Raw genomic sequence first — 71,120 nt, 5'->3', positions numbered from 1 at the left:
CTCAATTAACAATCTCGGTTTTTAAAAATGGAGAAACAAAAATAGCAAAAAGAAGAAAATAATGCGAACCACTGAGCCAAGATCATTTTATTTCACTTTCATCAAACAAAAAGTTATTTTATTTTATTTTCAATTTCGCACGTGTTTTCTTTTTCTGTCGGAAGAGAAAGATTAAAGATTTTTTTAAAGGAAGAACATAAATAGGCGGGCCCATAAAAATAATACTAAATTGTATACTTGTCCCCAGACAGTAAAGCCATTGTTGTTTATATGTAAGAAAAAGAAAATAGTAATTAATATCCCATCATAAATACTGTGGTTTGTACACAGTCTATGTCGTTAATTTTTAAATTTAAATCGAATATTTTATTTCAAAATGTTATCTAATAATTAAGAGAGTCTAATAAAAGTAAATAGTTATTATTTTCAAGTAAACCCAATAATCCATCTATTAGTAAGAATTTGGTTTCACTAAATAAATAGACACTCAAAATTGATTTTGATAATCAAAATTATGATGATAAATTATTTGGATAATATTTAAAATTAATTTTAAGATGACGAATTCAAATTATGTTGAAGCAATTATTTTTAACTTTTCCATAACGCTAATTCAAACACACACTGTGAAATTAAATCTCTTTAATGTTGTTGAAAATAAAATTCGAATGAACACACTACTTTTATTTTTTCATTAATATTCATTTTTCATTTTTTTATTTTTTTTCATAAATATGTTATCTTTCTCTGGAGTAAAAATATCCTTTACTATTTCATATTTATTTCATAAATAATTCCAAATGTCAAGTTGCAACACGCGTAACATTGTTGTTTTTTATACCTTTTCCGTTAAGTATTTTATGGCGATTTAAAGAGTATTTTAAATCGTATATTTTAAAGTATTTATAACAATATATAAAGGGATAATTTTTTTGTCTATTTTTTAATATACCGATTTTACCCTTTAAATATAATAATTTATTAAATTTTTAAAAATTGATCGTTATTTTTATAAATTTTTTATAAAATCAGATGTCTCTGCTTCTTCCCTTCTTTATTTATCAATGGTTATTTTTTTATCTGTTCTAATATATTTCACTTTATTTTTAATAAATATAATTTTAATATATATATATATATATTAACTTAATAACATTATAATATTATCACATGTTAATATAATATCACCATATTTTTTATTATAATAACATTATAATATTATCACATGTTAATATAATATACACACAGGCGCTAAGCGCGATAGCGCCTGTGTTACGCTAGTTTGTATAACATATTATATATATATATATCCTAAATTAAAATTTAAGAAAAACTATAATTAAAATATTCAATATCAATAAGTATTTCTTTTATTGGTAAATGCATTTTTTTATTTGTCATTTTTGAACTTTTATTTTTACATTACACTTATTTATTCTAAAAAATAAAATGATATCATCTTTTTTTTTATTAAAATATATTTTTTAATTTATTATTCATCATATACACGAATTTTTATAAATTTTTATCTCAAGTTAATTCAAAACACATTATTTTTCTCTTAATCCAAAACACATTAAGTTTTTGGTTTTCAACTTTTAGTCAAAATTGGAATTAGTTCCTTTTAAAATTTTTGAATAAATTTAGTCCCTGATATTTAGAAATGCATAAATTAAGTCTTTTAAACTAATTTTTTAAAGTTATTTGACATTTCAAACGTGTTTTTCAACTAATTGTGAACAAAAAATATGTAAAACGATATAAACAAACTAAAATACAATAATGAAATGTGTTTGAAATGTAAACTAAATTTAATAAAATTTGATTAAAATAATTAAATTCACGTATTTACAGAGTTGCGAGATTAAATTAATTTAAAGATTTAAAAAAAAACTAATTCCAATTTTAATTAAAAGTTGAAGGACAAAAAATATATTTAATTTTTTTTCTTTTAAATATACTCAAACCTATTTTTCAAATCCATCATAAAAAAATATCTATCAACCACCAAAATATTTGGAGTAAAAAAAAGGCCAACGAAATGACAAAATTGAAGTGGATAATCTCCTTGACACTTCTCCGATCGTAATAACTCTTCAAAACGACTCTGGTTTTCGTTTCCTTTCAAAAATAAAAAATAAAAAATTACTCTCCACATTCAAATTTTACCATTTCAACTATTCCAAAATTTGACATTTTAGCAGCAGTATTAACTTTTTTCATCTGTTGAGCAAAAGTGTTTTTACCAACTAACTAAAATTCCTAATTGATTAAACACTAAAATTAATTTTCTGTATTTGGAAATAAGGTGTCTACAAACAAAATTTCCTTTCACTTCTACAAATTATACTTAACTACTAGAAGTATTTAGGTATCAGTCTTTATATTAAATAACACCTTTCATTTACAAAACCTTCAAAAATAAAATAAAATAAAATAAAATCATTAATACAAAATTAACACTTATCTGAAATGAAAAATATCATTGACTTTACTACTTATTATCTATGAATTATGTCAACATAACACCAATATTTTAATTATTTTTTATTTTCTACAAATTAAAAAATAAAAAAAATTATAATACAACAAGAAAAACGTAATTTGAATTATAAACTTTCTATTGTATTAATTAAAAATATTCTTTACTAAAACCTCATTACATGTAGAATCAACTTACCGACCAAATTTAGGGAATAAGACTGTAACAACACATTTAATTAAGTACGAGAAATTAAAGGAATGTTACGGGAAAGATAACATAAAAGTGCGTCTGGGAGTTTTAAACTCAACTCCATACAACCCATGGCACACCACGATGCCCAGAAGAAACTAGCTAAAAAATTTACCAAAGTACATAAATCCAATGACGGATAGATACATGGGTCACAACCCTAAATAACTCATATGAAAATATAAACTGGTCCACGCGGACTAGGCAGCGGAATCTCCATCCCCCTGTTGCTTACGGGTGTTCCTCGCATCTGCTCACACCAACAAGTTGATGATCATTGCAAAAGAGAGTACCACACAACAGATCACACAACAAAGAAAGTATGGTAAGCTAGAGCACAAAATCATTTCATCAAAAGAGTTAGATACATATACACAGTCCATCATACATACATCACACCAGCATGTTACGACCTTCCAAACATACACTACGACTCAACTCGACTCATCCGGATACGTATAACTTGGTCGGATTCAGCAGACACTTGCACTTGTGGTGGATACCTCTACTCACCCCCGAGCTATGTGTTACAAGTGTTATAATGAATCAATATTCCCTCACCACAAGGTTAGCCCTTAATGAATTTCGGACCTCTTGCTACTCTCACCACAAGAGTTAGTCCACTCTAAGTGAGACTAACTGACCCCTTAGAGTGTCAGGATGCGACCTTACCTTGAATCCTTACCTAGTTATACAGATGGGGCACCACCATGGACACCCACTACCAGGGGCCATGGGATTACGTCCCAACCACTGAAGCGCGACCCCGAAAGTCTCACCTAGAGACCCAAAGAAATTATGCACTGACACATACAAAACATAACCACGCAGCCATAATAATATTCACCATGCATGCATACGTTAATTGTACCAACCTTTAAAGCCAACGCCTTTCATGTTCCAGGCCCAACTCATTTCATCTCATTATGAACCATCCATGTACCAAGGATTTCTAAGTCATATCGTTATCATGCCTCTTTCATACCAACCATTTCATTACAATCTCATGCGAAACTCATGTCAACCCATTATTCACAATTCATGACTTGCATCACTCAATCATACTCATTCATATCAAACCTTTAGCACAATACTCAAACCAAGCAAGCATCATCCATACAAAGTCAAGAAAACAATCTCACATTGCACTCTCTCGCCCAGCACCTCGCTCAAGCTAGAGGGTCTCGCTCAGGCGAGACATGCTCGCTCAGGCGAGTCCCCTTCGCCTAGGCGATGGCTCGAGAAGGCATCAGGAAAACCACGCGGGATCTCGCTTAGGCGAGACCCCTCTCGCCTGGGCGAGATACTCGCTCGCTCAAAATTCATGAGCGGGTCGCCTGGGCGACCACTCGCGTAATAGGGTTTGGGCGAGTCCCTATTCATCTCGCCTAGGCGAGATTGACCTACTTGGGCGAGATTCACAGGTCTCGCCATTGTTTCCTGCAACAGATCCACACTCCAATCCAAACAACATACCCATACAACAGTTTCAAGTGTTCAGAACCAAAATAGCTACACACCAACCACGCAAACTCGAAATAACGGTTAAACAACGAAGGAAACGGAACATATGAGTAAGGTCTTAGCTTCCCTGCCTGGAAATAAGCTAGCAAAAAGACCCAAAACGATCTTGACCCTAAACAGCGGAACGCAGTCCTCGAGAGACGACTCCAAGATGTAGGAGGGGAAACTGGTTCGAACTTGCGTGCTCACGATGGTACCCAACCCTAGCAGAGGTAGAAGACGGTTGCGGCTCTAATGCAAGGACAACAGTTTTTCTGAAAATGTGAGAAATGTTAGATTTAGGGCAGACCTAGTGACCTTATCTGTTGGGCCGATCTTTGGCCCACTTACAAGGACAACCCACTAACTTTATGGCAGAAAAAGGATAAAAAAATTTTAATGGACCTTACAAAGACAATTTCACTAAAATAAAACATTGGTCCTTGTTTTTTCTAGTGCAGGAAAATTGTTATAATTAGTAATGAGGTGGACAATCTTATGCCAACCATCACATTATACTTTGATTATGAGAAAATAATAACAATTTATTAATCAAATTATCTTTTAAATTATTAAAAAATACATTTAATGTGAGTTTCAAAAGTTAATTTTTTTATCACATTTCCTATTTTCAAGTAAAAATGTTTCAGAACAAGCCAACACTTCTAAATTGACAATTATTTCAAACTAGAAACACATCATAAAATCAATATATACTTTTGGAATTAGGACTAAACGTGATTCAAATTATTCACAATTTAACATTGTTTCATTTATTGCTGAAATCACTGAAATAGAGTAACGCATAATAAGAGAAATATAGTAATTAGTTAATAGAATTTAGACTTTTTTTTATTGAATTTTCGAGTTAGTCTTTAGAATACATTGATTTTTCGTATTATAAAATATATTAGATAATTTTGAAGGAACAATATAAAAACAACATTATAAATCCAAAAATTCAATTGAGAACACTTTTTGTATCGTTCACTTTTGACAAAAAAATAATAAGTAATAAATAGTGTCAAAGTTTTCCATCGACTAATAACTTCCAAAAAAAATCAATTCATTATTGGATAATTTAAGACTATTTTAATCATGTTAAAAGTTAGTTTAGAATAAATAACATGCGCAATAACAATGTATTTTCAATCGCCATATACGATAATTTTTTTAATCTTTGCAACATCTGTCTTAAAAATGTATGCATGCCATTACTGATTAATGAGTCGATTGTTTAACACTGTATACATTACCAATAGAAACTATATTCCTTAATTAAAGGATTACATATATTTTTATTTCTTAATTTTAAATGATTTTGGAATTAATTTCTTTTAAAATTTTATATCAATTTAGTTTTTTATTTTAGAAATATGTAAATTTAGTCATTCTTATTAAATTTTGTTATATTTATTTAATATTTTAAATGCATTTTATGATAATATTTGAGTTAATATTGAAACAAAAATGTGTTAAACAATATAAACAATTCAAATACTATCATAAAATGCGTTTGAAACGTCAGATAAACTTAACAAAATTTGATTAAAAGGACTAAATTTACGAATTTTTAAAGATAAATGACTAAATTGGTCAAAAATTTAAAAAAAAAAAACTAATTTTAAATTTTACTGAAATTTGAAAAACAAAAATATATTTAACCATTAATTAAATTCATATTTGAAAATATAAAATAATATAAATTAATAATTTAACACTTCACTTCAATTAAATATTTGGAAAAATGTATCGTTTTTGTTTGAATTAATTATGAAATTACTGAAATTAGTTGGCAAAAGTGTATTATTTGTTGGGTTGCCCCATTCATTTGTGGTTAATTAGATGTCCTACATCTTTAAATGCTATTCACTGATATGGATTTAGCTTTTTGATTGATGTGATGGATTAGCTTTATGAGGTGGAGCCACTGTTACAACCACTCCTATTGTTTACTCTCATTTTTTCATATTGAATGCTGAGAAGAAACATACAAAAAGTAAAAAAAGAAAAAAAAAAGTTAAAATATTCTGTTCTCGTTTTTATTGCAGAATTTCAATTTGGTCATCGTATTTTTATTAGTTTCAATTAGGTCATTTTTGTTAGTAGAAAACTAACACCGTTAAGTAGGTGTCACATGTTAACTCCTCATTTTTTTTGAATTTTTTTTGAATTTTTGAATTTTTTTTGAATTTTGAATTTTTTTTAAATGTTTTTAATTTTTTTTAAAAAATATTTATACCACGTGTCACTTCTGTAATGTGTCACGTGTCGATCTAATATGGTGACACGTGTCAAATTAATGTATGAATCTCAATTTGGTCCTCATATTTATTAAATTAATTTGATTTGAGTCTCAATTTTTTTTAAAAAAATTTCAATTTCGGACACTCCAAATTTAGATCAAATTTTACTTTTATATAATGTTATGATTATTTTTATTAAAATTGATATTTTTATTAAATATTTTAATAATATTAATTATATTTAATATTAAAATTTTAAATATATTTATTTTAATTTTTTATAAAATTATTTTAAAATTTTAAATTTGAATTTATAAAATTGTTATTTTTAAGCCAACTCTAAAATATTTTTGATATTGAATATTATACAAATATTTCGAATATAAATTTATTAATTTATATATTTATAATTTTAAAACAAAATTTAAATAAAGTTTAATGTAAAATATAAATTTAAATAAATTAAATGTTGTTAAAAATATGTAATAGAAATATCACTTGTAATAAAAGTATCATCATTACATTTATAAAAAAAATAAATTTTTTTCTAAATTTGGAGCATATCAAATTAAAATTATTTTAAAAAAATTTGGGACTGAAATCAAATCAAATCAACAAATATGAGGACCAAATTGAGATTCATACATTAAGTTGATATGTGTCACCATATTAAATTGACACGTGGCACATTACAGAAGTGACACGTGGCATAAATATTTTTTTAAAAAAATTAAAATAAAAAATTAAAAATTAAAAAAAAATTAAAAAAAATAAAAAAAATTCAAAAAATTCAAAAAAACGAGAAGCTGACAAGTGGCACCTACTTAACAGTGTTAGTTCTCTACTAACGGAAAAGACCTAATTAATACTAATTTACAAAAATGAGGACATAATTGAGACTAATAAAAATACAAAGACCAAATTGAAATTTTGCTACAAAAACGAGAACCAACATAGTATTTTAACCAAAAAAATATAATATATATATATATATATTATGTTCTTAATTATTTTCAGTGAAATAATTTAAAGTTACCTGAATGCAAATGACATAAGTTTAGTTTAAAACAGTTAAAAATTATTCTTTAAAGTACTCTGGAATACATTTTTTCAGTTAAATATACACAAAAATATTAATTTGTCAATTTTATTACATAACTAGTGCTATACCCGTGCGTATGCACGGGTGGTGTGTTTTTTTTTTCTTTTTAATTTTTTATTTGTAAAATAAAAAAATATTAATTATTTATTATAATTAATATTTTTTTCATATATAATTATATAATATTATTGTTCATACAAATAATAATAATAAATATTAGTTAAATATTATTAGAATTATGATCAATGTAATTTTAATTTTTGTCGTTATGATTTTTAATAGAGTAATTTAAAATTGGTTACAAATAACTTTAAATACTTTGTTATTTGGAATAAAAATATATTATATTTTTTAATATATTATTTTAAAATTGCTTACCAATAATCTTATATATTTTGTCAGATGGAATAACAAAATATTATGTTTTTTAAATTGCTTATTAATAAATAAATTGGTTACAAATAATATTATGGTTATTATTATTGTGATATTTATGTATTAAAATGTCATATTTTGGAATACAAAATTATAAACATTGAAAGTAATATATGAAAAAAAGATGTTTTAAGAGGTAAAAAAATTGTTTCCAAGATTTGTTACCGTGATTTGATCTGGACAAATAAGTTTATTTCCAAAATTCGATTTTATCATAAAGTTTATTTGTATATAATATAAAATGCATTGGATTGGAAGACGACCGTTAGTTCAATATTTTTATAATTATTATTATATTTAAATAGAAAAAATATATTAAGTGTTATAATTATGTATAATTATATATAATATCTAAATAAATAATTTGATAATATTTAGATGTAAATTTATTTGCTTTAAATTATAAAATTGATTAGTGATGTGTAATTAAACCATATAAAAGGTTGAGGTGAAGTTTACACTTTTAAATATAAAATATAGACATAGGAATCCGAACAAAATAATAATAAGAATAATAATAATATAATGATAATTATTATAATACCAATATAAAATAATTATACTATTATTAGTAACATTAATATTAATAATAAAAGTAATAATAATACTGAATATTTATTAATACTAATATTTACACTAATACTACTAATATAAATAATAATAATTCAAATAATAATAATAATAATAATAATAATAATATTATGGATCCCGTAAAAAAGAATAATAGTATGAAAACAATTAAATAACCAATCACAAGTATTCTTAATAATAAATAATATTTATTTCAGAAAAATAATAATAATAATAATTTTTAATAATAATACTAATGTAATACAACTAATAATAATAAGTAGTAGATGGTATTGAGACATATGCATGTGTAAAATGATTATTATTGTTAAGAAAATTAATATAATTATAAATAATATGATACTTTTTACTAATATATAATCAAAGAATGAATGTTAGTTGCGCACACATACGTATATATGACTTGTAATTTAATTATATGTCTTAGCCTATGAAATTATTTTTAAAAGTATATTTTGTATGATCTATATAATATTTTATGATTAGATTAGATAAATTAAAGTTAACTCCTTTATACCTAAATCCTGTGCAAATGATCCTAAGAAAATTTCTCTGGTCAATTAAATGTCAGAAAATTTTCTTCGGTCAATTTTTATCCCGCAAAAGAAAAACATTTTACATTCATATATATCTTTTAATTGTAATTATTATTAGAACGTCACGAAAATATGATAATTTTGGAAAACATGTGACTTTGTCACTTTTCTTAGTAAAAAATTCCTATTACGTAATTCAAATACACTTTATTGTGTTATAATTAGATCTTCAATCCAAATCCGTATCTTTTATTATGCATGCTCTATAAAATGTTTTTTAAATTAAATAGATCCACACTAAAGTATAATGAAAACAACACTTTAATATTAAATATATTCACAGTAAAGTACAGTAAAAATAGTGATTTAGGAGAAAAAAAAAACTCCTAGCCAACTTTAGTGAATGCCTTCAAGAATGCACCCACAGTTACATGATCAAGATTGATGGGTCGATTTATGATGAATTAATGATTGCAATTTATATGCATCGAAACGTAATGAGAATGTGGAATTTAAGGAAATTTGGCTTGAGTGTAACTCATTTTTGTTTTGTTAAACTTTCTCCGATCAATGAATTGTGCTTTAGATTATTAGGGAGGAATGACCCATGTATTTGCATATTAGCAGAGAAGTGTAGTCTAAAATCTATCATACTTTTTTTGTGAAGAAATTATTGTGATAAGTTAATCTTGAATAAAGTGTACGATTTTTTATTTTTGTTTTTCTCTATCATGATTTTAGTGTATTTTGCCATGATTTTGTTATTGTTTATTTTTTACTTTAACAAATATTCCATGTGATAATAAATGAAATATAATTTTATAATGAAATTTTATTTGAGATTATAATTTTATATAATTTACTATTCAATTTAAATAAAAATATTGTAGCAAAAATTAAATATTCAATTTAAAATTTATTTACGAATTTATAAATATTAAATAAAGATTTAAATAGAATCAAATATGTTATCCTAATTTAACTATCAACATTATCTATATAACTTTTGTTATGTTGGCTTCTTGACACGTCTCATAATATCTCTAAGACTATTTACAATTAATGATATATAGGAGTAGTTTAAACATATTAGTTTATTACTAATAACAATATTAATAATACTAATAATAATATTAATAAGTCCAATTCTAATTTCAATGTTGATAATAATAATAGCAATAATCATAATCATAATTATATTAATAATAATAATAATAATAAAATACAAATAATGATTATAGTAATAATAATAATGTAAATCATCTTGGAACTCCATTGAAGTTATGGAGAAAAACCTATGATACAACAATCACCATATTTCAAGTCCTTCAATTACTCACCCAACTTTATATTTTGGAAACAAAATAACACATAGTGGAAAAACTTTTCCTAATCCTGACAAAATCTTTCAGATATAGATACTTTATTTCATTCCATACTTCTTGAAAAAAAAACCATTCCATACTTCTTGAAAAAAAAACACATAGTTGGAACACTTTTATTGTATTTGATTTTTTTTATCTTAATTTATATTAAAATATTAATGTAATATTCTTATATTCAAATAAATAATTATGAGTAATTTTTATATATAAATTTTAATGATATGAGAAAAAGATAAGTAATTAATTATGAATACTTTTTATATTATATATTAAATAAAATTAAAATTTATAATTAAATTTATAAATTATAAATTATATTAAAATGAAAGGTATTATATGGATTGTTGTTAAATTAAGATGTAGCATATTATACAATACAACATAAAATTGATGTTTAAATCTTTGAATAGAAGCATATATAGATATAAATCTATAAACAATTTAAACAAAAAAAGAACATAGAAGAAGCGTTTGTTTAATAATAATAATAATAATACTAATAGTAATACTAATAATAATAATTATAATAATAATAATAACCATACCAATAACAATAATAATAAAAATAATAATAATAACAATAATGATAATGCTAATTATAATCCTAATAAAAATAATTTTAAATTATAATAATAATGTTAATATCTATACTAATACTGATATATACAATAATATTATACCGATAATAATAATAAGGGTTAAATATGTTTTTTGTCATTTCATTTTGATTGAAAATTTAATTTAGTCCCTTTTGAAAACATTGAACAAATATAGATTTAGTCGTTTTAACCAAATTTTATTAAGTTTATTTGACATTTCAAACATATTTTATTATAATATTTTAGTTTGTTTACACTGTTTGACATATTTTCTCTTCAAAGTTAATTGACAAATGCGTTTGAAACGTCAAATAAACTTCAAAATAATTGTTTAAAGGACTGAATCCATGCATTTATAAAGATAAAGAATTAAATTGGTTCAAAGTTTCTAAAAGGGACTAATTCCAATTTTTACTAAAAGTCAAACGATCAAAAATATATTTAACCCTAATAATAATATCAATATTATAGGTAATAATAACAATACTATTAATAATACAAATAATTATTAAAGATGATAGACGGTTGTTCTTTATTTATTTTTTGTTATAAATTAATTAAAAATAAATAGTAAAAGTAAAAGATGATAGATTATAATTATTGTAATTGTTCTTCAAATAGTAATGTTGTTATGTGAATTAAAAGATTGAGTTTTGATTTTAAAATTTAACATATTAAATTTAATTGTGTTTAATATGATAATATACTTAATGTTTAATGTATTATATATTATAACGTACCGATATTTCAATTTGGATCATTTATCGTGTGCGATATATATCTGTGTTTGATACTTGAAAATATTTAATATGTAGTATCTAATCTACATAGCAGTAGTACTTTTATGATGACAATAATTTTAAAAAAAGTGTTGACAAAATTTAATACATACGATTTTAATTTAGATTCACATACTATCAATCATATACTTATCATGTTTTTAAGAATTATTTTACACTTTTCCATATCAATTTATACAACCATAGACCCTATGGGAGTGGAAAAATCAAATATTTAATTAACATAAATATTTATTATTATTAAAATTTAAAAAACAATTTAAATTTTTGTATTGTATTTAAAAAATTAATATCAATCTACATTTAAACTTTGGTGTTTCGGTTATTAAAAACATCATGTCAATGGATTACACAACCATATATTATATGATAGTGTCTAGCATGAATTGGGAGCTGATTAGAGATCATGTGAGAGCACAAAGATATTGAATTATCTATCTTGTAAATTTCAGTTCATCTACTTAAAATTTTGTAAACTCACGACTAATTACTACTATAAAGAATTAGAGAAATTAAAATTGAAATTAATTTACATAGAATCCAACAGAGTTCAACAATTCAAGAAAAAAAACTGAGAAAAACCAAACAATTCTACATCTATGCAAAAGTGGAATATAATCAAAATAATGAACTACCAAATTGGTTAGAATCTAAAAGGAATTGCAATTAGCAGTTTCAATTGAAAATCTAGAGGTGTAGATACAGTATAATTACAGAGATTATATGTAAATATAAATGAGCAGAAATATAATTAGGGGTTATGTGTAAATATACAAAGCGCTCGATGCACTTTACCCTTTGGCACAAATGTAATGACAAAGAGCTCTAATTACTATGAACATAAATGTAGTACCAGTCTTCAGTGCACTTATTAATTTGATGAATAATCATCAAAGAAAGCTACCAATCCCAAGACATGATTAGCAAGGTTGCACAACTTTCTATGTTGTCAGTGGTGGCACCTACCTAACCAAGATTTGAAAAAAAGCAATAAACTATTTTACCGTGTAAACATATCAATAAATTTAAAGATGCAATAAAAGGAAAATTAAGTTATTGAAATGAGTCTCTTAGTAATTTTAAGGAATAACCCAAGGTTATCACAAAACCTAACTAAAGTAATCATAGCACACCCTAAAGCTAATCCTGAATAGTTAATCCTGCTTGATATTTTTTCCTGCGCACATTGAGCATAAAAACTCAAATCAATTCATATATATAAATTCTGAAAATTTTTGTATCTGTATCCAATACTTCGTAATACCATTGTTTCTTGATAATGATGAAAATGAATGGACCATAAAGCTTGCCAAAGACAATATAAATCTTACCTACTCTAGAAAGATAAAAACAACCTTTAAATCCTACCTAGCTATAAACTGTCATGGTGTTTCCATATCAATGAGGTTTGTTTATTTATTTATTTTAATGAAAGAATCCTCATTCAAGTGAAGGCTAAGGATCAAGGCTTTACTTTGTTAATTTCACAAAGAGCTTCTCCAATATCCTGTCCTGAAATATTGCCTCATGTTATTAACGACATCAAAACAGAAAATAATGCAGTTAAGAAAGAACATCATATACCCACATTCTCTAATTGTCACTTACTGATTAAGTTCAATTTAACTCTTGAGGTTGCATGTTACCATAATCTTAATTTAACTTTAAGATGATGCAATGGAAGCAAGGCAAACAGGCCAAAGAAGCCAGATCTCATAAGAGGTAACAACAATCTCAACCTCCAAGCTCCTCTATTGAAACACTCGTGTATCAAGCAAGGGGTTACAACCCATTATAGACATAAGGATCATAAGGATGATGCTGAAATGATCTAACATAACTCTAATTCATTCAATATTGTTTGATTCCCATATATATATATATATATATATATATATATATATATATATATATATATATATATATATATATATATATATAAAGAAAAATATACCATTTGAAGATAAGCACGATCAAATGATCTTGGTTTAGGATTTCGATTTATGGAATGGAACCAACATGGGAAACCACCTCAATCCCACTCTGAAACAAATCAAAAATAACTCATCATTTGAAATTCTTGTTCACCATTTTAACCAAAATATGAAGACCGTTTTAAATATACACCATACGAACTTTGAATTTGCAATAGAGAACACATATTTCCTTCTCTTGTTGTCATACTACAAAAGCATAAATAAATGGCCATCATGAATTGAGATAATAATTTTGATAAATGATCCTGCATATAAGCAAGATGAAGTAAAGCAGTGAAATGAATTTCAAATATGTAATTCAAGATATTTATTAAATGAAATGTAGGCAGTAGAACAAAATCATACATCACAAACTACGATTAGAAAAGGATTAGCAAAGGAAGGCTTTTTAGAGAAAAGAAACTTGGTCACTGTAAAAGTTTTAGTAAGTGAATCTATCAGTTATAATAATATTCCATATTATGGACATTTGAATAGATTAAATCATGGAAGAGATCAAAACTATCATGGAATTTGCATGACAATGGGTTATTACAATTATACTATCATCAAAGACCTTTAAGAGCTACATTATACAATCACATACTATAAAAAAAGCCCATGGATAAAATAAATACAAAACAACAATGGTCTATGATGGTTAAAAACTAAACAAAGGCACTTGATATAACTAAATGCAAATAAAGAACAACTAAAACAAAAACCCATACTATTACCTGATTCTCTCTGAGTTTAGAACACATAAATAGGGTATTCTTATCTGAAATAAAAATCAAACATGAATGAAGAAAACACTTACTCCTAAGCTTTAAAAAAATAAACTTTTCTTCTCTGTGATGGTTAAAATTAAAAGAAAGCAACAAATTTTAATGTAACTAAATGCAAATAAAGAACAACCAAAAGAAAAGTCCATAGTATTACCTGGTTTTCCCAAGTTTAACACATACAAACAGGATCCTCCTCTCTGAAAACAACATAACTTAAAAATTGTAAAGGAAATAAGAAAACCTAGAAAATTGAATAAACATGAATTGAAATAACAACCCTATATTCTTGGAAGCCATGCAAACCTGTTGTTTCCCATCCTCCCCTCATGAAAAGTTTTCTACAAAATCATAAGCTAATCAACCAAATAACTCCCAAATTAGATACTTATTCCACTTCACATGATGATGACAACTCAAGAGATTCAACACATTAATTACTATGATTATTTGTATCGTTTCAAATTTATATATTTTAACAGTGAAATTAGAGAAAATAATGAAATGTCATTGAACAACCAACACCTCATGTCATTGACAATAAAAATTGAGTAGTTTAAAAAAAATATGGAGAAAGAATATTTGTAGATAATCTTAACATACATAATTATCTTGAACAAATGGCCTATTAGTATATAATAAAGGCAAAACATACATAATTATTTTGAACAAATGGCCTATTAGTATATAATAAAGGCAAAAAAATGTATGTCTCACCAATTTAAAGAAATTGTCTTAACAAACCTGCCAAACTTTTCAAATCATAAAACATCAGCTGACAAATCATATTTAAACAAAAAGAAAAACTTATACTATTAAAAATGCATTCAACTTAGAAACAGTTTTAGAACTTAAACAAATTTAAAAAATTTTAATGCGTACACATTTCTAGATGAATAAACTACAATTTTAGAACCCCAAATAACTCTACAAAATTTAAATATATGTACATTTTTAGATAAATAAACTAAAATGCGTACAAAATAATAATATCAACGTCATTAAAAAGTATTTAACATTAATATGCACAATTAACAAACCTGTCCAACTTTCCAAATCATAAAACATCAGCTGACAAATCATATTTAAACAAAAAGAAAAACTTATACTATTAAAAATGCATTCAACTTAGAAACAATTTTAGAACCTAAATAAATTTAAAAAATTTGAATGCGTACACATTTCTAGATAAATAAACTACAAGTTTAGAACCCCAAATAACTCTAAAAAATTTAAATGCATGTACATTTTTAGATAAATCAACTAAAATGCATACAAAATATTAATATCAACGTCATTAAAAAGTATTTAACATTAATATGCACAATTAAAAAGTGAATAAAATTGGAAGTAAATAACAATATTAATATAGCTAATAAAGATAAAACAAACAATAAAAAATTTGAAAGTATAGATTTTTCTGAAAAAAAAAATTATTTGTTAACTTAACAAAATAATTGTATTAAGCATTCTCTCAATAAATATAAAGTAGATAATGTTGGAGTACAATAACATTTTCTTGATTCTACAATGCTTGCTTCCAGTTATAAACACTCGCAATATAACACTAAAAAAAATATTTCAATTCAAAATGGTGGAGTGCAAAACATATATGAAACCTACACTTCTATATCATTTTTCTCAAAATTAAACATTCAAAATGGTTTGTTCTAATTTTTTGTGCAGTCATACAATGTTGCTTTCATAAACTAAAAATTAAACAATTTTACCACGTCACGCATGCTAGTTGCATCTACCTCTCAGTTTCAAATTCAAGGAAAAACATAATAGTGAGGAGCTCTTGTCACTACAACAAAAAGTAAACAAATTCAAAATTTAAAGGATTAAATCTCATACCTTAACAATAATATGACTAAAAGAGTGAAAAAAGATTTAATAATGCTAATACTATACAAAGGAATGCAATTTCTTAAAAAAATTAGCAACACATACCCAAGCTTTTAATTTGATCTAATATGAAGTTTTTAATCTCATGAGGTTTCAAAGCTCAAACTTTGGCTTGAGGAGCAAAACTTTGGCTTCTGGTGGGACTATTTCAACTTCCATGGATGAGTGTGCCTGACTATTTCAACATGGAAATTAAACCACTTCTGCACTTCATCGCCACATTATGTCAACAACAGATAACAAATAACAGATGCTTTGTTTCTTTATTACTATATATTTGTTAATTCTTCAATCAAGGAAATAAAGAGTATTTGAGGTTGATTTATGAACCAAATGAAAAAAAAAAACAAAACATAACCTTCACTTTCATCTTCATCTGCAATGAAGATCTGGGAAGGGAATAAACTTGGTAAAGGAACACAACTTAGCCAGTATTTGAAGGAACTAATACTAAAATTCAATGTAATAGTCATGTACCCGAATCAAACACTAAAATCTTACCTGATGAAAGTTTAAAAGAACTTTGCACTTGAGCCTAACATGACATCAATCCGCTATCACATTCGTGCTTGAGATTAAAGAAGGAGAACAACTAAGCAGAAAATGGAAAAAGATCTAGCAATGTCAAAAATCATAATACCACATGACATTAGTAGTACGAAAAATTTTGTTCTCTTTCTCACAAATCATAAATTTTTTTATATTTCTAGTAACAGGAACACAAATTAATTTCCTATATTTCTAATAATAGAAATTCAGCCCGAAAAGAACAACAATCTCTACAAAGTTAAGCTATTACAACCTTCAGAAAATAAGAAAAATAAAAATAAGAAAAATAAAAACTGAAACTTTAGAAAACATTCAAAAAATGAAGTCATTTCAAATATACAAAAGAAAATAAAAAAATTACAAAAGAGTAAACAAACCATACTTTAACAAAAACATTTTAAGAAAACTTTACCATTAAACCAGAACAACCATCAAGCCAAAACAATGGCGGAAATGGAAAGAAAACAATCATCCCATGAACAAAAACAAAACCATAACAACAAAACCCATAAAGCTAAATAAACAATGTCCAAATAAAAAAAACCACAAATCAAAAACCCATTTCGAAGATGAAAGGACAAACGATAATAAGACATGCAAACAAAACAATCACAGTAAAATAATCAACAAAAGAACTAATAATTCAGAAAAAGAAAATAAAAATGACAAAAATAGTTACTTGCATTTTGGCTTGAATAATGGAGAAGAAAAATTAATTTGAATGTTCTTATTACATACATACAAAAAAAAAATTCTTTCCAAATGAAGAGACGAAAACTAAATCAAGAAAACCTAAACTTTGATGAAGAAGATGTAAAGCAAGTGATGATGAACAGGACTAAAGCCTTCGATGAAGAAGAAGAAGAAGAAAACATACAAAAATAAACTTATTTCCGAATGAAGAGACGAAAACCAAATCAAGAAACCCTAACCTTTGATGATGAAGATGTAAAGGAAAAACCTTTGATGATGAAGAAGAATAAATGGAACATAACAACTCTCCCAAATGTAGTTATGCACTTAAAGAAAAAAATCAACATCAAACCATCTAAATCCCCCGATAAACTATATGGTAAATGCTAAAATATCAAACTACAAAAATTGAATGCTAAACACTAAAATCCCAATACAACGCAGATTCACAATCCAAACGATAAAACGCACATTTCAGCCATACCACTTACAAACACCAAAATTTCTTCCAGCCAAACAACACTCCAAAACCAAAAGTAAAAAATAAAATACCCATTCACAAAGACAAAAACTTTTTTTTTCATAGGAATAGTCGAGATCAATAACCAAAATAAAAAACTCCATAGCAACAACAAAAAATAGAATCCACAATCCACAACCCTCAACCCAAACACAAAATCACAAACAACACAAAAAACAGAACCATAAATTCTCGCAAACCCTCTTTCAACATACAAACGAAACTCCAGATTAAACAAAACGATCAAAACCTTAAACACTTAAAAGATCAATCAAAACCCTTCACAAAAAATAACTCATAACTCAAAACGGACATACCTTCTACATAAGCATTGCACGACAATCACTGTCCCCAAAAAATGCCTTTAAAAAAACCAACAAATGTAGATGATAAAAGAAGAAGTAGAAAAGAAGAAATGAGACGAAGCAGAGGAAGAAGGAGGAAGAAGGAGAAAGGAAAGCATAAATGTGATTTGAAATTTGAATCTGCATAGAAGCTTTGAAAGAGATCCATCACACGTTGCAGTGTTTCTGCATTTAAAAGTTGGTGAAATTACCAAATACACAAACACAAATTCACTACGGAGGAGAAAAGAGGGACAAAATAGTAATAACATTTTCAGCTGGTTAAACTATTCCAACAGGGTACCAAAATGACGAAAAAACCTATTTATTGGACACGTGTCAGATAATTAGATAGGGGTGTTACGATAATATCCCTAGTAATTTCTTTTCTTAGTTTTTAAGTAGATATCTTAACACAGAGAGACTCCTTTATATTAAATTTACTAAATATAATCATTAATTCTATATAGAAAAAGTTTATTTAATTTATCCCATATTAATTTAATACTCATGTTTAATTATATTTTACTTATGTAAAATGTATAATTTATTTTGAAATTTTATTATTTAATATACTTTATAAAAATAATAATGGATTATTTTATGTATCTTAAACTTACTTAAAGTCATCTGCAAGTTTAATTTATTAATCGAATATTGACTTTGTGATAGCCTTGAGTGTAAATTTAATCAGTTATTAATATTATTGATTGTGAATAATTAATTAAATCCAGCGTCTGAATTGCTAAAAGCATTTAATCGATTATTTCTTAACGAGAATTAATTAAATCAAGCATGCATCGACCACGTCACTTCAGAAGATTGAAGAAAATCATATTAAATAATTGAGTTCAATCATCAGATTGATTACAAGTTGGAACACCTTCAAATAAATTTTCGTTAATAAAATATCAAACAATAAATTCATAATTCGTCTTAATCAAAATCTTTTTTTACACCATTCTTTAATTAACTTTATTTTCGTTACATTCAATTAGAAGTTAGTTTTACCTATATATGTACTTCATCAACGTACTAAGATGATTTTTCTTTTTCACTCAAACTATAATTTAATAAAACAATTTCAATTAGAAATCAGGGGAAATTTTCGAAGCACCACATTGGAAAATTAAAAACAAAGAGCTACCATAAACACAAACCAAATTAATAATAATAATAATAAATAAAAAACTAAACTCAGAATCTTAAGTTCGTAACCATAACCATAACCATACACACAAGAAAAATTATAGACACGAAATTTGACATTAATTATGGTTAATGCAATACATGAGTTTTTCCAGTTCCAGAACCTAACTGCGATGAAAACAAGCTTGGTAACAAATGAATTTCATTTGTATGTATGAACGCCCAATTTTATTTATCGTGTTCCACAGAACTTCACTGACACTTATTTATGGCGTAATGAACAAATTTGTTAGAGTCTAGCATTGCGTAGTTGTTGCTTAAGCAAGGGTTGAATATACTCTTTAAAGCCATCAGGAACAATTGAATCATTCAAAGGATCCTTCCATGCCTCCTCGTACAACTTCGGATACACATTTCCGTCGTAACGTCCCAGAATTGAACCAAGGTAGTGATCAGTGTAATTATACGCATCAACAAGTGCAACTGCATTAGGACGAACCTGACCACACGTAAAATGATCAATGAGTGTTCATACAATTGACTCAAATGTAAAAACCAGAAGATGCTATTGAATCGTTGAGGACAAACCTGTGAATACAAGTTTCTCAGCTGCTCACTGGCAAGTGATCCTTGTTTTGGGTCAATGCAGCCAGTGGAAATAAAATCACCAAGATGCTTATGAAGAAGAGACAAAGCATAGACGCTGCAGAGAACTTCTAATATCTGTTTCACTCCCTTTCCTGGTATATCTTGCTGCAACTTCTCAATAAATCTAGAAAAAAAAAAGTCTGTGTAAAGAAGTAAACTTTGAATCTAACTCAATCTTACAAAATCGTCACCCACTTATACAGTATAAATTAACCTTATTTCTAATCGATGTGAGACGTCTAACTCATGGTTGTGGTACCATGTTAAGAAATGTAATTGTAGATTGTAAATTTATGGATAATGGAAGAAGCTCACTTGGAAACAACAATTAGCTGGCAATGAGCAGCAGCTGCCCCAACTAAATCTGCTGCGAGTTCTTGAAAACCTGTTGTCAGAAAAGCCATTAGCAAATGGCGAAATAATTTCCATTCATGTTGCACGCACGAATTACAACAATAAATCAATGTCCAGTTACAATTAGTTTACATCTTGAGATGATCTATGCCTTTAAAATAACTTGTGACTTAAAAGATGATCGAATCATTTACCCTCTTCAGAATTAGAGAACTTGCTAAGATTTTGAGCACAAGCAACACTCATCCTAGCAGCCCTAGCTTCAAATGCGCTCAACACAACACTAGGCTTCAACCAATCCTCAGCTGCAGGGAATGAAAACAAGTATAATATTACAACTCATAGTAATATTAACTAAAACCACATTTGATTTGGATTTCATACCCTTTTTAACATCAGAGTGGTATTGCAACAGTTGTTCCAGTCGAGCCATATAAGCTGTAGTACCAACAGGCTTATTTCCAGTGCTCAGCTGAGAAACAGTCTTCATGAGATGCCTTGCCACCTACATCAGATTTTTCAGAAGTTGTCAAAACAACTTAATTATTCATAAAGAAAACCTCAAAAAGCAGAATGCATGGGGATGTAATAAGAAGCACACATAAAAAAATATGGTATTGCTTTGAATTTAAAACCATACAAAACCCACAAACATGAGGGTTTTGCCTCAAAATATAGGTGTTTTAAAAAATGTATGAATGCATGTCAAACAAACAAAAACCTAGCTCTCAAGAAAAAGAAGTTAGTGGTCATGCTGCACAACACTAAAGCTTATTCAGAGCTGGGAAGACTAAATTAAATAATGATTAACAAAATAATAGAATGCATTACCTGTAAAAGCAGCACAATATTGTCACCTTCATAAGTGCAAGCAGGAGCATAAACAGCAAATAACTCAGGGAGACCACTGCTACAAAGGTAACCATGACCACCGCATAATTTTCGGCATTCTTCAATTCCATCCTGCAAATTGAAGTCAATTTAACTTTAATCGAGCATAAAAGTTCAGAGTTACATAATGATGTTATAAGGATACCATAAAAGGATAATAGCACAACCACAGAAACACTTCATCCATTTATATGCATGGATTACTCATCCAGTGAATTATCTGACACACACTTATATGATTGAATAACTCATTAATAGCAATATATTACAGTACTGCAATTCAGGGATATTAAGCTCTTTTTTATCAGAAAGCGCTTTTTACAAAACTCCATACGAATGCACTTAAAATATAACGGAAGTAATAACGTACAGCAGTGGCGGTAGTAGTCAAGGATTTCAATCCAGCAGTGCATGCATGAGCCTCAGGCAATGTTGAAAAATCATTAGCTTTCAATCTTTCTGTCACATCCGTATAAAGCCATAGGAGCCACTCACCAACAAATCTGAAAGCATAAGCAGAAGCCAGCAGAGGGAAGAGCCTAGATTGCTGTGTTTTGTAATCAATCACCTAAAAGAAATGCATAACCACGAATTAAGCACACCAAACTATGAATGAAACTAATTGGAATCGCATTTTTTAGATGAATTCAACGTCACACAACTAAATTTAATACACCAGATAAGGAGGGATCTCATCACACTTCCCATTACATATCATTAAAAAATGTCGTTAAAAAGTGAGACTTCTAGAATTAGGCAACGAGGGGCAACTTAGCATCAAAGCAAAACCGCTTATTTTAAAATTCAGTACGTAATTTTGGTTTAGCCTCCTTTTTATTGCTTTCTAAAATTTGTAATATTTTTAAAAGCAACAACATGCATCAATGTTGAGACTTTTAAAGCTTACCTGTGTTTCTAGACCTCCATTATGCGATCCAAACTGTCTTCGAACAGCACTATATCTTGTAGCAATGCAAACTGCTCGAGACAAAGCAACTGATGCATCAGCAACAATTTTTTGTCTCACATTTACCATAGTGCCATAAACTAGTTGTCTTGGAACATTGGAGTGTACATATTTTCCTTCTCTGGTAACCTGTGAAACCCTGGTAGATTAAAAACAGAGAAGTCACCCCATGATACAGTTGACAAAAGAGCACTGCTAGAAACACTATTTGACACATGAATTTCAACACATTCCCTATTTAAGCATTATTAGTATTATTATACACCATGAAACCACAAACTTGGATTACTGAATTTTCCTTTGGAGAGGCTAGAAAAGGGACAAGATGTAAAATGGAGATACCTCATTAACATTTGATTCCTTGGAATTCGTACATGGTCAAATCTTAGTACTCCATTGTCCATGCTGTTATACGCTGCATTTCCAAATTTCATGCCAATATCACCAATAGTAAGGCCTGGAAGAGGTAAGTGATCATCCAAGCTCCGCAGCTGCACAATGAAACCTTCAAATTGGACAAATAATTAGTCACTTAATTTGCCTCTGAATCAATCAAACACCGGAAATTTGGATGAGTAAATTTGGCAATTACCATGCACTCCATAGTCTTGACCATCAATAACTAGACGGGCATAAACAATAGCATGAGTGGATACTTTACCCAATCCACCAGGCCACCACTGTTTAAATCAATGCATAAGAAAGTCAATACCGTTTAAAAAAGTACAAACAGTGAATGCATAAGAAAAGTTCAAAATTTTTCCCTGAAAAATGTAAGACGTAAAATCTTAAAGGGTTAAAAATGTAAGAGACTAGTAAAGGCACACAGTAGTCATCATCCATTTCACTCACTTTGCTGGAAGTCAATGTTGGGCTATGGATAACAAACTCGTCTGTTTTGGGATCAAATGTTGCAGTTGTTTCTAGCCCTTGAACATTGGATCCATGACCAAGTTCAGTTTGGGCATAGCAACCAATTATTTGCATTCTATAAGCTAGAGGTAACCACTTCTGCTGCTGCTCATCAGTGCCCTGTCCTTGGATAGCAGGCACAAACATTCCCTGCAAAACAATATAAATAACTAAAATTTAGTACAGAAAGGAATGCTACCCCTCCCCAAGATTTATCCCATGTAAAGAAAAAACAACTGGTCAATATTACATTTCTCTGATCAAACACACAAACTCCTTTGAAATCCTCAAACTAATATTAAGTTCATTCTCACCCATATATATTTTCTACATTATCAATATATTTCTTCCATACAGATAAGTAAGACAAGCACGAAAATGCAATCAGGACAAGAGTTTGCATTATACCCAATGAAGATCCGTAAATGCAGGTTGATCCACAAAAGCTCTGAGCTTATAAGCTTCCGGTTCTGTAAGAATGCAGTTTGCGAGATTATAGAGAACAGTGAATATTAATATAATAGGCAACTATATGCGTCCAAAGGAACAAAAATAAGATCCAAAAACAAATGCAAAATACCGAGAGCAGAAAACTCACCACTGAGACGGAGCTCGATTACCCTTTTCCATGCATGAGCTGCTTTCCTCAAAGTGTTCTTAAATAATTCCTTTCTATCAAGCATAGCTCTGTCATCCTTTCTGAACACCTACAAATGAAAGAAAACCAGTCCAGGTTTCAGATCTTCAAAGAAGCCACAACCACACTAAACTAATAGCTTAAGTTATTAGAAGTGAGTTTTAAGTTTAATTCAACCCTACAAATCTGGCTTGTAAGATGAGGTTTGCACCTCATATATTATGAAATTGTCTTATCTCTAGTCGAGATGTGGAACAAAATGTTCAAGAAAATTCGTTAGGATAGGCTTTAACTTAGCTCTGATACTATGTTAGAAGTGGGTTTTAAGCCTAACTCAACTCCACAAAAATTGACTTGTAAGATCAGGTTTGCACCTCATTTGTATATTATGAATTTTTCTTATTTCTAGTCGATGTGAGACTTCCAATAAAAATGAAAGAAATAGAATTAAACAACTTTACATGCTCGAAATGAACAGTGATTTGTGAAACATTAACTACCCGCTTATAGCTCGAAATACTTGTAAAGGAAGAAACTAGAATCAACTAATTTCTCACATGAATGATATTTAACTTATATATAAATTAATTTATAAAAAATAATACATTTAACTTTCCGTAAAGTTCATTTTGACTTGTACTTGAGCACATAGAACTTGATTCACTTTATCTTTTTATGTACTGCTACTTTACTATTACTAATCCAAATAGGACCTATGTAAATTTTCTTTCCACTATTGATACAAGTTAAATCAAGTTATATATTTCACCACCTTTCACCACCCAGCATACAAACTTGTTTTCTTTTCAATTAATTTTATTAAACATAAATAAATTAATTCACTACAAACTGCCTCATTATTTTCTGATTTCTGCTACACCGTCCACTGCCATTTCTTCACAGTGAAGAATATAGTTTTTTTTTTTTTTGCGAGAGTTGAAATCAATTATAGAGTGACACACTCGTGTCAATTCTCCTCCTCTCTTCTTCCCAAGAACCGTGAGTGTGTGATGAGGTTATTAATATTTGATCCCAATAATCTACAACTATATAACATGATTAAGATCACTTTTCTGTAAAGTTGACAACACGATTAAAAAAAAGGACTTTGAGATTGAAGAAGAAGTAGAAAAGGAAACTCACCGGATCGCTAGCAACAAGGCGAGAAATCCGGTCAGAAAGCTCAAAGTCTTCACGGGAACCAGCCCAAACGATCTTCATCTCTTCCACATCGAACTGTGCCTTGTTCCTCTCGAAAGCCAAGTGGTCAACACCTTCCATTTTCCACACACCAAACCCTAACAACGTTTTCTGAAATCTGATTACAACAGCGCAGTTTTTAATTCAGAAGTTCCTCCCTCATAATGAGTGAAAATATTGTCTGCCTTTGTTTTATAACATGTTTTCAAAGGACCAAAAACACAAATAAAAAACGTGATAATGTATGTTGACTCTTTATTTTTTACGAAAAACAAAGCCTTGTGTTGTGTTGGCCGACACGCTGGTCTGGAATAGATAGCGTGATTGCTCCCAATCCTAAGTGGAAATGGATATTTCTCTCCTTTTTTTTCTTCTCATCCTCTCATTTTTCATTAATATTTTTCACACTCACCACCTTCATCTTCCTTTTTTTTTTTGTTCACATTTATCGTCACTGTAATATTTTCTGCTTTATGAGTTTTCGTTTTGGATTTGATGTTTATGTAAAAGAAACAAAAATGGAGAAGCGTGACAAACAAAGCAAATAACGGCTGTCTAGTGGTCGGTGAATTTGATATTAATTAATTTGGGTGCTGAGATGGCATTGACTTTATCAGAAGACCAATTATAAGTCTAGTTCAAGATTTTTTTTGGACGGCTGCGAATGAGAAGGAAGAAAAGAAAAAAGAGAGAGGTTATTTAAATTCAAATAAAAAAATTAAAAATTAAAAATTAAAAACATAAATAAATAATTACTGTTACTTTGATTAATATGATAAAATTAATTAAATAATAAATCCAAACAACTAATAAATCTAAACAATTAACTTTTATCTTAATAATAAACTCATAGAAACAAACATCTCATATTTACCTGAATTAACTTCTGTCTAGTAGGATAAAAAGAGATTGATAAGTTGATAAGTGAGATTTTGAGTTCTATTGACTATTTTAAGAAAAAAAAAACTGTTATTAATTTTTAATACTTTTAAGTACAAATATACCAATTAATTAAAAATATTTTAGAAAATTAATGTGCCAAATAATTATTAAAGAGTCAAGTAAAAGAAACAGATAATTTTCTAAAAAGAATCATACAAATATAACATAGGTAATATCAAATTAAAATCCAAGTCTCTAAAACTCCTTTTTTCACATCGATTTTTAACTTATTTTTTATTCAAAAAAATTATTTTTGTTAACACATTTAATACTAGTTTTTAACACATTTATTTCATAATTTATAGACACCTTCACATACATGTATATGTTTAATTAATATTTATTATTTTCTATAATTTTCTTTTTATCATAGTATATAATTTATTGTATAAATTTTCTGTTTCTAATGTTGATCAGATATTAATACGGACTAATCTTTTTTTTGGTACAAAATAAGATCATTATAGTGTTATCAACTTTTATAATAATTAACTTTAAATTTTTATTTAAAATATTTATTGTTTTCTATAATTTTCTTTTTATCATATTATATAATTTCTCAAACACATTCTCTCTCTCTCTCTCTCTCTAAATGTCGATAATATATTAATATGGATTACTTGTTTTTTGACAAAATGAGATCATAATGTTATCAACTTTTATAATAATTAAATTTAAATTATTATTTATTATTTTTTTAATTTATTGGAAAAATCTAATTTCTTAATTTGATTAAGCCACCTTTTATTATCTTTATAGTAAAACTTTCATATATGACAGAAGGCGAATAATTGATTTTTACGAAAAGTTTTAAATACTTTAGAAAATTTTCAACAAACATATTTATTAACATAGTGTATGTAATTTCTATTAACTTTTTGAATGTAAATATTTACATATGTTTTGAATTTGGATTTGATAATAATTTAACGAATTCAATTTTTTTCTCTAAACAAAAATATTTTAAAAACAGAAAAGTTAATTTAAATTCAACATATTTAAATATCCTAAAAAAATTTATCAACAAAAAATAAATAAATTATTGGAGTTCACTTAAGGAGAAATATCCTAAAAAGTAATGAAATTCTCTACTAAAGAATGAGAGAAATGAGAAGGCATGGTACCGACTTTGATTACTTCTGTTGACGAGGAATGCTTTTTATTATTTATATTTATTAAAAGTTATTAAAATAGACAGATTTTGAAAAATAAAATTAATGAATGATAGTTGTTACAGTTGTATCTTCGATTTTCACTTTAATAATTATAAATATACTTTTTAAAATTAGTACTACTAAATGTATAAAGCAACTCAAGCATTATTAACATGATCATTGGTCCATTTTACATAGTTACCACCTTCATATTATACACAATAACTCCTTATTAATTGGTCTTTTGCCAATAACATCTTTCTTTTGAAATCAATTTCAGACTGGTGAGATTGTAAAAAGTTCATGCATGTAGTCTCCACTGCGGATTGGAGAGAATCTGCAATGAAACACAGAAAAGTTTCTATCAAACCAGTGTTTATTAAAGTAAAATTTAAGAAAGATGTATGAAACTAGAAACAAAACTAAAATAATGTTTCTAGTCATGTCTATATTTTATGAATTGTTATGAGATATTCGAATCAGAGTAACAGAACAAACTTATTTCTACCTTGGAGGAGACGATTGGCTACAACAAGTTTCGATGCATTCAACCACGCAATCAGGATGAGGATCTAAGAAAAAAGCCATCTACCAAATACAAGTTTCAAACACATTAGCAAATCATGTTAATTAAGTGAAAAAAATCACCATAAACCTCATCAAAAAATTTACTTAACACATAACCCCAAAAATTGCAAAATTTTGGTGTGAATAAAAACACAAGAGTTTCTGATTAGTGGATTACTGAGTAGCGTTCTTTGCCAGTTCGTTTAACCCGGTGCATTGTTGATCTATAAAATTAATGGCAGATAATTGAAATTAATAAATATTATTTGTAAAGCAAAGAAAGAAAGAAACAAGATAAGATTGATGGGTAATGAGATTACTTGTATAAACAATTTGTCCACCTCTCCATCAAGTCTCCAATGTTCACAATAAATGCCCTGACTCAAATCATGAACACTATAATTGTACATTTCTTAATGTAACTGTGATAGTGTAAATAGATAACATATTGGACTGAGATTCAAATTGTTTTCCAAGTATCAATAAATTCTGCACAAACTTATCATATATTCATGAACTCACCCCTCCATGTAAGACACATCCTCCCAGACTCGTGGTTCCTTTGATTTGTCCCGACAGATCTGAAAATATGATAATGAAATTCTCAAGTCCTAGAATATAAGAATTGATTTTGATATATAAATTAAAATATACAAATAACTACTAAGGGCAGCAATAATGTGGGTAAAAGCATAGAAATATATAACCATGGAATAGTAACCATAAATATGAATAAACCTGTAATCCGGGGACTCCATCAGTGATGAGAAGGGTGAGTGCCCCACAATCTGAGTGTGCAGAACATATCTCTTCATGACCTCCCATTTCACCTACCAACAATATCAACAAGTGTAACCATTTATGTTTTAACTAAGATAGATAAATAAAAGTACTACCAAATGCAGAGGTTCTTTGAAGCAAATTAACAAACATGTGTGATGCTGTGTATATGATGAGAGTAACTGGAAGAGGTTGGGAAAGAGAAATGTAGGTCAAAAATGAACCTGGATAGCGCAGAAGGCGAAGAAAAGCTGATGGTTTATCTATGGCACCTATCTTTTCAAAGAAATGTTGATCCAAATTCAAGGACAGGGCAATTAGAGAAAACAGCTTTTTTCCAGCTTCACTGTGTCGCAGGAAAACAACATTAATAACTTCTAAAATACACATGCAGAAAGGATTCTTCAATATAATTCTAATTCATTCAATTTTTTATTTTTTTTTATATTGAGAACTGTATATTTCATGTAAACGTTAATTTTTTTTTATATTCTTTAACATTCTTGTGTACTCTTAGTTAAAATGCATAACATATTATAGAGTTGTGACGAGTTAATAAAATAAAAAAATCACAAAATTTAATAACTTTCAACAAATTTCAACTAATAATAGAAATGATGTTTGAGTATATGCTATAATTTTTCTTTAATGTTTTTTGCATGTATATTTAATTATTATTTTTAGGAAGACATACAAATTAAAATACTAGAGAAAAGAAATAGTATTCTGATTAGATTACATGGAAAAGGGGGTAAAAAGGTGAAAAAGAACAAAAGATGCTGCTATTTTACTTCGTTGGCCATTAACAATATTCATATTTGAGTGGTAAAGCAAAAGAAACTAACAAGAGTTTCCAGTAGAATGATTCCATTGATGATCTCCAATTTCCAAGTGATTCTGAGGTGTCCTTGCAACACAAATATCTCAAATAAATATTGTGAAGGTTTAATTTATACATAAAACGAAAACAGCAGCAGCACAACTAAACCTTCAGAAGGCCATTGATTGAGCTTAGCATTTGCTGAATCTGCAATAGGACCAATATAATAGCTCTCTTTTGAATCACCTGATCGATGAGAATATATCAGTTTGGTGTTTTTCTAGATACAAAATTAATTAAGCATTTCATATAGAAGACAATTTCATGAAAATTTCATAATATATATCTCATTTTACAAATTGATTTTATATGAGTTAGACTTAAAGTTTACTTATTACCCTGAATGCCTAAGGCAGGATCGAGAGGAGTGTAACCTCTGAATTGCTTGCGAGCCAACTTCATTTTCTGATTCATCGGAAGCGAGAAGAAGCTTCTACTCTCATCAAACGCTTTACCCAACTCCTTCTCCACCCCGTGGTTAACAAGGTAAAAGAAACCATACTCGATGCACGCCTATTAACACACTTCAAAAACATATATAACACTTATTTCATCATCAAATCAATTACATTAAAAGAGAAAGGAAGAACCTGACGAATAGCAATGGCAGTGGAAACAGAATCGCGTGACGAGAGATCTATGACAGGGAGCTTCATCGCTGCAGATATCTTCTTCTTCCTTCTTCTTAGTTCCAGTAGTTCCAATAATGGCAAATTAATGTATATGTAGTTCCCTCCGATCATTATCTTTTTAATATTAATGCATCATATATATTATATTGAATATGTTTCTATTTCTTACGAAATAAGATCACGATTCGGGATTGCCTCCAATTTATTTAACATTAATAGCAATGTGCGTGTCACATGGGATTTTTCGAGCTCCAAATGTTCAAATTTAGATAACGTGCATGTTTAATTTTGTGTCAAATTATGTAAAATTGATTTTTTTGAAGTAAAATTAGTGCGTATTTGATTTCAAAATTAATTAATGGATAAAAAATTTATGTTGAATGAGAAACAACTAATTCTTATTTTTATGACAGAAAATTAATTCGGTTAAAATTAATTCTTTAACGCTTAACCAAACACACAGTGTATATATGTTGTGTCGATTTTTGTTTCATGATGATGTCAAAATCCCCACAATATGCTAAAATGGTAGAAAACCAATTACATGGATAAAAAGATATGATTAAAGATTCAACCATTTAAGGTTATTATATATTTATGTTATATTGTCTTTTCAGTTTGTCTTCTATACCTATCTTATCGTATTTGTCTTCCTTTCACTTTCTTGACTTTTACACCATGCTCAAAATATCAGCAATATTATCATAATTATTAGAGTATTAATTTCTTTACAAGAACATACGAACAAATCGCACACGAGAAACATTTTTTCTTTTTTTAAACGTTGCTTGTGTGTGTATCTGTCTTATTTTGTTTAAACGCTATGAAAACCTAGATTTGCGGGATTGAGCACCATTATTTCCCAATTATTAACTACGGATATTGTATTCTTGTGGTATACACGGTATTTTTTTATTTCTACGTTATTTTAAAATCATAACACAAACTGGGAATGATAAAGAAAGTACTTTCTCTATCATCATCCTGAAAAATAACTATCAAAATATGAAAGATAAAATATAAAAACATATAAGATTAAACACGCTTTATGATACCTATTATGTTTTTTTTTTTAATTCTATCACGTTTAATATTATAAGATTTTATATTTTTAAGAAATGAGTAATATAGTTTAATTACGAGCATCAACAACAAATCTTATCTATCATTTTATTTCTTTTCTTCATTATAATCAGTTTTAGTGCTAAAGGATAAAAAAATATATAAAAACTAAAAATCAGAACCATGATGTTATACTTTTTTTAATTTGGGAGTCCGAACAATTTTATCTTTAAAAAAGAGTCATTGTGAACTTGAATATTGAAGTTTTATTGATGAATAAGTGACCTTACTGAAAGTTAAAATTATATATCTGCACTCTCTATATATGATTTAGTTAACTTTGCACTTTTGTTTAGATGTAAATTTCCTTTGTAAGGCTTAAAAATCATGAGAAATGAGGGTATAAATGACTATGACTTCAAGTTTCTATAAAAATGTTTTATTTTGTTTCATTCCTTCATGAGTGTTATTATGCAAATAATTAATAATACATTCCAATTTTCACGAACATTAATCTAACTCCATTACAGTAAAAATCAGTTAATCAAATGTGAAGAAAATATTTGATCGATTCACCACAGAACACCATTCGCGCCATGCACAGTGTAGATGGCCAAAATGTAATACCCCATTACGTGATATGACGGAATACGACAAATAGGAGTTTCGGATCACGCGAAGTTCCATTGGAGTAGAAGATACAAAGAAATTTCTTATTTAGAAGAACTTCAGGCATGGCAAAACTTAATCCAGATAGAAATTAAAAAAGAACTAGAGATACTATAAAAGTTAGACATGATCTTATCGTATTGAAATTGAATATTCTGTAATTAAATATTCTGTAAACTCGATCTCCCAGTAAATCAGATACAGCACCTACTAGGAGGAAATCTTAAGTTACTGCCAAACGAAACCACTTACGAGTTCTTTAAAAACATTCATTTTAACCGAACCACTCTCCAAAAATAGAAAGTATATAACATGAATTAACATTGAAGGAATGATACAAAAATGCACCTTTTGGATTAAAATTTTCTTCATCGAATATTAGCTGCACAACGGATACCAGCATAAATGTATAAGTAAAAATTCCCAAGTTCCGAAAAAGCGAAGCTCTCATCTTAAAAATACTCACTAACATGCATTTTCTTGTTTCTTCCCATAAAATTTAACCGAAACCTTTAACCAAAAAGTTTAGTTTTCATCTCCTGACCACTCTGCTTCGTCTTGTTGTCCGATTTAGAGGAGTTGCATAATAAGCTATGTCCATAGATCTTCCCAAATTCACATCATCTTCCTCATCACTCGCTTCATCAGATCTCCATCTAGGACCACCATTGATGTTTTCTTCAGTATTTAATTTCTTCTCCAGGAGGCTAAAGAAATAAAATACACAATGGATTCAGTTTACGAAAATAGTACACCATTTTCGGTGAACATTAGAAAGCATTATATTAGCGCAAATATCTTCTTAGACACAACTCAAAACACGTAATATGACAAAAAATGTGAGAAAGAAATGGGTAACTAGATTTTTACCCGTGAGAAACATCCATGGGATCATCAGTGGACCCCACTTTCCAACTTCTATCATCTTTATGTGATCGGCCACTCCTACCAGATACATTTGGGAGATCATTTGCAAATTCTTTAGGATAGCTAAGTGTGGATCTAATAACAGGGTTAACTGCAGCCTTCCATGAGTACAAAGGACTACTGGTAGTTTGATTATGTCCAAAACGTAGGTTTCTTTCAACTCCAGGAGAGACTTTATCTGGCATATTTTCGTGGGAATTGCTTGGTGATGTCCTCTTAAATCCCTTGAGAGGTGAACCATTCATGAAATGGATCCTATTATTCATTGGAGAATGAGTGCTATCAAATCTAATATTTTTGGCAATTTTACCTTGATGACTTAGAACCCTCTCACTACTGGTAAAAAACCCATCATGATGATGAGACGAGGAACCAAAATTACCAAGCTCAGGGCCAGTATTGGGGAAAGACATGCCAACTTTGGCCGAAGTTCCAAAAGTTGATGAACTCAACAAGCCAATTGGATGGTCTCTGTGCAACAAGAGGGAAGAATTTACAGAAGAAGGAATCAATAAACTGGTGGACAAGGAATCCGGAATCTGAGGAATATTAAATTTGTCTGGAACTTCAACTTCTTCACTAGAACTCACAGCACCCTCAGTCAAGTTTCCACTCCTCAGTTGCTGCTGCTCAACTTCTGGCAACAACTCCAAGCATCTATTCTGTTTTATTCAAAAGATCAAATGACCACAAATCCAGTCTAAGAATGAAATTTTCTCAGAACATGCTTAAATAAAAAGTTTGCAGCAGAAAACATTGGCTTAATAATTAAAGAATTTAAATCACTTACAATCAAATTGCTTCTCCAGTGAATAGCCTTTTCTAATTTTGGCAAATATTCTTGACTTACAGAACCTTTTGCAATGGTGTCCTGCTCCACCTTTTCAAGTTTAATATGAACTTGATATGCTTCTGAGTATCTGTGGCGCTGAAACCCAGATAAATATATAAGGCAGAAATTTTCATAGGTATGCTAAACTACGCTGACACATTTTAAGAAGCAAAATGAACTTCATAATTATTTACAATGGAAATGATAATCGAGTAGAGAAGGGAGATATGTAGAAGCTTCATATTGACATTGGGGCTAACAGAACTCTATGATCTACAGATCAAGCTTCAGAAACCAGATATCACATCTATACAAGAAAGAGGTAAAGGTCAGGCTACATCACTCATCCACATTTTTTGCTTTATTGTAGGTATGAATGAGATGAACACATACAAGATTATAGAGGAGGATTGTGTCATGAAAATCCAGGAAGCAAGTTGCATTTTAAGTAACACAGAATCCAGATTCAGCATAAGGATTGGATGCACTTTTCGCAGATGATTCTCTCTTAGCAGTGGATCAAAACAGGTCAAGTGAGCAGGAATTATATTTTCCCTTAGAAGGGGAATTTGGCTAGCAAAGATAGGAAGATGGTAGATGCTAAAGATTGATGAAGGAGTTGTTTTGTTATAAAAAATTAAGCCATGTCAAATAGATGCTCAATAGTGTTGTATCGTATGCATGAAATTTTACTGAACTTAACATTGGCTGGTAAAATAACACTTTGAAGATTCCAAATGTAAAAACAGAAAAAAACTGCAAGACAAATGCACCAACTAACAAGATCAATAAACCAGGAGCAGCAATGATGTACAAGAAACCAACTAATGAAATTAAGTACCTGAAAATAAAACACCACAAGTAGATTTCCAGTTGTCCTTATCGGGTCTTCAATGGCGTAATCAAAAAGACATTTATGTATGTACACCTCTTCCTCAGAATTCCATGGCAATTCTACCATTCGATCTACCAAGTTCCTCCTAATACAGAGGAAACAAATCTCAGTCACCAGGACCTCCACCCAATTACTACATTGGCCTTTCAGTTTCTGAGAAGCATCCCCAGATGCTCTTTTATTGAAATTCTTTTCCTTCACTCTGGTGGAGAGAATTCTCTGATGCATAAATGCTTCAGTCAGAAGCCCACACTCAACCCTCACCCGCACTGCAGTGACAGCATCCCTGAGTGAAGTCATATGTGGTCCCCCATCACGCCCAGCCCACCTCAAAACCATGAGAGCTGTATCAGGGCTACCCCTTTCTAACAGTACTTCAGCAATTTTAGGATGTGATGTCGGGCCAGTTATTTCAGGAAGAAGGCGACAAGCTTCCTAACAGAATAATAATATTATTAGCCTAAATTCACTAAAAAAATTACTCTAGAAGGAACAAGTACACTTCAACATCTAATACTAACACGATACAAAATACTTCCAGTAAAGTCCAAGCTTCCTTTTAACCTCTTAAATGGGGAAGAACCTTTTCAATGGGGAAGAGGCCTTATAAATTCAACTTTTTACTTTGACTATAAACAAGATAACAGGCCTTATAAATAAAAGAGATGAAAGGAAGACACAAATAACACCTAAAAATAAATCATAATCACATCTTTACAGCTCTAGAATCAGGGTCCAATATGATTATTACCATATGGGGCCCACACCTTTTCCTAATTATAATGCTTATCACATCATTAGTTAGCACTACAAGGCAAATCAGTAATGTAACATGGATACAAATAGTTTCAATATTGGGTATAATGTTACCTGTAAAGCCTCCTCTGTGTGATCATCCAAAAGATAAAAAGTCAAAGACTCAAGTAATGAGTGCCTGCTAATACTAAATGTAGCTGCGAAGTCCTCCAGTATGAAGGTCCATTCTTCTTCAGGAATTGTCCAGTGGCGATCATACAAATAATACAGAAACTACAGATGTTAAGGAATGAAAGAAGTATTGCTTTAAATAAGAACTTTTATTAGTAGAAACAGACATAGTTCTACACTAACAATAGAAGTTCTGGTTAAAAGGATACAATGGCCTGTTTAGCAATCACCATGTCAGAGCCTCCATGTAAAAAGAGCAAGTCAGCAGCAGAACGTAGATTTTTGAATGGGTAGTAACCCAGCCCTTGGTCAGTATTTGACCCCAAAAATGATGCACCATCCTTTTGCAAGGATGCAATTTCTAATCCTTCCACAGTTTCATTCATAAACCCCTCCTCCAGATCAAGATTATTCAATGCATCTTCAATAAATAGAGACCCATCATGTCCTGATGACTCCGTAGATTGATTTATTGCATCAGGCCAAGATCGTCTTATTGCTTCTGATTTCCGCATCCGAACATCCGATGACCATGATGAACTATCAGTAAAACGTGATCTCACACCCTCCAAAAATTGATGTCTTATACACCAAATAATAATATCCATATGCTGTGTAGAACAACATTTAAATTAATTGACATTGTGACGATATACTCTATTTTTAAGCAATATACACGCAGAAAGTGGAAGTATAAATCTAGTCAACCACTCTTTATAAGCAATATTAATAAGAGTATAAGGCCAAATATCAGTCATTTCTACAAAAATCCCTCTTACATACAACATCACAGTGAGCTGCAACACAACAAAAGTTACCCATTGCCATCCACAATTTTTAAGATCAGGTATAGAACTTCTTTCAACAAAAACAGGGAATATCATTTAAAGAACACAACACAACAGACAAAAATAGAAATACCATTTAAAAACTAGATAATAAGCACAAGTTTATCACGATGACTTGACAGCCCATCAGCCACGCAAGGAATGTGTACAAGCTCAATTATTAAAGTCATAAGCACAACAGTTATACATAACTCCATTGAACATGAATTATAGCAAATTAAACCTGCTTTGTCTTTAAGATGCTCTCTTGGAGATGGTGCAAATCATGAAGTTGTGCTGAAAGAGAACCCTTAAAAGATGACTCCAAAATATCTAGCACATTTGATACGCCTTTCAAGTGCAACGAAAATTTCAGAAGTAAACTCAATCTCTCTTTCATGGCATAAACATCCATATTATCTAGTGAAGAATGTAAGGGAGCACAAACTATACTGTGGAAAAAGGTCATACTAATAATTGGCTTTAGAAATCAACAACAAAACAAGGTTTAAGGATACAAATCCCCTGCAGTTCAGTAATGATGTTTTTGAACGTTCTCTTGCACCAATCCTTCACTACCACTTCATCCAACAAAAACGCTATGACAGGATCACTGGAAACAGCAGTTTCATCCATACACACATCTGTGATGTCTGTAAAAGTTATGGTCAAGAAAATGCAAAAACAGTGGGACAAATATAAAAAGGGGGAGGACATAGGAGAAAAGTAAACTTAGAGTTTCATGGTAGACAACATTAGTATGACAAAAATGTATTTGTATCATTTAACCTTACTTACCAATTGATATCCATTTATATTGTAAATTGTAATAAGTGAATTACTAATAAAATTAAATATGCCAAGAAAAGGAGTAATGCAGAAAAGGATACAGTGGCAAATTAAAGAAACCAAGTTATTCTCAAGTGCAACATCAAACAAAGAGTAAAGGTGCTGGACATCAGCATTTAGTTGTTTTTCCCCGTCTTCTATTTCCTGAAATCTCTCATCAAACCTTTTTGAAATAAGGCCAGCTTCAATGCACTCATAATAAAGTCGGAGATGCAGTTTAGCACCACTTTTAGATATTGGGATTCTACAAATTGGGCAGATATCACACCGTTGACTACATTCCTCACATAAAGAAGCATGCCCACATGAATTCAAGACATGATGGACATAGCGACCACAGCTTCTCAAGTCTCGAGTTGCCCGGCAGCGCTCAACTTTAGCTTCTTTACACAAGTCAATCAGATCGATGGATGCCAAGTGTTCAAGTGTATCCTGAAATCACACACGAAAACTGATTTATTTTCTGATATTATCTTAATACTGTAGTTATATATTTCACAAATTGGAAACACCAACCTCTATATTGCACTAGTAACGTGAAAATTAACTCAATTAAAGCATAAATTCAATCTTCTAATTTACCAGCTTCGGAACAAGGCACAACAGGCACTAAGAGACTTAAACCAACCAAATGAAGCCTTTGACATGAATAACCAGGATGCATGATTCTTAAAATCAAAATTGTAAATCATCATCCCACCATAACAAGTTGTCATGTCACAAACCCACAAGTAATCCATTTTTCAATTTTGCAGCTTAAATTCAATTTTTGATTTCCCAGCATGTGAAAAGAACTAGTTAAATGTCATACAACCAAATCCACGAACATTATTAAGTAGGATGCACTACTCATTATCGTATCGAAACAAGTACTCAAGCCACAAACCAATAACAAATCATCCCCCTGATCTTTTAAGGACGGAGAAGAAAAAACTTAATAAAATTAAGACTATGTAAATAAACGACAAATGTTCAATTATTTATTAGGTTTGGCTCCTAAGTAACCACACTGATGATCTCCATTCACAGTATACAGCTCAAAGTACCACCTGAGTCTAACTCAACAACTACGAATCTAAAAGCATTGCAAACAGAATAAAAAAAGTCCACTCCAGCGATAAACAGCACGTCGACAGAAAGAGTAAAACTATAGCTGAAGCACATGATTTCAATGAAAGAAAATAAAAACTGGTACGGTCAATAAGACTCAACTTGCAGAAACAGCAACAGTAGCAGAAGCCTTTCATAATTCAAACATTAACAAAACATATCTACCAGTTGAAATGAGAAATGAGAAGGTAGGAATACAAAACTCCCAACCAAACAGCATGTTGGTGACAGAAAGCTAGGGTTTACGAAGTAGTTCACAGCAAGGAGCGCGGAAGTTAAAATTGAGAGAACGAGATCGTACCTGAACTAACCGGCTACTGTAGTTCGGTAGCAGCGTCGGAGATGAAGATCTTACTGCGGCGGTGCCGCCGTTGGAACTCGACGGAACGGTGAGTCCGTTGTGCCGCCTGTCCATGTCTCAAAGATAACCAAACGATGAACTCAGATAAATTTGAAAGAACACCGAAATGAGGTGCGAGATTACAAAACGGTGCGGATTTTTACTTCAGTGAAGAAAGGCGTCCATGCCCCCAACAGAACTACTCTGTGTCTCGTAGAGGGAAATACAGATTGGAATTGGAGGGTTTTTGAAACACTTTTTTTTGTTTTTGTTTTTTCGTTCTAACATTTCATTTCATTGGGTTCGTATATGAGTCGGGTTACGGCCCAATTTAATTGGGCTTTAAGCCTACTTTTCAAACGTCAGTTTCTTTTCTTTTCGATCCATATTAATTCTCTTTGGGTTCATACATAGTAAAACATCGGACACCTGTCATGTAAAAAATCATATTTTCAACATAATTTAACATTTTTATCAGTAATCCTTTTTATGTTTATTATTACAGATAAAAAATAGACAATCAAAGACAAAATTAAATACAACAAAAATACTTCTCAAAGCAACAACAGTATGTTTTTTATTATTTGTTTAATTTATTTTTACACTTCACAATTTTTTTAAGACATCATATATTCATATATAAATTATTGTATAACACTTTCATTCCCATTTACAAAAAAAATATAATCTAAAAATATAAAAACTTTTATATCCATATTCGGAGTCACATTCCTATAGTAAAACCTTACCTGAGTTCTCAATTTACTCTAAATGAATTTAAAACGTAAATTCATACTTATTTTAAGTTTGAAAGAACAAATATTAAAATACAACACCCAATTTCTTATTAATTTTTTATTTTTATAGTTTTTCATAGTTTACCAGAAATTATTAATTTTTTATTTTTATAGTTTTTCATAGTTTACCAGAAATAAAGACGACTCTAAATTTTTATTTTTAACTCGTTTTTCTTTCATCACAATTTTAGTTACCACAACAAGCAACTGTTCAAAAAAAAATTTTCTAGTTGTTAATATGTTTTTGATGTGGGCCTCATTCAACCCGATCCAATTTTAGTATACCAAAAGTGGAAAAAACCTAAATGGACCAAAATGACCCATCTGGACTATCTTAGTTCTTACCGATACATTAGGTTTTATGAGAAAGTATTTAAATTTAACGAGTCTAGTTGAAGATGATGCAGTAAATGTTGGGAATCACACCTTACACCTTACAAGACATTTATTAACCAATTTAGCCAGACAATAGCCTGATAGGTGTGTGAAGGAGAGAGAGGAAAGTTTTAATAAAACAATTATGTAAGTAGAACTTTGAATTGGATTGGGATCCATATTCACCCAAATTTCTTGAACCATTGTCTGGTCATTCAAGGCAAAACTCCTTTTAAAGGTGTAATTCCCATTTTATTTTGTCAAATTCGTACCCGAAACCCGTAGTTAGCCCCCACTATTTGCAGCATCACCCAAATCAACTCAGGATCTTTTCAACATGCAACAAATTTGACTTTATACGAGAACAAAATCTGCTTACACAAAAACAAAACTATATTACATATAATTAATTAATTAATTAATCAAGACCATTGAACTTTACAACAAAGTCTCCTCCGATAATTGGCGAGAGTTTTTTTAACGCAGTAAGTATCAGAGAGTGAAAAGAAAACCTAACTAAACTAGCTAGACCAGGCCATGCCCCCGAAACCCAAAAGAAAAGACGAAGGGTCAAACTGGTACAAAACATTTGAGACCCACAAAATCAGTTTTTCTAACCACCATATCTTAGACCACACTTTGAACGCAGAATTCATGGCTCCGATACTATTCCAACCGTTTTGTCGTTTTCTTTCGGCGAGTCAAGATCTGGGACGGAGGGCATCGAAGGGCCTGTGTGAAATAGGAGCGGCAGAGGTGGCCCATGGGCCAATGGGGAAGGCCCGAGAGTGGGTCTGGGGCACGTGATGGTGACGCGCGGCGGCATCAACGGCAGCGGAAGAGGGAACAGCGACGCGCTCACAAGAGGGACACATGGTGAGAGTGGTTGGTGGAGTCATGTGCATGTAGAACTGAGGGGAGAGTTTCAGTGCTCTCAGCTCTTGCACTTCCTTCTGCAACCTTCTGTTTTCCTCCGTCAGATTCTCACAGCACCTCTTCAAAAACTCGCAGTCCACCTCCGTTTGTTTCAGCTTCGTCCTGAAATTTGTTTTCAATTTATTTTACTTCATTTTTCTCGTGAAAAAGACAACACAAACGAATATCAGTGAAATAAACCCACCTTGCCCTTCTGTTCTGGAACCACACCTCCACTTGTCTTGCTCGAAGACCCAACTGTTTCGCCAGTGCCAACTTTTGTTTCTGCACGCAACAATACACGCACTCACGTTAGAGAAAAAAAAACATGAAACACATACATTGGACATAACAAATACGAAACTGATCGGAACCTGGAACCCTGTCACTTACCGGGTTAAGAGTGCTGTGTTCTTTGAAACTCTCTTCCAGAATAATGGATTGGTCTTTGGAGAGTCTGAGTTTCTTTCTACAATTTTCACCTTCTTCTTCGTCGCTGATGCCTCTGAAACAACCTCTTTCTGTGTCGTGCTCTTCTTCCCCATTGGCTTCCCTCTCGCTACGCTTTTCGCTGACGCTAGAAACCGTGCTGTTCGGAGACGAGACACCCGCTTCCTCTTCGCAATCAACCGCAGAAGGTAACCGGTTCACATCGATTCCGCGGAGGAACGATCCAGCTTCACCTGCATGCACAAAAAGGACAGCGTTTAGGATAACCAGAAATGGATGAAGAAGAAAGTGGAGATATTGAAAGAGGGGTTGGGAAAATTAGGAAGCTTTGAATGAGCATGGAAAGAGGTGAAAAGGAGTGCAGAATAGTAAAAGTTGTGGAAAATGTAAAAGAAGAAAAGTGAGAAAGTATTGTGCTAAGGTACGTGGTTAAAGTAAAAGAGAAGAAAATTGGTGCAGATCCGGAAAGAAACAAGAGACAGAGAATGGAAGGTTTGGGAATGGTATTATACAGACCTGAAGAAGCGAAAGGGTCGTTCCAAGAGGGTTTGTGAGGGTTGTGGCTTGAAGGAGAAGAAGAATAAGTGGGGGTAGAGAGAAGATTGAGATGAAGAGGGGTTGGAGCGTTGTGAGGGAAGCTCAAGCTTAGACTCAAACCCAAATCTTCCTTTTGAGCCGTCATCTCAAATAATGTGAGAGAGTTAATGGGTGAGTGAGTATGAAGTGGAGAAGTGGAGAAGTGGTGTGTGTTTAGAGGGGATTATATAGAAAGGAGGGAAAATGGGTGTGAGTGGAGAGTTCAATCATGACTTTATGTCAGGAAGCTCCAATTATCTGAATCATGGCTTTTGCCCCACAAATAATAATACAATTCCCATTCTCTCTCCTTATTATTTCCTACCTCCATTTCCTACACACAACCTTTCAAATATAGTAGATCCTACTATCTCACATAAACACTTATTTTTTATATTATTATCACCAGAGTCTAAACGTGTATAACCCCGGCCTGCTTTATAAAGTATTTCAAGTATCAAACAAAATTTTGTATATCCCATCATGTATAGTAATATTTGAAGGTTAGGAGAAAGCGTTGAAGTTTAGAGAGGATGAGAATGAAGAAGAAAGAGAGGTGTGTAAAGCATTTAACGCGGTGGGGCAGGTGGCACCTGAAGAAATGGGAGTTCCCCTACATCAACGGCTGAGGTCAAACGTGGAGGGCAGGGACCCCATCATCGCCCTTGGTTTTACGCTTTACCGCCATCAGGTGTTGTCGAAATCAACGCATTGGGCATGATTAGAATTTAGAAGGAAATAATTGATAGGTTTTGATAATTTAGCATGTTGGTGAGTGATTGTATCATGTGATGGATGTGATTATAGAGAGGGGGGACAGGGGTGAGTCTGGTTCACGTGGGAAAGAGGGGCTACGAAAATGAAGGAAGGTGTGGAACAAAAACCTGAGGAGCCCCAACTCACGTGGACCAACATGGCTTCCTCCACCACACGTGCTCCAACCACCGTTTCCACCTCCACACCCGGCCCCACTTCTGGGACAAATTCGTGGGTGTCGCCCTCTTTTGTCCCTTCACGCACCAACACCTTCCTCATCACAATCATTTGAACTCCTTCCTTTTCATTTTCCATCATCACCACTCTCCCATTTTCTTCACTCCACCACGCCACGTCGGAACTTCTATTCTATTCTATTTTCTTTTCTTTCTCTTCCGACTCCCACCCAACAATCAATTCATTTCACAGCCACATATATCCTTTCTCCATAATAACAAAATTTTTTAATTTCAATAATTTCGTACACCTTAATTGTATTAGGACTGCTTTTTATTTTATTCATCAATATTAATAACGAAATTAAATATTATAAAAAAGGGAGAATATTTATTGAGTTGAGAGTTTAGGTAGCAGTTTTGGCGCAGATTGTGGGGTGATAACAATGATGAATCATGTATTTCTTTCCATGAAAAGAGACGGGAGGAGTTCATAAAAGAAGTCAAAAAGGGTGAAGAATTTATTCTTGCATTAATTATATTATTCTGTGAAGGATAAAAAAAGAAAAGTTGAAGGGTGAAAAAAGGTTGCGTCAATTAATTATGATTGGGCTCCCAATAATAGAAACTCATTGGATTATGGGGCCAATCTTTTTCCCATTGGGTCCGTTCGTCACGTGATGCGCGCGTGAACCCCGGACCCTGATTCTGTGTTTTCGTTCATTCATTCATTCATTGCCACAGCACAGTGTATTTGTTTTCGACTTTGGAGATATATGCGGATTGATTAAACCCTCAACTTGCACTGCTTTGTCCTTTCCCTTCCATCGCCTGCGTTTATTTTTCACGGATTTAATTTAATCAATAAAATCTTTACTTATTATATTATTATAAGAGTTTTCAACGATTTATTGTTGAATATTCATATATTAATATATTTAATTTGTTGTTATTTTTTTTTTTGAATAAAAATATTATAGAAAGATTTTTAATTATTTTTTTTAACTGGTTTTGGTGCTAAGTGGTCGTTGTGGTTGTGGATAATGAATGCTACAATTTTCAGTTGGGACAATATACACACCCGAACTGATTAGACTTCACACCTCACTTAGTCATGTCTTCCTTCGTAAGAATCTCGTTTCGATTTTATGTGCCCCACCAATTGCATTACGTCTGTCAGTTACTTCTCTCACAGCCATGATATGATAAATAATAGACACTCCGTTATATTAACCATTTCATTCGTATCATTTTTGCGCCAATTTATTTATTTTAAAATAAAAACAAGATATTTATATAATAAAAATAATTTATACAATACATAATTCATATCATTTTCGATTATCGTAATTATTATTATTATTGTTTATGTATTAGTACACATTTGTGTTGTGTGAGTTTTAGATGTCAACGTACATATAATCAAATACACTTCGATATATTTTTTGCTTTCCTTCTATGTTATCATATTTGTTGTCTTGTCTAAATTAACAAAAAAAATGAAATACCAAGTTAAAGACCACTTGAACTTTGGAACCCTAATATCTTTTGTTTAAACAATTAAAAAAAAATATCAACTTTACCATACACAAAGAAAGTGCACTTTAACATCAACTTTAGTATCATCAAGCTGTCGGTGCATAACTTTAGATCTTTTACGCTATATAACTTAGTTCCAACTTATGTGACACTAACAAAATTATTTGGGAATCATGACGCCAAAAAACGAGTCCAAGAAGAAGCAACTAAAGTAAAAGGAATTGTTCTCATCGCTCGTAAATGGACACAATATGCACTATCACAGTATTAACCAGCACCATAATTCTGTGCCCAAATAATATACAAAGTACAGTACCAATTACCGAAACAGAAAAAAACTTTAATCAGAAAGAAAAAATTATTTTGATGGGGCCAACAAAAGTCATCGAAATAGGTATATCACTCAACTGTTTAATTGAAAATAACATCGTGAATATGTGTAATATTACATTCATGCTTTGTCCTTTGTGTTCTTATCACGACAAAAGAGATAAGAAAACAGGATGAAAATGGAACCATTTTTTAATAACACTATGATTTTTGTCAAAAGAAGATGTAAATTGACTTAGGCCAACCAAATTACGATAGGGAGTGTCAACTTACATTATCGTCAATATATATATATATATATATATATATATATATATATATATATATATATATATATATATATATATCTCTAAGGCCAGAAATTTGGGGTGATTCATCTTATAAAAATATCGTAATCTAGTCAGCATCTTCAACGACAACGTATGAACACCAATTACAAGGTTTTTACAAATATGACTTGTTTTTATTTAATAGTTATATTCGTTGTCAAAGATGATCATGCTTCAACAATTAATAGATTGCACCAACGACCACTCTATTCTCTCCCGAAAATCAACATATGACTTATCACGTCGTGTTTTTTTTTTTTTTTTTGAAAATATGTAACTTTAAAAGTGGACTAATTGTGTTTATTTTCTCCTCCTCCCTCGGAAACAAATGATGGTGCTATTTGATTATTGTCTCCTTCGTCCAATTATCTCATCCCTAATCATTATATTGCATTTTCGTACCATAATATAATGTCACCATGATCGAGTTTAAATTCGAGGTTCAAATGTTTCCGGTTACAGTGTTTTTTTTTTTTCTTTGATGTTCCCATTCTAATATTTATTTGTTTATTTTGATTAAGATTATGAGATAAGTTTAATAATATTGCCCATGAAAATAATAATAAATTTTAGGGAAAAAGCAAAAGGGTTAACTGTGTTGCATGGTTGCAAAAGTTGCAAAAGCAATGGTGTGCATGTCCTTCACCTCGGGTTGTGAGTAAACCACATGGATCCTACTTGTCTCACCAATTTCCATGTCCAACTGCTGCCGACGGACACCGAAGCGCACGTGCAGAATGTCTATCCCACGTGTACTTTTTCTTTAAAATTATTCTTTCCAATTTCATCTTATACTATTAACTTTAGAAAAAGCATATATACTAATTAAATAAATACTTAAATGAAAATATAAGTGTTTGCTTGATCTGGTCCACGGTCAAACCTGACTTTCCCTGTAATGATGATGATGATTATCGTAATTATTATACCTAATGAAGCTACCTTCCTCACACTTTCTTAACAAACAAACACACTCATGAGTTTCCCAAGCTTAGATTGTGTGATTCTCCACACGTGCATGTGCAAGAGCACTTAAAGGAACATTTGCAGAGGCAACTTGGTTTATGATACCATGATATTGTAATGCAAGCTAGTTAGTTAGCATTTTTAAAGACGTGGCCATGTGAGCGCCTGAGCTGGTAATCATGTGATTAACGGTTAAACCAATGATTTAATTGGTTGGGTTATATCGTTAATCCATGATTCACTTCATGTTGCCTTGCACGTGCATTGCTTTCTTTCTTTCTCGTACCCATTGCCATTTTCTCTGAAAAAACCTTCACAGGAGCATGAATTGAAGGGTATAATCGGAAATATGAAGGAACAGAAGAGAATATTATTGTGTATTATGGGACATGATGGTGCAATGATTATTTATAAATTTGATGATCTTGTGGTACCTGATTTGTTTATTCGATGCAGCATCAAGGTTGGCTCGCATTAACCCAATCATTTCGCTTCCTGATTCTTCAAATCATGAAAAGGTTCCAATGCGTAGGAATTCGTTTTCCCTTGTGAGAATTCTTTGTTGAATTTATTTTTCTGTTAATATTTTTAAATATATAATTTTTTTTAATATATTAAATGTTAATGGAGAAGATGACCAAAATATTGAACTGGACTGATGGATCACAGGCCCCAAAATAATGGGAAGGCCCACATGGAATTGGTTAGTTGGTGGGTTGTTGAGAGCATGAGAGGGCCACCCTGTTAGGTTTGAATAATGCATAAAGAGGTACTCTATTTGCAGTGTGTCCCCTACTAGGGAAGTTTTTTTTTTTTTACTAAAACGTGGTCTACTTGCATTACCTTATTATAGATACAGATTGGGGCTATTACTTGCTTATTTGCTTTACAATAACTTTTTCTTCTAGGTTACTATTATTGGTGCTACGAGAATATCTATGAATTTCCAAAAGCTTTTTAGTGGTAGGAGATTTAAGAGTTGGAATTTTTTTTTGTCGTCCTTTCTACTATTTTTATTTAAAATGCTTCGAAAGTTTGTATCCTTATAAAAAATAAGATTTTGATATACAAATATTTTAATATACCTATGCCCATGGAAGAATGACGAAGTGGCCAAAGAATATCAATTTTCTTTACATATGGAGATTCTCACATAGATCATATAAAGTATGTGAGTATAGTGTATTATATATGATCGAGATTAGATTAGATAAAGTAGCATCATGTAGTAAAATCATAAATATTCTTTATATACCGAGGTTCTCGCCATCAATGTATGGGGTTAATGTATGTATTATATATGACTGAGATCATTTCCGACTAAATAAAGTGACATCATGTTGATAAGAATATCTCCGTCAAAGCTAATAAGGATCAAGCATAATTAGTAGAGGTAAAGGAGTAAGACAACCTTAACATATTAACATATCACCTAGGTAGTTTAGGTCCAACAAAGTAAAAATTCATATAAACTAACTATAACATTGTTCAAGAGATAAATAATTACATATTTATTATCATCCAACGGACATATCTAACTTTAGCGTTAGAGTATTTTTGTAAACACACCCTTATTGGATTAAAGACATAAAAATTTATACACAATTTGGAATACTTAAAAGCAAAGTAAGAACATCTTGAATTGAACAATATATAAACCTGTACACATTTTGAAATACCTAAAAATAAATAAGGAACATCTCAAATTGAAGACAAAAAATATATAAAGACTTCTTGTGAATTCTTTATGGTGTGATTTTGATTTTGTGAAAACATTTAGTAAATTTCAAAATATCATAACCCTATTCTTAAACTTCCACTCATAACACTTAAAAGATCATAACAAGAAACGTAACTTTATGTTCATAAGTTTAGTTTTTTGTTGACACGCGTTTAAGATTATTGTAAAACTTTGTAAAGGCTGCATGCTTTCTATTATAGCAATGAGCAGAGCACTATTTGTTTTTGTAAAGAATAAAAACAAGCACAAATTGAATGAAAAATATAAGCCATAAAAAAATGTTAAAATAAAATACCGGTTCTCGTGTTTTAGCAGAGACGGTGAAAACCCATTTCATTCTCTTTTTCACTTATTTTATTTTCTTCACTGGTAAAAGTTGGGAACCGCACACAAATGTTAAATTCGAAATATTGGTAAGAAATATTATAATTAAATATTTTTCCCCTTTACCTAACGTTCTTAGTTTGCAAAACAATAAAAGAAATCTGAGGAAAACAAATGTTTGACGTACAAAAAGTAAGAAAGTAGAAACCCTTCTACAAATAATGGTTTATCAAATCAAATGAATCCCAACGAATCTAAAAATAGATTATTATATAAATAATTTGTAATGATTAATCATATAAAAATATTTAGCTATATTTGTTAAAGATAGGACTAAAACTTTTTAAATTATATAACGGATGTCATAGTAACTGCTTCGAAATTTTAGTGAAGGAAATGATTTATTTCAATTAATTTGGATATGCTTTGGATTATAAATGGAAGGAGTTTTTGGTTAGTCTTTTAAAGAAATTAAAGACCATAACTGAATTGTTAAATATGATTTTATACAGTCAACACATTTCTTGGGTCACTTCTATTTATTTTGAAATAATTCTGTGAAATACTTTTTACAAAATGATAATATCAGTTCCAAATTGAATGAGAGATGATTAAAAAAAAAGGTTGGGTAAAAATAAAAACACCCCAAAATGGTTCTTAGATTAAGTGCTTGGATCCAAGTTAATCAAATGATAAACGACTGTTCAACGGAGCTAGTTCTCAAACTCAACTTTCAAGTACTAAGTTAACCTCCTTACTAAACCAAAAAATAGTTTGAGCCCAACTTCTCTGACTATTATCCATTTGGGCCCAACTTCTATGACCATTTGGGCCCGGCACTAAACATAATTCTGAATTGTTTTTTTTTTTATATATATAAGTATATATTAAAAAGTCTTAATTACTCGGATGTACCCATTTTGGTTCGAAAATTTCAAAATGGTACCCACTTTGAACTTTGTGTCAATTTAGTACCCAATTTTGATTATTGCATCAATGTAGTACTTTCCGTTAAGTCTTCACAAATAGCATTAACTACCTTGCCACGTGTCAACATCTGGATTTTTTAATTTTTATTTTTTTAAAATTTTTTTTTGCCACGTGTCAAATCCTTGTTGACACGTGCCACGGTATAAGGTACCTGACAAATGTCATTGTCTTCATTTCAACTTAGTCCCCACATGTGTTTATTTGTTTCAATTTAGTACCCATATATGTTTATTGGTTTCAATTTAGTACCCAATTTATTTGTTTTAATTTTGTCTAAATATTTTTTTACAAAATAGAGAAATATTGTTTCTCCCTTAAGACCAAATTTATTATTTATATAAATGTTATATTTATATTTGTTATTAAAAATGACTTACAATTATGTTATTCATGACTTTTACCATTAACTTTAATATAAATTTTAATACTTAATTTTATAACTCATTTTTAGTAACAAATATCAATATAACATTTATATAAATAATAAATTTTGTCTTAAAAGAGATACAATATTTCTCCATTTAAAAAAACATTTGAATAAAATTCAAACAAATAAATTGGGTACTAAATTGAAACAAATAAACATATATGGATACTAAATTGAAACAAATAGACACGTGTGGATACTAAGTTGAAATGAAGACAATGACACTTGCTAGGTAGACACGTGGCGCTACCGTGTCACTGACAATGTCACGTGTCACATCAAAGATTTGACACGTGGCAATTTAAAAAAAAAATTATAAAAAAATTATAAAAAAATTTTAAAAAAAGTTTAAAAAAATTTTAAAAAAAATTTTAAAAAAATTTTAAAAAAAATTTTAAAAAATTAAAAAATCCAGAGGCTGACACGTGGCAATGTAGTTAACGATATTTGTGAAGACTTAACGGAGGGTACTAATGCAATAATCAAAATTAGATACTAAATTGAGACAAAATTCAAAGTGAGTACCATTTTGAAATTTTCGAACCAAAATGGGTATGATCCCAATAATTAAACCTATTAAAAAATAATGTAGAAGGAAGTTAAACAAAATTAGGTGTTAAAGACTACAAAAGATAGAAGCTAAGCCTTCCAGGTAAAGCATTTTGATCATCATCAACTAAACTAATGTGAATATTATGATACTCTTATGCTATATCTATCTAATATGATGCAACTGAATTATTTTGATGAATCACAACCCAGCACACAACAAACTTTTTTGTTCAATTGAATAGATTTAGTTTAACAATGAAGTGTAATGTGATTGTTTCCTTTATGTGGATTTCTCTTCATTCATGCCAATCAATCCTCCAACGAAAGCCTTGAATGGTGCAGGCCACGAATATGACAATGATCCATCAAGTAATGGAGTGGTTGATGGTTCTACCTCCATCGTGTTGCTCTGAACAACTTTCTGATTAACTCCTCGCATTCTGAACCTAACTTCATTGATGCTATGTTCTTGGGATGTTTGATCCTTCAAATATGGCACCACATATTTTTTCATATCTGGTTCGGAGATTCCGAGATGCTTTCCTGGAACACTTACGAAGTGAACTTTACCAGCTTCATCTAGAGTTCTTAAGCCTATCCAATCCTCAATGTAGAGTTGTGTCTGTGAAGCAGATTAATACAGTAAAACAACTTTAATATTTTTTGCTTATTTGATGCACTATCACTTCCAAGTACATGATATAAGAAAACAAAGTTGAATTAAGGATCATACCGATTGTGGAGGTAAAATTGGGTTGAAGTAGCCATCTGGGTAATATCCAAACCAGGAAGTTTCCTTTGGTATTAGAACAGTGTCGTGCTCAAACTGTTAATGTACAGCATAAGAAGATAATTATGTAACTTTTCCTTATGAAATGAATTAGCTATATTCTACTCACAATATCAACAAAAATAACTTTAGAGGACTTACCATGATAAGTACCAAATTCTGCAAGCTACTGAATCTTTCCTTGTAAGTGGAATTTCTCTTGTCTGGTATTTCATTGTTAAGCACTGGAAGAAATCTACAGTTCTCCAAATACTCAGGTATGGCCTGGAATCAAAGTTTACACCAATTTCAAGGTTTTGAGCAAATTTAAAGCATATGAATAGCTAAGATACATGAAATTGTGTAGCTGAATGGTGAGTAAAAACAACTAGAAGCTCAGCAGTTTATTCCATCGCAGAAAAACATATTTGAGATTGAAAACTAAAAAAAGTAACTAACAAGGATGACTTTTTATCAATCAATTTGCATTTGTTAGATAAATAAACAAGTTATTAGATATCACACAACTTATAAATTATTTAGCACAGTCTAACTCACATTCGGTAATTTAAGATAGCCACTAGGAGCCAAGTGTTCCTGCAATATTTTAAAATTGAGGTAAATCAGAGACAGTAGAGATCTGATAAAAGACAAAAAAAAAAAGGTGGGAATGAATAATACTTGAATATAGCTACTGTAAACCTCTCCCTTGATTAGTTGGTCCGCGAGAATGCAAAAGATACCTGACTGTTGAAACAACACTAAAAATCATTAGAACTAGGCAAAATAGAAGTTTAATATATATTGAATTTTTCTAATTTATTCTTTTGCACATATTAGCAGCATGACCAATACTTTTCAGAGACATGACATCAAGTTCAATGTTGTAAGATGATGCAAGCAACCATAACACGGGGCATTAACTAAACACTAAACAGTGAATCTAAAGCACGCTGTAAAAGGAAGAAGTGCATATATATGGATATAAAACAAGACAAAATGCAAGAGTTTTAAAAATTTATTTGATAACACTATAAAAAGATTAAAATTTACATTGTTTCACTCTCTTTCATGATATCAAAAGATTAAGGAAAGAAAAAAACGACTTTGGGTAACATATATCAATAATAAAATATAGAAAATAAAACAGAAAAAAAATATATGATCCTGTTACATCTTAAGAAACAGTCAATTTTTTTCCACTGTCAATTTAGTGGACAAAATTAACTAAGCTAATATAAACAATTCAATGTCAAGTATTCTCTGATGACTATTCAACAAAGGTCTATTTTCTTTTCCTTTTTGCTTGAGTTTTACTCTTATCTTTTTTGTAATCATCTCTGCTATTGTCCAACAAGTTCAGTAAATAATACACAAGCATTCGAATCCAATTCTAACATTTACACTAACATTCTTTGTATCTCTTCTTGCGACCTTCGAATGAAATAATTGGTGTGGTGACTGATTCAATGGGGTGGTGTCAAGACAAAGGAAATTGATGATATAGCGTATGGTATTTCCAAAGTCAATAGAAGACAGAAATTGTAAAGGTATCTTGCTGGAAAAGAACAATGATACTCACACCACATAGGGGAACTGAAGCAGTACCAGCATGAGGGCCTCCTAAAGAAACGAAGTTTTTCACCTGTTCCAAAAATAAGAAGGAAGAAAGAAGAAATCCCATGAATAAATTGACAAGGATGGGAATTTATAGAGACTAAATATACAGAAAAGAAGAATACAGAGAGAGACAGAGAGGAATACTCATAAATATGAAAGAAAGAAGAGAAGAACAATAAGAAGGAAGAACTAAATTGATACATTTGAAAAGAACATGAATAGCATTTCCATTTCTTATTATTTTGAAACAATGAAAGATGAATAACATTTTGAAAATAAAAGAATAGCATTTCTATTTCTGTCATCATAATAAGAAACAATGAAAGGTTAGACTAAAACTACATAATAAAAGCTCCAATTGTAAATTAAAAAATGCATATGCACATGTATAACAAACCACGAATTTGTCAGAAATAATCTCTCTTCATTTTCTTGGCACCAGTCACTTTTTTTCTTTGAACTGAAACCTTACTTTAAAATAGACAAGTAGTAAAATCATACAATTTGAGTTATTGCCTCTCAATTATGGACCAGACTTCCTAATTTCTCACGTGTATATATCTGATTATGAATATGTGCAAGTACAGTTAAGAGTGAAATATGTAGAAACACAGATAAAGCAATAAGTTACGAAAATTAAAATAAGAATTGCACATCTAAACTTGTGGATTCTTACGGGAGGTCCTCCTTCACAAAATTCCACAACGCCTCGACCAATTAAATTTCCCTGCAAGAAGATAAATTCAAGAATGAATCACAACAGATCTAAAACTATAAAAAAGAATAAAGGTGAAGATTGGATATTGGATATTGGTCATCTGCCGCAGTAGTATATCGATCACTCTTTTCAGTAAATAAGTACATAAACGATGTGAAGCGTTTTTAATACGTTATCACAACTCGAAAACATAGTAAAAAATGTACATAAGTGAGAAGAATAAAGTGAAGATATAATCTTTACCAATCACCATATATTTTGCTAAGGGGACTTGCCTTATTCAAACCTTTGCAGCTGACAATAAACACTTTTTCACATAAAGCAAGCCTTAAAGGACAGACACAACTATGTCAAGGATGTATTTTAACCACAAGGGCTTGTAGTAATGCAGCAAAGAAGGAGGAATAGAAATATATAGGCATTCGAAAGAAGATCACTGATGAAGCTGAATGGTGACTAAGATATATAATTTCATTGGACAAGTTGGAAATTTAATAAAGCTTATGAAACTCTATTCAACTTCAGTTTTTACGACAAACAGACATGGTTCTCTCAAATATAATTTCCCAACTTTGTTGACGCCATCAAAGTTTTTTTTTTTTTTTATAAATGATGTGATGTGATAATGATCAAATGCTTTCCAATATAATAGAGCAATAATCAGCACTCTCTTGCACTTACTACAACAACAAAAGTCTCATCCCACTATGATCCACTTTACATGAACATAACAAGAGAAAAATGAAGAAAATCCCAACTCTCATGCTTTACCTGGGAAAGTCCAACAATGTTGTACCCTTCCTTCAATTCTTTCATTTTCTTCACCTGTACATGTTGGGAAGTGGAGTAGCAAGTTTAAATTCAAAAGCCTAGAAATGTGAAGTGTTATCAGTATCACAACTTAGCAGAAATCCTTTTCTCACCTTTTCACAAACAATATCAGCCTGCATACAAGGAAAAGATGATAAGTTAGAAAATAGTCAATACTTCAAATACCTCCAATACGGCAAATCCTTCTGACCTATTACCTGCTCTTTCAAAGACACAAACCATGAATCCCATGATCCATTGCCAATCTCGCTGAAGAAATAGGGGAACTTTATCAGTGGTGAAATCAACATTACATTACAGTCTACTTTCAGAAGATAAAAAAAGGCAATGGAAGATAGTGGAAAGAAATTCCTTTACAAGAAATTAATACAAAAAGTTATACAAACATACACGCAATATCCTTCAACTCCAGAAAAGCTGCTCAATTCCTCAGTGAATCTTTTCAATCCGCGATTAGAGCACTGATCCCCAATTCCTGCAATCAAGAACCAGTGTAGTCTATAATTCAACTAAAAGGCATGGCATGCCAAAACTAGAATTCAATCACAACCAGGTAAATCAGAGTTCAAGAAAATTCCAATATACAATGCTGAATCCATCTAAAATGAACCAGGTAACTCTAACATTTTTTGGTCAAACGTAATCTAAGACAATTGATTAACTAAAAATAGGGTAGAAAAAAAGAGTGTACAGTGAAAATAGTTTTTTTTTTTTTTAAATATCTACTGATTCGTTAGAATCTCCGGGCGGGCAAAAGGAAGACACTTTCCTCAACCCCATCAAACAAGGACATAACATGAAACGAAAACCTCAACAAAAAAGTAATAAGAATTGGACTCCCTAGTAAGTTCAATCAAGACAAAAAGCAAGAACACCATGTAGTGGTTATATAAACAGATTGAAAAACTGAAAAGAAAAGAAACTTACCATGAATTACAATGAAGGGTATAGAGTGTGAGACGGAGAAGATGAAGGAGGTGAAGATGAAGAAAAAAGATATTGAAGGAAGAGCCATAACGGTATGAACAGAACGAGTGTCCGATTCTGTGAGACTAGGAAAAGGAAGGTTTTTTTTTTCTGTTAGTGAAGGCTACCAGCAACTGCTAACTGCTACTTGTTGGGTTCAGATTGGTAGCGTGCAGCACGAGACAAGAAAGAGATGAAAGGAAGCTAAAAGGGTTTTAATTTAAATATCTTTATTTTAAAAAATATTAATTTATATTTTATTTTTTTTAAACAGCATGTATATTATTATATAAGAGATAATCTTAAAATTAAGGATGACAAAAATATTTACGTTTGCGGATATATGGGGATAAAATTCATAGTCGATAGTCAGTAACCATTGGTATTTATTATTTGCAGGTAGTGGATAGCGGATATTTTATTATCCGTTTATAAATGGGTTGAGTGCGGGTATCATACTATTTGGTATTCGTTACCTGCACAAAATTAAAATTAAAATTTAATTTATATTTTATTAAGTTAAAATTAATATTAAAAGTATATTTTATTATGTCAAATTTAATTATAATTATAATTTTATTTTTTTAATTTTTATATTAATTTTTTTATAAAATATATATTTTTTAAATATTTGCGGGTATCAGGTATCCATGGATACCCGCAAGTTTTAAAAATATCCGCGAATATTTTTTAAGCGGATACCTGACGAGTAAACGGACGAGTAATGGGCGAATTTTTTTTTTGCGGGTCAGATTGCAGGTAGGCACTATCCGTACTCGACACGATCCATTGTCATCCCTACTTAAAACTGTGATATGTGTTGACAAAAAGTACGCAATTAACGTGTATTTAGAATAAATGATTTGTTTGCCTTTTTTTAATATGATTTTTATTATGATTCGTTGTTTGTAATTATGAATTGCAATATTTTCTGAAAAAATATTAAAAATAATCTGTTATTTTAAACCCAAAACTTTTAAAAGACTTTAGAACGAAGACAATGAAACTTTTCTTTGAAATAATAGTTACAAAATATGTATATTTTAATGTTATAAAATAGTATGATTTGAAATAAAATAAAACTAGTGAAATTTCATTCATTGAAAAAAGGAAAGTTGTGTTATGAGCTGGAATGGATAGACAACTTTTTTGTTAAGTTCATAAATGACAAAGGAGGAATTAAGTGAGTAGCACACAGATAATTAAATGCTATTTACACTGATTTGTTTGACTTATGATGAAAAAAATGGGGAGAAAAATTCAATGTGAATGGATTAAATGAACACAATAGGAATTAGTACCAACCACCAAATGTTTTATTTATCTGGGTGGTTGGTTGGTCTATGTTGGCAGATATGACATTTAACAAACAATAAATAAAACACTCATAGGAACCAGATTGATACATAAATCCTTAAATATATTAATTTAATAGTTTTTTATTTATTTATCTAATCTGTGGATGTTTTATAAAATAATTTGTATTAACAAGACCAAGGCAACACAAATAATTTGTCGATATAATGAAGGAGTATTTTCAGTGTTAAATTTTGATATGAAAATTTTAGGAGCCAAAACTTGATGTACAATAACAAAGTATTTTTGGTTTGGGCTTTGGTAACTTAAATGGGCCTTTATGAAAGCTAGGGCTTGGAATTGGACTCCAAAGCTTATTATTCAAAGCAGTTTCTTCTCTCTACACTAGTCCCACACCACTCTCTTTTCACTTTTATTTCAGATTCATGGCCTTGTTTTGAAATAAACAATCTAAAATACAAATTTGTATTATAAAGTGTACATTCTAAAATATTTTGAAATTATGCATTCCGAAACTAAAATATGAAAATGCTAAACTAAAAAATAAAATTGAAAATTGAAAATACATGCAAGTTGAAATTATAGAATTGCAGGAAGAAGCAGCCATTATTCAAATATTAATTCAACACGATTCCCTATTACCTACCTCCGTCTTTTTGTCTTATTGTTACGGATTCACAAAAGTGTTCCCTACCCTAAGTATGTATAAATTGGCTTCTATTTTCATCATTCTCATTGAGTGTAGTGTAATCTCGCTTCTTTCATTTCCTCGTCAGTAATGAGATAAATGATCAATTTTATTATTTTACTCGTAGACCACACTGTCAATTTAATCAACATCCAGATTTTTTTTATAGTCCTTGACTGTATAAAAAGTCATCAAATAATCTCCTGCTACTAAGTTCTGTGGGATCATTTTATCACTAAAATATATAAGTTCAAGAACCAACTTTGATCTTGAACCAGTGATGATTGTGCCATTTAGTAGTAAAGTTCAAGGAATTGATATGTTTTTAATTTCTGACTTAGACATAAAATTGAAATATATCTAATCATCTTTTAATTATGTATTTTGATTTAAGTATAAATATTTAAATTGGAATTTATCGAATCATGTAAATATCTTAAACGTCAACCCAACACGTTATTTAAAACGATTGAACAAAAATCATACCGAGAATTAGAAAAACTATTTTATTTATTTTTAGAATTTGAGAATTAGACTTAATCAAAATTCGAAACATATCCGATTTCAATTTTACATTCAAGAAATTAAAGAGATATTTAATCCTAATATTCAAATATTAATATGAGTACGTTTTTAGAATTGAGCAAGTGAATGAATTAGTAAACATAAATTCTCCCACTCAAGAATCGAATTGATGATTTCCTTGTGAAGTAATATATATATATATATATATATATATATATATATATATATATATATATATATATATATATATATATATATATAAAAGAACAATATTTTAATTAAGATATACAAAGATGAAGTAAGAAGTATCGCGGAAGAAATAAATGGTAAGAGGAGAAAATGATGTCATTCAATATCGTACACTGAGTGCTAGGTTTCTTCTGACGTGAGACAAGAGGAAAATATATTTAACTGGGAAGTGTAACAGGAAAAGCTAGAAGATAAATATAAGAGATATTACGTAACTAAGGAATAATGTTGAAAAAGTCTATTACTGTCTGCCAGAAATCTGTCTAACTATGCAATAACTGCCCTTCTTTCTGATGGTTATTCCTGGCGGCAACACGAATCTTTGTGCTTATAAGCAATAACATTGCCATCACAAAAACAAACATGCTGAATCCAATAACTGCACAACCCAACAATAACATCGTTAAGAAAATCGAAAACTAAAGAGTGATGATCTGAAGAAACAGTGATGTCAAAACTATTCATTCCAAATTTTCAACAAGGGGAAAGCAAGAAAAAAAAAATAGTTTATAGTTTACCTGTGTTACGCGATGTGTGGGAACCTCTAGCACCGTTTGTTGTTCCCCTGTCTTGAGGTTCACGCATGTCCCATGTTAATCTAAGACCGAGTTTACTGTCCGAGAGATAAGGGCTATATGCAAAAGGAATGGCAACGGTTTTAAGTCCTGCACATGAACCTGGCACAGGTAGTGCAGGGTCAACTGTGTAGACATGATAACTAGCAGCACTTAAACATGGAATCTCCAGGAAAGGAGGTGGGAGGGTGGTGGAGCAATTGAGGTATGTGTAGTTTTTCAGAGCATAAAAATAGTGGAAGGGGGTGAGGGAGAGATTGAGGTTCAGAAAGACACGATGGACACATTTTTTGGGGTCAAGGAGGTGAATGTTTCTGGTGTCGTACGTGATAGACTTCACTTCTAAATCTCCATAAGATGGAAAGTGGATGGTGGTGAGGTTATCTCTGCAAAGAAGCTCAAAACCAGAAGGGGACTCACAGTGCTGGTGCTGATCTTTTATCTGATATGGATAGTGGATGTCAGGACCTGAATCTCCACACTTTGTTGGTTGGACGAACCTTGCATGGGTCACCTCAAGAACAGAGCTTTGCAAGAAGAGAACACAGAAGACGAAGAGGATGATGAATCCACCCATCAGTTGAGACTGCAGAGGATGCTGGGTCAAGTTTACCAAGGGAATAGAATATAGGAGGCGTTTTATTTTTCTATGTTAATGATGAAGTGTACGTGGTAGGTGGGGACGAAGACCAAGATAAACAAATGGATCTAGACTTTGTAAAGAAACTTCAGCCGCCTAGAAGAACTTTGCAAAAAGAATTAAAAGCATTGGTTTCTTGCAGGCTTCAACAAGCTTCTGATGGGGGTAATGTAAGCAATTTGTAAAGGAGCGAACAGGTAGAATAAACTTTTCAAAAGTCACATCAAGTGTCCGAACTTCAATTGTTGACCAATTCATCGTACTTCTTCCACTATTTTAACTAAATTTTTCTGGCTAATTTGCTTGACTTGGAGTAGTCATCTTCGTCAACGGTTTTGGACAGCATGCAGTTTAGGAATGTTCATGTTAGGTCACTTAATAATGACTACCGTATAAACCAACCAATCGGCTGAAGATAATGGTATCCAAATAAAAAATTTTGGATGAATTATTTGATTAATAGAACTGATTATATGGAAGAACTCAGGGGGTGCCTGTTTGAAGAAGAAAGAATGGGGAAAACCAAGACTAATGTAAAATTAATTTAAGCACTCAACAACGTGTTTCTTACGAATGAGCAAGTCGTATATGTCTACATACTTACCAAGAATCTATCTTTATAGCAGTTGTCATTGTAAAAGAAAAATAGAGCATCCAGCTTTGCGTGACACTTTCAACTGATGAAATTTTCATTCATATAAGGAGCAAACACAAGGTTTACATTAATCAGTCATTTTGTGCGTTACAGAAAAGATGGATTGGGAAAGGAATCACTGAATCAGATTTAACAGTATACCTGAACATTTTTGTCTGTACTCCTAACCAGTCTATTTTGACACGTACAGGACATTATACAACAGATTATGGTCTTTGTTCTACAAAGCATGCATTATGAGTCTTAAATATTCCAGTTGGGAAACTCGTTGCACTGAAGGTAGGATCATACATAGGTACAAGCCAAGAGAACAAAGAAAGAATATAAAGAAAAGGTAAACCAACTAAAATCATAGGTTCTCCCGCGCCAGCCGAACTGGTTTTTCCTTTAGAAAAGCAACATCACCGTTTGGTGCTGTTAGCAAATGGTGATTAGGCTCATCCTCTTCACTGTCAGTGGATGCAGAATGACCATCCGATCCTGATCCATCATCATCTGCAATGGCAGAAATTTAGATTCTTCCTCACATGGTTTAGTTAAAATCAGGTACGGAACAAGGAAGCAGACTCCATTATACTACAAGATCCAATGAACAATGCAACAATAGAATTTCTATTATAGTAAAACACACCACAAGTTGTTGCTGGACATAAAAGGAATTCAAAAGCAAATTCTTCAATAATTAATCAAAGTGTTTTAAAAAATAAAATATGTGTCCATGGATATTTTCACAAGGGAAGAAATAAAGCCCCATTTACTTCTTGGTTGATGATGAAGTGCATACTTTCTTCAACCTTTTTTACACAAGTATTAAAATGGACGTTTTATGATAATGCATACTAGGCTTACATATAGTGGTGGATTAAGAAAAGAAAATAGTGAGGACAAGAGACTAATCTATATTTTCATCAAAAAATGCTTTTACAAAATACATACTATAATGATAAACAAAATCCAAAATACCTAAGCTCTTAAAAATTATAATTGCTCTTTACACATACCTCCCTATCTTGAGAATGTTGTATGATATTATTGTCAATATTATTAAAATATTTTGAGAGATTACTCTCCATGTGTAACAGATACTTTCCTTCTTGGATAGCCAATAAAACAAGATGAAATGAAACATAGGATCTATGTGGACGAGTTTCTTCATGAGTACTTCTAGCAAAGAAAATTCGAAATTTACTCCAAAGAGTTTTAAATTCATCAAATAAATGAATTACTCTGTTGAATTACTTCGTCCAAATACAAGGTAAGCATAAGCTAATTAGTAGAAACTTTTTCATATAGTTTTAATTTGAACATAAGTTAACTTGTAGATGTTCTCGCATAGCTTCTAAGTTTTTGTTTAGAACTTATACATAAGCTAATTTTAGATTTTAGAAACCCATAAAATGTGAATCAGTTTGGACCTTATAATCCTAACATCTTACCAGAAAATGCAAGACGTTCCGGGTGATGTCTAACTGCAGCAACCTGGAGGTTTTCTGGCAGAAGACAATTGCAGAAAGAACCTAAAAGATTAAATCACACATGATTAGATGAGAACAAAACTAGTCTCCATAATCAGCAGATTCATAAAATGAAACCCCATGTAAGCATGCTTGTTTCCCTTGTCCTCATATAACCCATTTCAGCTGTAATGTGAAATTCACATCTATGCAACCTGGACCGTATGCTACACATGGGCATTACTAATGCAAATCAAATTGCGATTTACAACAAGAATAAGAAAGCAGAAAGATTCCCACCTATACGAGCCATACGATTTACCCATCCTGGGATAGAACTTCCTGTTAGATGCTGGCAAACTTCATCTGTAAAATGGTTGCAGTTTTTGGCAATAAGATGATAAGTGTCTCCATGATATTTTGCTGAAAGGCGCTCTATGAATGATCGAAATTCTGAATTAGACATATCAGTGCTGCCCAACAACACTGATCGTCTGAAGATGAAGCCAGGGCAGCTTCTAGGCTCCACTTCAAACACACCACTACTTGAATATTCATGTGCTCCAAATCCATATTCAATATCATGCACTGTTCATGAAAAAAATAAGCTTTAAAGTTGTTGCAAGATGGTATTCAACAACAAAAATGGAACTAATGAAAAACAAAACAGGACCAATATTCATGTACAAGCTCCTTGTCAACAATTCGTTCAGGGCCAGCTTACAAACTAAATTCAAAATCGAACAGGTAACCAAGTTTGTTCACAGTATCAAAAAGCACATTTTAGATATAAAAAATAAACAACAGCAGCAATCAAACATGAGCAGAAAAAAGAAGGAAGGTAAAGTCACTTAGTCTTGTCCTCCTTTAAACTATTAATTTACACATTCGTGAAACCATCGATACTCTATACATAACGTGTTACGCTTTTTGCATGATGACCTGGTCGAAAATAGCACATACATCAGTGTTCAGCATTCACCCTATGGCTCATAAATTCATCACTGACAGACTTTAAGTACATAAAACTAGGTGAGGAGGAGAAAGAGAAATGGTTGAAAATACAAGGATGAAAATCAGAGAGGAATAAAGAGAGAACATGACAGCAAAATAAACAAATTAATTATTCAGTAAAAAAATTTAAGGAGCCAAAGTAACGGCTGCTTGGTACATCACCATGCGTTCCAAATCGTAGAATAATACAATACACAATGCAGGCTAATAACGTACTCTCTAACACCTGCCGCGTTTCAGGTTGAATGCACACAGCAACTTCATTTATTATATAACAACTTCATTTAGAATTACCCTTTATTTCTCTTCTTTTAATAAGCAAACATTCTTAGCAATGATAAACTGTAAATTCATGGTCGGAAAATCGGCAAATTTTACGTGGCTCGCCGAAAGCCTAACACAACCCTTCTCCTTAACTGTTAGTCTAAAGAAATGAAGAAAGAAGAAGGGAGACCTATAAAGACTTTGAAGAAGCCGTCAAAGAAAACCTCATGCTAAACAATGATTCTCAAACTTTGGTTTTCAACTGAGACGAATGGTGACATGTAATCTAATACGGCGGGACAAGTTCTTTGCTGTAATAAACTGTAGATTAAAGTAATTCTCTCATTCATTAGTGGTAACCTTCAACCCAGCTAAAATTTGCAATATCCCGCGGCGTCCCAGAATAAGCATAGACAAGAAAAATAACAGAAAAAAAGATCCATATAAAGAAAGATAGGAAAAGAACTGGAAAGAAAATATAAGGAAAACAGACACAAACCTTGAATACCCGAATGAAATATTCCAAGACCAAGCACGTAAAGATAATTGTTTATGGGAGTAAGATCATATACATTGAGATACACCGAAGTACGAGTAGTATTATTCTCTCTATCTCGTTCTCTTTCCGAGCTTGAAGTTGTACTCAACGGAAACCACCGCATTGTGGCCGTGGACGGTGTCCTCCTTCCTCCCCCCTTCTCCAATTACAAATCACAACCCCATCCCCTTGCCGTTAAAAACCTGCAGAAGCATCAATTAATCAAAAGAAAGAGATTCAATTCAATGTTCCCAGAAATTCTGCGGTGGAAATATAAAAGTAAGAATTCAATTTGATGAAATACACACATATTTGGAATGTGAAATGAAAAAAGTGAGCATTGAAGGTGTGTAGAGCAGGATCGCTGAAAAGAAACCCACGAAAGGGAAGAAAAACTTACGTAGGAATGGGGATTGAAAAATTGAAGAAGAATTGGGAATGAAAGTTGAAGATGGAAATTTTGGTGCTTGAAATTAGGTTGGTTTTGGGTTTAGTGGCTTCGCCGTCATTATTTGAGTTCACACTGCAACTATATTATTCTCATAACAATAATCACAGTTGGGTTTGTCTGAATTTATTACTGTGGATAATAAGATTTGTAATTATAACTTTTTTATTTTTCTTTCAGACTTTAGTCCAATAGTCAACAATTAGATTCTTGTGTCGTCAGATCTTGTTAACAGATATAATTAAATTTAATATTTACTAATCCTTTACTTGTTGATCATTTTTCTATAATTAAAATTTTATAATGAGTAAGTATTTTTTATATATAAAAAATATATTTTGAATTTAAAAAAAGAGAGGTATTTGCTCTATGATATATGTCGTTATTTTTAACCGTTTAGCTGTTTCTTTCAATAACTATAAAAATTAAGTTTAGAATAATAAATAAAGCATTAATTTGAAATAAATTGATAATTAAAAAAAAACAGATAAATGAAGGTGAAAGAGATACTTTATAATGGTTAACTAAAACTTTTTTTAATAATTGTAATTGCTCTGTTGTATAAATACGGTATATAATATAATTTTTCGATTTAAAAAATAAATAAAATTACCGACCCATGTTGCAACCCTGACCTTTATGGAACTAATATAAAGAATGATTTTTATAAGCATGTCTACTTTAGCTCAAGAGTAAAGGTGTAGTAATCTATAAGTTAAACTTTTCAAACTAAGGTTTAGAAAAAGAAAAAGGGGATTTTTTGTATTCTTAAAATGGAACTAGAAACTATTCTTCAAGAAAATAATAATTTCTAATTTCTAACAAGAAATGAGAGCAACCTTTGAGAAAATCCAAGAACCTAAAAATGGAAGGAAGAAAGAGAACGAGAAAGAGGTGATGAATAGAAAAATGTATAAAAAAAGATTTAAAAAATGAAAATTACAGAAGTTTTAGTTTCTACAAATAAAAAGTGAGTGGCTTCTTCAACCATAACAATAATTGTCATTTTTACATGCTAGATCACACTGCTAATAGTTTCAAATATTTAATAATATCATGTCATTGGTGTTTACACATTAATGTTCTAAGTTGAATTAAAAATAGGAATGATAATGGATTTAGGATGGTACATGTATATAAACTACCCACTTCCTTTAAAAAAGTTTCCTCATTCTTCCACTTATTTATAGTAAAATTTTAAAAATAGTATTCGATTTTAAAAAAAATATAAAACTAAATAAAAAAAATGATTTTTACATAGTTTTGTGGAATGAAAATTGCAAGGCATGGAGCACCATTTTGGTTAGGAAATAATTGAAGGTTAATAATGAGGTATTGAATTTTCTTTTTTATGGATGAAGAAGCTCTGAAATCTCACATGATGTTGTCGTTCTCTGGTTGGGAGAAGAAGCCAACCCACTCCAAGTTATTCGCCATGTTGACTCCAAATTCAGTGGCAGAACTTATTCAATTTCAATTTACAATGCCAAAAACAAAATAAATACAGACACAGTTGCAGTCTCATTCATGGAATAATCTCTGTAATAAATAAAAGATTTGCTGTAACACTAAATAAGTTGATCATGAAAACGATGGAAACAAAAATTCAATATTAACTAAATTCACATCCAAAATGACCTGCATCTAACCAATCAAACACTTGGTTCAGCGTTTATACGTTAATAGAAAACAAAACACAAGTAACTATCAGCTTCTTTCACGTCCAACACTTTAGTCTGACAGGACATATACATTACGTATTTTTTGTCTGACATGTACAAGTGAAAAATAAGATTTACTATTTTTATTCTAAGAAACCAATTTTTCAAATTTGAATTTGAATGATACCGGATTAGATGATTAAAAACTGAATTTTAAACCTAGTGAGATTTACATTTACATACCAGTTGTAAATTTGATTTTTTGATTTTATCTCTAATCAATATGAAATTTTCAACACATCTCATTTCAATGTATACACTCTCTCGTGTCAAGGTATATACATCTCTCGTGTCTATATCCGTGTTCGTGTCTGGACTTCATAGTTCAAAGATAAAACTAAATATTAATGGATAATCCAATATCAGGAAACAATAAACTCAATAAATAACAAACTTTGATCTAGAATAGACTCTAAATCATGGTTCTAATACCATTTTAAGAAGTGTGAAGTAAAATTTACACTCATATAATAATTTGGCCTTATCTCTATTCGATGAACTTCAAGAGTACTTGATGGTAAAATGCACACACTACACTTATGCTACTGACACTAATGCTACGGTATCTTGTGGAAATATCATTTCTTCAGAGAATTTGTTGTTTTTTGGGAGAAGGGAATGTTACACAATGGATGAACAATCATTTTGCTTGGCTGAAGTTGGTACCTACACAATCAAATTTCCACTGCAAAGGCGTGATCAGTAAACCAGGAACAGGTGAACAAGTGTGAGAGTTACGCATGCTACATTCCAACGTTGCTGTTAAAGATCTCAGTTTCATTACTCAACAAATTGCGTATCAGTATCTATTGTGTATGGTTATCTCTCTCAGGTATCAACTTGTTGCTCAAATTTGAGAAGAATTAAAGTAGTATAGTGACATGCATTTTAGATTTGAGTGCTTTAATTGCTGATACAGTTGATATCTTCTATGTTGATGACATTATGGTACAGGGAAGATGACTTGCCATCAAGTTTGGAAACCATGTTATGTGCACATAATCCACCGTAACGCTTCTCCACACAAGCAATGCAGATATTTATGATCTTTTTGAACATTGAATCTTCTTGGAGAAGTGGTTGCTCTACAAACTCAACTAGAGGCATCCACTGCATAAAACATCACATCAATTATTCTGAATTAGCAAAACAAAAAACCAGGATTGGGACAAGTATGCCATCAGTTTGTGATTTTACTAACTTTCGCAGCTTCAATTTCAGGATCATCAACAATGATCTCAACTGACAGGGGTCTTAACATGCAGATGAAGAACAAATCTGACTTCTCAAACGCCACCTTGTGTGCGTGTCTGCAATTTGTGATGCAATCAATCAAACTTTGTTGGTTATGAAAATCACAAGAATCATTCGAAGTTATTTAAACTTTCTAAGATTACATAAAAGTGAGTGTGGATCATGCTCTTACCTGAATGCTATGACTTCAATGAACTCGGTACAAATCTGCAACATGGGGAAAAGGCAGTAAAAGAAAACACTGATTTAAGCAATGATGCTATATTATGCAGCATGAACAAATTCAATATTCTCACCCCAGTTTCTTCCTTCACTTCTCTTACGGCTCCTGCATATATCTCCTCTGACTGCCAAAAGTTAAGACTGGTAAAAACATTTTTATTTCTGAAGCATTTAAGAAACTTGGGTGAAGTGAAACTTAACTACCTGTAGAACAAAACCAGTTGGTATCTTCCAAAGACCACGATTTGCAGGAGCACAGTACTTCTCTTGGACTACAAGCACCTTCAAAAATTTATAAGATGAAACTATCTCAATGCAAGTGCTTAAATAAATTAACTTAGCTCATATAGAAGGAAAAAATCAACTAAAGTTTGCTTTCTATGTTTTTTGATTCAGTGTCATTTACATGAGTTTGATGTTAGTACCTCATTTCTGTGATTTATGACAAATCCCCCAACTCCTACATGATGTGATGCATTGAATGGAAGCATGCAAGGTCCTTCAGGAATCCAGTATGTTAACATCACATATCCTGGTTCCGCATGGTGGTATCCAAAGCCTTCCTGAGAGAAGAGGCATAGGTTCAACAACTCTTCTATAATTAATAGCACAGTAAGAACTGAATATATGACAAAACACTTTCATAGCCAATTAGTTATGTTACCTTAATAGCTATTGGAACAAGTTCAGACTTCTCTATAGGCAATTTAAGCCAAATCCCCTTCTTTCCCTGCAATCATCACATAACCCTATGTCAATACTTCATGCCTTTCATTCCCCAGTTACACTATATATAAACTTCTCTTGTTGTTATAGTTAAAAGAAGCTAATTTCAGAGGAATTGACAACATTTTCTCTGCTAGATGTTCCAGGAACATGACAGAGATTTTACCATCTTTTTCCAATGAGAAAGAGAAAAACGCAGAATAGCTGCGAAGTTAGTGGGGTCGTCTGGTAACCCATCTGAATCAACTACAATCCCTTCATACACATCATCAAACGCATCAAGTACTTTCAGGTTTCTGTAAACCAAGCTAGAAGTTGAGCCATTTATGCCATTCATATGATGGAAACTCGTTTCTGCAGCAAGATTATCTCGACCAACTAAACTGATGACATCTCTATGAGTCATGTAAATGTTATTCAAGGCTTCATAGTTCCTTAGAAATAACCCTGACATTGAACATAGCAGAGTAAAAAACCCAGCACCAATTATTATCAAAATGTAAATTATAGACACACCATAATGAATGAAGCATATAAAATTATGTATACGAAACAACCTCAAATTATACTAATCATGCATGTTTTTATCCGTACACATACAAAAACTGAAGAACCAATAGAAAGAAAAGCCTGAGTGAGGCTTTATTTGGTGTTACCTCCGAAACAGTTGAGCTGTCTGGAGAATCTAACGCTGCTGAAATTAGAGAGCAAAGATGAATAGATTCTTGTTCTTCCCGCATTTACAATCTCAGAAATGCACGCAGAAGTGGAAGAGAATGAACTCAGCTCCATCAATATCAAAAGTCGCAAGCTTGATAAGAAGTGAAAATTCCAAACTTTAGTCTTAAAAGAGCATCAGATTGAAATGATTTACGGTGCTTGGTAGTGTTCTCTGACTTCAATCCCATGTTTGAGTTAAGAAGCTTGATAATCCAACTGGGCACGCAATAAAGGCAAGGTGATTCACGACAGCATTATCCCACACTGGAATATGCTAGTAGCCACCGCCACGCAAAATTTTAGAACAATGTTAAACTGTTGGTGTCGGTTTAAAATATTGTATCCACAAAGCCTAAAGTCACATGAAAACTTGACCGACCAAAAAAATGAATTTATCATTTTGTAGCAAATGAAGAGAAGGAGGGAAACGAGTCATCCAATAAAAGATGACAGTGAAGTCACTTTCTTTTGGAAGGACAGGAAGTAGGTACTGTTGTGCAGGAACCGATGTTGTTGTTGTTGAAACTTTTAAGGTATTTTCTTTTATATATTTGGTAAAAACGTTGTTGGAAGGTCTAGTCATGGAGCAACTGCACGTGTTTAGAATATGAAATTTTAATGTCATTCTCAGCCAAAGTGAAATGATCTCATGAATTGCTATTTGAAAAGAACAAATACAATTGAATTTATTAGGAAGAAAGAGATGAAAGTGGTGCATTTACCTTGTTAGTAAGACCTTTAATGTAAAAAGAAATGATGTTATAAGAAATAGAGAGATATTTAGTTGAAATAGTATATTTATGTGATAGAAATCGAAAAATAATATAGTGAATAAAAATATCTATTTTATCTCCTAATTTAACAACATAATATTACAATAATATCAACCCATAAAAGTTATTAACTGATGTGTCGCTACTTCAATTAATGTCATTAGGTATTCGTATCTAATACTTAATACTTATCGATAAAATATATAATTTATATTGCAATAATTTTTTATAATAATATTAATTTATGATTTTTTATGTTAATAATTTATATATATATAATTTTAATTTGGATTCACACAATAATAATCATATATTTATCATATTTTTAAAGAATTATTGTCTATTTTTTGATATACATGTATCACGTATCGTTTCTTAATACTTTTAAAATAAACATATCGATGTATTATATATATATATATATATATATATATATATATATATATATAGCATCAATATACGTCTATCTATATATGTATAACAATCATATCACCCGATTAATAGTTATATCACTCTCATTAATTTTTAATTTTGAAACTTTTAATTGAGTTTTTATTACAGTGTTGTGGTGTAATAAGTACTAAAAAAGATTATATTTTTAATTACATTCCTATTATTTAATTATTTTGTTAATCGAGTCGTGGGATTGTTTGTTATCTTTTTTGTCTTCTTATTTAGTTGTCGTCAACTAACAAAAAATTAGAATAACTTAACTATAAATTTTGAGTACCAAATTTTGAGTACCAATCTAGTGTATGCAATTGTTTACATCATATAATAAAAAAAAAAGAAAAAAAAATCAGCCCACAGTAATCCTTATTTCATTTGAGAATAAAATATTATGAATTAGAAAAATAATTTTATTTAAATGACTGTTTATTATGTTAAAACTACAAAATAGTTCTTTTAATTTTTTAATTCCTTAACCTACACTTAATATGCGCTTAAAAAAAGATAATTAAACTTATATGATAATCGATTGGAATCCTAATTGATCACAGGATTTGTCACTTTCAGTCCTTTATTGAATATAATGATGATACCAAACAGTTGGAAAAAAAATGCAACGACTTGATCTAAAACTTAATCGGTGATTTTAAGTTTGAGTATTTTAGGTTGTAATTGTGTTGAATATTCTTAAGAAAAATATCACGTCCAGTGATCTAATTACACTCTAGCAGCTCTCGTAAATATTTAGAATATATAAAAATCAAAATGTTTCGAGGTACGACTTTGACCACACACACTATATGCCACATATATGAGTTTTATGTCATTATTTAGGGTAATTCAATTTGCATAATTGTTTTTTTTTCTTTATGTTATACTCTTGTCAATTTAATAATGTATGTGGAATTACTATTCTGTTATGGATATTTTCTTTTTATTATTAAGATGTGATATAGTTATTAGAAAAGGTATTTCTTTAATATTTTTAAAAATAATTTAAATATCTTAATGGGGGTACAATAAGCAGGGTTTATATGTTGTGGATTGAGGAAGCCTCCTTTACCAAATCGAAGAAGGTTCATGTAGGGGACTTCTCCTTGCACCCCCAAACCTTCTCCTGTACTTCCAATAATTACTCTTTTAACCCTCTATTTTCTTGACTTCCAAACCAACTCTACCACCTCCTTCTCCTTCCGCTTCTCCTTCTCCATCCTCTCCTCTCCCTCCTGCCCCTCCAGCGAAGGCCTCACTTTCCTCGTCGCCTCCTCCACCCACTTCTTCGCCCTCTCCATGGGCCTTCCCCAACCCTCCCCCAGCCCAACCTCCTTCGCCGTCGAGTTCGACACTACCTTCGACCCCTCCCTCAGCGACATCAACGACAACCACGTTTTTAATTTTAATTTTTTGTTTTAGAAACGGATTTTGAAATCCGTTTCGTACTTTTTTGAAACGGATTTCGATATCCGTTTCACAATATTTTTTTTTGAAACCGATTTCGGAATCCGTTTCAGAAAAGTATGAAACGGATTCCGAAATCCGTTTCACAAATTTTAATTTTTTTTCTAGAAACGGATTTCGGAATCCGTTTCATACTTTCCTGGAATTTGAAATCCGATTCATAGATTCCGAAATCCGTTTCATACTTTTCTGAAACGGATTCCGAAATCCGTTTCACAAATTTTAATTTTTTTTGAAACGGATTTCGGAATCCATTTCATACATTTCTGAAATAGATTTCGAGATCCGTTTCACAAATTTTAATTTTTTTTTTTGAAACAGATTTTGAAATCCGTTTCATACTTTTTCTGAAACGGATTCCAAAATCCGTTTCATAAAAAAACATGAAAATTTATAAAACGGATCTTAAAATCCATTTTATATTT

The 71,120-nt window shown here is 30.8% G+C and overlaps 8 protein-coding genes across 10 annotated transcripts; all 8 read right to left on the bottom strand.

Annotated features, from left to right (window-relative positions):
* Positions 1-19,950: 19,950 nt before the first annotated feature.
* LOC114173920 (peroxisomal acyl-coenzyme A oxidase 1-like) lies at positions 19,951-25,879 on the bottom strand. Its single transcript, XM_028058596.1, has 14 exons — positions 25,408-25,879; positions 24,226-24,334; positions 24,036-24,097; positions 23,568-23,777; positions 23,308-23,395; positions 23,058-23,220; positions 22,656-22,854; positions 22,119-22,316; positions 21,689-21,820; positions 21,242-21,362; positions 21,052-21,162; positions 20,819-20,888; positions 20,444-20,627; positions 19,951-20,354 (listed from the first exon to the last, which is right to left on the bottom strand). Exons 1-14 carry the CDS (start codon positions 25,543-25,545, stop codon positions 20,145-20,147), a joined length of 1,995 nt encoding a protein of 664 aa, XP_027914397.1. The 5' UTR covers positions 25,546-25,879; the 3' UTR covers positions 19,951-20,144.
* Positions 25,880-27,705: 1,826 nt separating this feature from the next.
* Positions 27,706-30,583, bottom strand: LOC114173100 (2-oxoglutarate-Fe(II) type oxidoreductase hxnY-like). 2 transcript variants are annotated; one of them, XM_028057324.1, is made up of 11 exons: positions 30,378-30,583; positions 30,162-30,300; positions 29,896-29,973; positions 29,753-29,804; positions 29,132-29,253; positions 28,866-28,957; positions 28,650-28,708; positions 28,448-28,504; positions 28,306-28,351; positions 28,069-28,148; positions 27,706-27,897 (listed from the first exon to the last, which is right to left on the bottom strand). In XM_028057324.1, the coding sequence occupies exons 1-11, from the start codon at positions 30,528-30,530 to the stop codon at positions 27,837-27,839; spliced, it is 939 nt and encodes a 312-aa protein (XP_027913125.1). In that variant the 5' UTR covers positions 30,531-30,583; the 3' UTR covers positions 27,706-27,836. The 2 variants fall into 2 exon arrangements, with proteins under 2 accessions (XP_027913125.1, XP_027913123.1); XM_028057322.1 differs by having other exon boundaries at positions 30,126-30,300; positions 30,378-30,581.
* Positions 30,584-32,405: 1,822 nt separating this feature from the next.
* Positions 32,406-39,103, bottom strand: LOC114173508 (E3 ubiquitin-protein ligase HOS1). The gene is made up of 10 exons (XM_028057962.1): positions 38,819-39,103; positions 37,449-37,839; positions 37,077-37,211; positions 36,803-36,978; positions 35,941-36,342; positions 35,675-35,833; positions 34,751-35,239; positions 33,868-34,005; positions 33,021-33,739; positions 32,406-32,857 (listed from the first exon to the last, which is right to left on the bottom strand). The coding sequence occupies exons 1-10, from the start codon at positions 38,930-38,932 to the stop codon at positions 32,683-32,685; spliced, it is 2,898 nt and encodes a 965-aa protein (XP_027913763.1). The 5' UTR covers positions 38,933-39,103; the 3' UTR covers positions 32,406-32,682.
* Positions 39,104-40,404: 1,301 nt separating this feature from the next.
* On the bottom strand, positions 40,405-42,205 carry LOC114170006 (homeobox-leucine zipper protein HAT4-like). Its single transcript, XM_028055465.1, has 4 exons — positions 41,911-42,205; positions 41,338-41,627; positions 41,150-41,229; positions 40,405-41,067 (listed from the first exon to the last, which is right to left on the bottom strand). The coding sequence occupies exons 1-4, from the start codon at positions 42,074-42,076 to the stop codon at positions 40,731-40,733; spliced, it is 873 nt and encodes a 290-aa protein (XP_027911266.1). The 5' UTR covers positions 42,077-42,205; the 3' UTR covers positions 40,405-40,730.
* A 7,921-nt stretch (positions 42,206-50,126) lies between these two features.
* On the bottom strand, positions 50,127-55,193 carry LOC114173446 (palmitoyl-protein thioesterase 1-like). The gene is made up of 12 exons (XM_028057855.1): positions 54,966-55,193; positions 54,429-54,513; positions 54,236-54,287; positions 54,131-54,151; positions 53,979-54,032; positions 53,166-53,216; positions 52,452-52,514; positions 51,551-51,616; positions 51,428-51,466; positions 51,032-51,154; positions 50,834-50,926; positions 50,127-50,722 (listed from the first exon to the last, which is right to left on the bottom strand). Exons 1-12 carry the CDS (start codon positions 55,051-55,053, stop codon positions 50,381-50,383), a joined length of 1,077 nt encoding a protein of 358 aa, XP_027913656.1. The 5' UTR covers positions 55,054-55,193; the 3' UTR covers positions 50,127-50,380.
* A 2,661-nt stretch (positions 55,194-57,854) lies between these two features.
* Positions 57,855-59,136, bottom strand: LOC114173448. Its single transcript, XM_028057857.1, has 2 exons — positions 58,302-59,136; positions 57,855-58,162 (listed from the first exon to the last, which is right to left on the bottom strand). The coding sequence occupies exons 1-2, from the start codon at positions 58,933-58,935 to the stop codon at positions 58,047-58,049; spliced, it is 750 nt and encodes a 249-aa protein (XP_027913658.1). The 5' UTR covers positions 58,936-59,136; the 3' UTR covers positions 57,855-58,046.
* Positions 59,137-59,663: 527 nt separating this feature from the next.
* Positions 59,664-63,475, bottom strand: LOC114173449 (deSI-like protein At4g17486). 2 transcript variants are annotated; one of them, XM_028057858.1, is made up of 5 exons: positions 63,324-63,475; positions 62,885-63,126; positions 61,408-61,695; positions 61,090-61,170; positions 59,664-60,148 (listed from the first exon to the last, which is right to left on the bottom strand). In XM_028057858.1, exons 2-5 carry the CDS (start codon positions 63,045-63,047, stop codon positions 60,003-60,005), a joined length of 678 nt encoding a protein of 225 aa, XP_027913659.1. In that variant the 5' UTR covers positions 63,048-63,126; positions 63,324-63,475; the 3' UTR covers positions 59,664-60,002. The 2 variants fall into 2 exon arrangements, with proteins under 2 accessions (XP_027913659.1, XP_027913661.1); XM_028057860.1 differs by having other exon boundaries at positions 63,232-63,457.
* Positions 63,476-65,454: 1,979 nt separating this feature from the next.
* On the bottom strand, positions 65,455-68,357 carry LOC114173445 (nudix hydrolase 8-like). Its single transcript, XM_028057854.1, has 9 exons — positions 67,951-68,357; positions 67,461-67,741; positions 67,233-67,298; positions 66,994-67,131; positions 66,773-66,850; positions 66,643-66,693; positions 66,519-66,553; positions 66,294-66,402; positions 65,455-66,202 (listed from the first exon to the last, which is right to left on the bottom strand). The coding sequence occupies exons 1-9, from the start codon at positions 68,084-68,086 to the stop codon at positions 65,996-65,998; spliced, it is 1,101 nt and encodes a 366-aa protein (XP_027913655.1). The 5' UTR covers positions 68,087-68,357; the 3' UTR covers positions 65,455-65,995.
* Positions 68,358-71,120: the final 2,763 nt, after the last annotated feature.

Source organism: Vigna unguiculata, chromosome 2 (assembly GCF_004118075.2).
Source record: "Vigna unguiculata cultivar IT97K-499-35 chromosome 2, ASM411807v1, whole genome shotgun sequence".
NCBI lineage: Eukaryota > Viridiplantae > Streptophyta > Magnoliopsida > Fabales > Fabaceae > Vigna > Vigna unguiculata.
This window is presented reverse-complemented; position numbering and strand designations above follow the sequence as displayed.

Bases quoted from the DNA above. Each gene is read 5' to 3' on its own strand.
- LOC114173920 (XM_028058596.1), bottom strand. From the start codon at position 25,545: ATGGAAGGTGTTGACCACTTGGCTTTCGAGAGGAACAAGGCACAGTTC. The intron at 22,855-23,057 runs GTATCTCCATTT...TTAATCTACCAG, and splicing joins AGGAATCAAATGTTAATGAG to GGTTTCACAGGTTACCAGAG. The intron at 21,163-21,241 runs GTATGAAATCCA...CATTCCCTGCAG, and splicing joins CCACTCTGATGTTAAAAAGG to CTGAGGATTGGTTGAAGCCT.
- LOC114173100 (XM_028057322.1), bottom strand. From the start codon at position 30,530: ATGATCGGAGGGAACTACATATACATTAATTTGCCATTATTGGAACTA. The intron at 30,301-30,377 runs GTTCTTCCTTTC...GTGTGTTAATAG, and splicing joins CTGCCATTGCTATTCGTCAG to GCGTGCATCGAGTATGGTTT. The intron at 29,254-29,752 runs GTTAGTTTCTTT...CCTGCGACACAG, and splicing joins TCATTCTACTGGAAACTCTT to TGAAGCTGGAAAAAAGCTGT.
- LOC114173508 (XM_028057962.1), bottom strand. From the start codon at position 38,932: ATGGACAGGCGGCACAACGGACTCACCGTTCCGTCGAGTTCCAACGGC. The intron at 37,212-37,448 runs GTATCCTTTTCT...TAACTTTTACAG, and splicing joins GGTTTCTTTAATTTGCCACT to ACATCACAGATGTGTGTATG. The intron at 33,740-33,867 runs GTAAGTGATTTA...TGAATAAAACAG, and splicing joins ACTGGAGAAGCAATTTGATT to AATAGATGCTTGGAGTTGTT.
- LOC114170006 (XM_028055465.1), bottom strand. From the start codon at position 42,076: ATGACGGCTCAAAAGGAAGATTTGGGTTTGAGTCTAAGCTTGAGCTTC. The intron at 41,628-41,910 runs GTCTGTATAATA...TTGTGCATGCAG, and splicing joins CGACCCTTTCGCTTCTTCAG to GTGAAGCTGGATCGTTCCTC. The intron at 41,068-41,149 runs GTGGGTTTATTT...AACAAATTTCAG, and splicing joins TTCCAGAACAGAAGGGCAAG to GACGAAGCTGAAACAAACGG.
- LOC114173446 (XM_028057855.1), bottom strand. From the start codon at position 55,053: ATGGCTCTTCCTTCAATATCTTTTTTCTTCATCTTCACCTCCTTCATC. The intron at 51,155-51,427 runs GTGAGTTAGACT...CTTTGATTCCAG, and splicing joins GCTATCTTAAATTACCGAAT to GCCATACCTGAGTATTTGGA. The intron at 50,927-51,031 runs GTAAGTCCTCTA...GTACATTAACAG, and splicing joins AGAATTTGGTACTTATCATG to TTTGAGCACGACACTGTTCT.
- LOC114173448 (XM_028057857.1), bottom strand. From the start codon at position 58,935: ATGGGTGGATTCATCATCCTCTTCGTCTTCTGTGTTCTCTTCTTGCAA. The intron at 58,163-58,301 runs GTAAACTATAAA...TGGGTTGTGCAG, and splicing joins CCACACATCGCGTAACACAG to TTATTGGATTCAGCATGTTT.
- LOC114173449 (XM_028057858.1), bottom strand. From the start codon at position 63,047: ATGCGGTGGTTTCCGTTGAGTACAACTTCAAGCTCGGAAAGAGAACGA. The intron at 61,696-62,884 runs GTTTGTGTCTGT...TTTCATGAACAG, and splicing joins ATTTCATTCGGGTATTCAAG to TGCATGATATTGAATATGGA. The intron at 61,171-61,407 runs GTGGGAATCTTT...TTAATCTTTTAG, and splicing joins AAATCGTATGGCTCGTATAG to GTTCTTTCTGCAATTGTCTT.
- LOC114173445 (XM_028057854.1), bottom strand. From the start codon at position 68,086: ATGGAGCTGAGTTCATTCTCTTCCACTTCTGCGTGCATTTCTGAGATT. The intron at 67,742-67,950 runs GTAACACCAAAT...GTTCAATGTCAG, and splicing joins ACAGCTCAACTGTTTCGGAG to GGTTATTTCTAAGGAACTAT. The intron at 66,694-66,772 runs GTAGTTAAGTTT...AACTTTTGGCAG, and splicing joins CAACTGGTTTTGTTCTACAG to TCAGAGGAGATATATGCAGG.